This window comes from Ursus maritimus, unplaced genomic scaffold (assembly GCF_017311325.1).
Source record: "Ursus maritimus isolate PB19 unplaced genomic scaffold, ASM1731132v1 scaffold_25, whole genome shotgun sequence".
Classification (NCBI taxonomy): domain Eukaryota; kingdom Metazoa; phylum Chordata; class Mammalia; order Carnivora; family Ursidae; genus Ursus; species Ursus maritimus.
The window spans coordinates 25,959,032-26,028,240 of NW_024425008.1; the positions used below are offsets into that span (position 1 = coordinate 25,959,032).

At 49.4% G+C, this 69,209-nt stretch overlaps 2 protein-coding genes across 7 annotated transcripts; one reads left to right on the forward strand and one right to left on the reverse strand.

Annotated features, from left to right (window-relative positions):
* Positions 1–8,480: 8,480 nt before the first annotated feature.
* On the reverse strand, positions 8,481–10,607 carry VRTN (vertebrae development associated). Its single transcript, XM_040641274.1, has one exon. It carries the CDS (start codon positions 10,605–10,607, stop codon positions 8,481–8,483), a length of 2,127 nt encoding a protein of 708 aa, XP_040497208.1.
* Positions 10,608–43,153: 32,546 nt separating this feature from the next.
* Positions 43,154–57,643, forward strand: ABCD4 (ATP binding cassette subfamily D member 4). 6 transcript variants are annotated; one of them, XR_005837667.1, is made up of 19 exons: positions 43,154–43,316; positions 45,245–45,363; positions 45,517–45,644; positions 46,809–46,948; positions 48,119–48,235; positions 48,802–48,927; positions 49,526–49,576; positions 51,007–51,101; positions 51,362–51,483; positions 51,582–51,673; positions 51,843–51,932; positions 53,629–53,837; positions 53,997–54,088; positions 54,588–54,624; positions 55,021–55,070; positions 55,503–55,555; positions 55,861–55,917; positions 56,575–56,690; positions 56,868–56,894. XR_005837667.1 is itself a non-coding variant. In XM_040641656.1 (19 exons), exons 1-19 carry the CDS (start codon positions 43,279–43,281, stop codon positions 56,934–56,936), a joined length of 1,821 nt encoding a protein of 606 aa, XP_040497590.1. In that variant the 5' UTR covers positions 43,158–43,278; the 3' UTR covers positions 56,937–57,643. The 6 variants fall into 6 exon arrangements, 5 of the variants coding, with proteins under 5 accessions (XP_040497590.1, XP_040497594.1, XP_040497592.1 ...); XM_040641656.1 differs by having other exon boundaries at positions 43,158–43,316; positions 55,841–55,917; positions 56,868–57,643; XM_040641658.1 differs by lacking the exon at positions 43,154–43,316 and having other exon boundaries at positions 45,245–45,367; positions 55,841–55,917; positions 56,868–57,643.
* The last annotated feature ends 11,566 nt before the right edge of the window (positions 57,644–69,209 follow it).

Sequence of the window (69,209 nt, forward strand, 5' to 3'; positions counted from 1 at the left end):
GGAGTGAATTTCCTGGGTCATACGGTGCTATGAATGGTGTCCCTCAAAAGTCATATGTTGAAACCCTCACCCCCATTGTGATGACGTGTGGACATGGGACATTTGGGAAACATAGGTCATGGGAGTGGAGCCCTCATGATGGGATTAAGGCTCCTGTAAGAACACAAGACAGCTCTCCCCTCTCTCTGCCACATGAGCAAACCACACGAAAGCCGCCGTCTACAAGCCAGGAAAAGGGCTCTCGCCAGCCCCCGACCATGTTGGCACCCTGATCTCAGACTTCCCAGCCTGCAGAAGTGTGAGAAGTGTCTATTGTTGAAGTCACCCCGGCTATAGGAAATTGTTACAGCAGCCTGAACTAAGACGTGCCAATTCTATTCTAACCTTTGCAGGAAGCACCCAACAGTTTTCCACAGTGGCTGCTCCGCTTCACGTTCCCCCCAGCAAAGTACGAGTGTTCCGATTTCTTCACACCCTCAGAAACACATGTTATTTTCTGTTCGTTTCCTTTTTATTATAAGCATCCTAGTGAATGTGAAGTGATAGCTCATTGTGACTCTGACCTACATTTCCTTAATGGCCAATGAGGGTGAAGATGTCTTCCTGTGCTTATTGGCCATTTTTCTCTCTTCTTTGGAGAAATGTCTATTCAAATGCTCACTTTTAAAAATTATGTTGTCTTACAGCACCTGAGTTGCACTGTTGGTGGAGTGTCTGACTCTTGGTTTCCACTCAGGTGGTGATCGCGGGGTCGCGAGGCCAAGCCCCACGTGGGGCTCCAACCTCGGTGTGGAGCCTGCTTGAGATTCTCTCTCCCTCTCCCTCGGCCCCTCCCCCCCCACCCTGCACTCACACGCACATGCATGCACACACACTCTCTCTCTCTGGAATAATAAATCTTTTTAAAAAAGAAAAAGAAAAATTAGGTTGTCTCTTTGTTTTTGAGTTGTAAGAGTTTTTTAATATATTCAGGATATTAAACTCTTTTTTAAGATTTATTTATTTATTGACAGAGTGTGTGTGGGATGGGAGAGGGGCAAAGGGAGAGGAAAGAGAGAGAATCTCAAGCAGATTCCCCACTGAGCAGGGAGCCCGATGTGGGGCTTGATCTCATGACCCCAAGATCATGACCTGAGCCAAAATCAAGAGTCAGACACTTAACCTCCTGAGCCACCCAGGCGCCCCGGATATTAAACTCTTACCAGATACTAAACTCTTACCAGAAACTCTTGAAAATAGAGTCTCCCATTCTGTAGGTTGTCTTTTATTTTTTTATTTTTATTTTTTAAGGATTTTATTTATTTAAGAGACACCATGAGCAGAGGGGAGGGCCAGAGGGAGAGGCAGTAGACTCCCTGCTGAGCTGGGAGCCCAACTTGGGACCCGATTCCAGGACCCTGAGATCATGACCTGAGCTGAAGGTAGAGGCTTAACCAACCGAGCCACCCAGGTGCCCCCGTAGGTTGTCTTTTTACTATCTTGGTAATGTCCTTTGATGCACAAAAGTATTTAATTTTTACAAAACCCAATGTTTCTTTTGTTGCTTGTGCTTTTGATGTTACATTTAAGAACCCACTGCCAAATCCGAAGTCATGAAGATTTGCCTGTGGATTTTCTTCTAATAGTTTTATGGTTTTAGCTCTTATGTTTAGGTTGCTGATCCACTTTAAGTTAACTTTTCCGATGGAATAAGGACACCATTTGTTGAAGAGACCATTCTTTCCCCGTCAAATGGTCTTGGCACCCCTGTTGAAAGTCAACTGGCTATGGATATTTTGGCTTTATTTCTGGGATCTCAGTTCTGTTCCATTGTTCTGTATATCTGTCCTTATCCCGGTATAATACTGTTTTAATTACTGTAGCTCTGTGGTAAGTTTTGAAATCCAAAAACGTGATTCTTCCAACTTTTTCTTTCTCAACGAGCGTTTTGGCTGTTCAGGGTCCCTTGAAATTCCATATGAGTGTAAGAATCAGCTTTTACATTTCCAGGGGGCGGTGTAGGGAGGGAAGGCCATTGGGGTTTTGATAGGGACTGCACTGAATTCGTAGATCGCTTTGGGGAATATTGCCACCTCAACAATACTAAGTTTTTCAACCCATGAATGCAGGATATCTTTCCATTTATTTAGGTGTTTTTTAATTTCTTTCAGCAATATTTTACAGTTTCCAGTGTGCTAGTCTTTCACTCCTTGGTTAAATTCACTCCACGGTCTCTTATTCTTTTAGATGCTATTGTAGATGGAGTTGTTTTCTTAATCTCCTTTTCAGATCGGTCATTGCTGGTGTACAGGGACATGACCGGTTTCTGTGCCCTGCAAGGTTGCTGCATTTGTCACGAGCCCTAGTCGGTTTTCTTGCGGATTCTTTAGCATTTTCTATATATAAAATGTCATCTGCAAATATAGTTTTACTTCTTCCTTTCTAATCTGGGTGTCTTATTTCACCCAACTTCCCCTAAGATTAACAACTCACGTGAGTATGTACAATTATCATAACCAGGAAAATAACGTGGGTGCAATTCCACTTACTACAGTGTTTATTCAAATGTCACCCATTTCCCCCTCACATCCTTCTTTTTCTTTTTTTTTTTTGAAATACATTCTTTTTTTCTTTTTTTTAAAGATTTTATTTATTTGACAGAGAGAGAGACAGCCAGCGAGAGAGGGAACACAAGCAGGGGGAGTGGGAGAGGAAGAAGCAGGCTCATAGCGGAGGAGCCTGATGTGGGGCTCGATCCCACAACGCCGGGATCACGCCCTGAGCCGAAGGCAGACGCCCAACCGCTGTGCCACCCAGGCGCCCCCCCTCATATCCTTTTTCTGTTCCAGAATGCAATCTAGGTCCACACAGCGTTTGTCTGCTGTGTCCTCTTAGTCTCCTCCAACCTGTAACAGTTCTTCAGTCTTATTCTTCATGACCTTCAGACTTTCGGGGAGTACTGCTCATTTATTACATAGAACGTACATAGAACGTCTCTCGATTTTAGCTTGTCAGATGTCTTCTCGGGGTTGGATTGAGGTTATACATGTCTGGCAAGAATCCCACAGAAGTTAGGTGCCTTGTTACCGGTATTGTTAAGCTCCATCTCTCAATTTCATTGGTGTCTGTCAGGTTTCTCCACTGTAAAAAGTTACTATTCTGATCCTTTTCCTAAGAAGAAAAGGGATGGCACTGAAGGATTTTAAGCAAGTGACTCATTTAGATGGGCATTTCGACAATGCCCCCCCCCACCCTGGGTGCGGCATGAACGTGGGGAAGATCAGTTCAGTGTATACTGCCATCCAATCGGTGATGATGGAAGTGAGAAGTGGATAGATTTTAGAGATATTTAGAAGGTGAAATCCTAGGGCAGGTTAATGAGATCATGCAGGATTTCTCATTTCATTGGTCTGCAACTGAGCTTGGACCAACCTAGGTTTAAAAGCACCCAGCTGGGGCACCTGGCCGGCTCGGATGGTAGAGCCTGAGACTCTTGATCTCTGGGTTGTAGGTTTCACGTTGGGGGTAGAGGTTACTTTAAAAAAAAAAAAAAAAGCACCCAGGTGATTGCCATGTTCAGCCACATTGAGGTGTGAACAGATAACTCTACCCAAAAACCAGGGGGCCTAGAAGCTGAGCTTGGCTGGCAACATGCACAAGCCACAGCACTGCACTGGAACCCCTTCGGAGCAGGGCTGGGTTGGGGCAAGGAGGGAAGTCAAAGCCCCTCAGGTGCTCTCGGAATCCCTCCCAACAGCCTGTGCTCCCTCCTTCCGGACTCTCGCCTCCCACCGGCCGGCACTGTGGGGGCTGCAGTGTGGAATAAGTAGGTATGGGGAGGATCCCCCAGCAGCCCTCCTCCTTCCACCATCCCCTGGTGTCCTCGGGCAGGTGGCACGTGAGCAGCTCCTCCTGGCTGCCCTCCTATCTAGGTCCCGCGCACCTCCCGCCAGCTCTCTCTGCCTGGCAGGGAGGAGCCGCTCGAGTTAAGCGGATTTCATGCTATTTTCAAATTCATCTTTCATGGAAATTTTCTTCTACCATTAAACCTACTTTCTGCTGCTCTTTTCATCTGCCTGAAAGCTTCCTCCTCCTCTTCCATGAGATAAACCAGTAGCGGGAACATTTAGGAACCTGCTAGTGACATTCTACAGGTGTCCTGGGGTGTCACCTGCCAAGACTGGGGAGGAGGAATCACACTAAAGCCTCCCTGTTAGAAGTCAGGCCGGCAAGGGGGCAGACAGCACCAAAGGCCGGAGCAGGCCCCCTGCCACTCGCACGCACTCCTGAGCTCTGCCTCTCAGCCCTCCAGCCCCATCCTGGTAACGGCCTTGTCGGGGTACCTGTCCCTCATCCTCCCATGACAGCCACCACACTGCGACTAGTGGTTCAGAACCAGCGACTAAGGTCATCTGAGGAGCAATTGAGGCATTTCCCGGAGACCCCCACGGAGCCAACATTTGAGCAAAGCTGCTGACCCTGGGAGCTCTGAGTTGGAGGGGTCAGGATGAGCTAGGAAATACCAAAGCCAGAATACGCCTCCCTGTGAACCCACTGCACTTTGTTGTGCATCCCGTATAGAAGTTTCTATCATATCTCTGCCGGTGAGCAGAGGCCTTTGTGAGGACAAGTATTGGGGCCAAATGACTCTGTACCGTCAGCTCCCAGCACAAGACTCGGCCTGTCATGGGCTGTCTATCACATCTGCCAGACCCTGTGTGAGCAGGAAAGATCTAGCACCTGGACCAGACTTGGGCGGTGAGTGGCCTCAGAGGTGACCTGGAAGGAGAGCTGTGCTCAGAGGAGAGCATGAGGATGGCCTGGACCAGTCCAATTCCCTTCCCTGTGATCGTCTTGCAGTGTGGAACCACATGAAGCCTGCAGTGCTCCGAGGGTCCTGCCAAGATGGAGATGTGGGAGAGAAAATTCTAGGATGATGCCCCGCTTTCTGGCCAGTTCAGCTGCTAAGCTGATGCTGGCAGCAACCAGGCTAAAAAATACTCCGAGAAGACCGGGTTGGTGGGGGATGAGCCCAGACTGGCAGTGAGACTGAGGTGCTGCCCAGGCGGGGCAGGTCAGGTGTGAGCTGGTTGCTGGGGGCCCAAGAGCCACCAAGGGCCTGAGTGCTGGCCTCCAGAGAAATAGCTGAGGAGCAACTTCATGCATCAAGGTAGACAAGATAATCTCCACCAAAATACAGGACCCCTACCCCCAGGGGATAAAGAGATTAAAATTTTTTTAATTATTCACATTTCACCTGATTGCTTTTTGCATGAAGTTTTCATATACAAAATTTGTAGGCCCAGTTATTACTCTACAATGGCACAGAATGTTGGAAGATGCAGAGCCAAACTCAGTGTTTTCTTCTTCATTCCGTTGTTCATTTCACGAGAATGTCTTTCTACATCTGCATGTGAGAAAGTGATGTAAAACAAATAATTTCAACAAATGTCAACTTCGAAATCAGCATGAAGTATTCTTAGCCAGACAGTCCTGCTTAGGTATAATCTGCCTTTCTAAGCGATTATAAAGGAAATGGTTTTTCTACACAAGAGTAATTTAACCATACTAATATTTTCCAAATCAATAAATATTGGCTATCTTTTTTATCTTTTTTTTTTTCCAGCAGAAGCTAAAGAACCTCCCTGTGATTTGGGGACTTAGAGCTGGCCTTGGACAAAAGGACCTTTCAGTCTTGGGACAGGAGTATCTTTACCTTACAGGGCAATCTTGAGCAAGAATCTCCCTGGGCATTAGCTTCCTCCTAGAAAACAGGAATTAGATTCCCAGGGGCTCTCAAACTGGGCATGATTGTTACCAATAGCAAATGCTCATCCAGGACTTACTATGTAATCCCCATTCTACAGATGGAAAAAGTGAAGTACGGCGATGTTTAGCTCACCCATGTGCATTCACTGCCTCTCCAATGTCTGAGACTATCAACAGGTCTGGGTGGGGCCCTGGAATCCATGCTCCTAACCAGCTCCCCCAAGGACTGAGATCCAGGTGTTTAGACCCCGTTGAGGTACCGCTCAGGCATGGTTCTGAGGTACCGCTCTGGTTCTGAAGGCGCATGGAGACAAACAGAATCTAGAGCCCCAACCAGGGCAGTTCTGAGGAGGGAGGTTGGTAAAACCCTCTGACGGCTAAGGCAGTAGGGCGGGTGGGCTGGGGGTTCCAAACAGCCAGAAGGGGCTGTGCCTACGGAAAACCCAAAGACTAGTCTCTTGCTGCACCAGATCGCCACCTGCTGGCTACAGATGGCCATCGCAGGCCAGATTTAGCAGGATCATTCTGGCATTTGTCAAGATGGAATTGGACAGTTTGAAAGCAGGGACTCAGTTTCAGAGCAGCCACTGACCTAAATTAGGGGGTTGCTGTGGGATGAAGAAAAATGGCCAATGAGAAATATTAGGAAGTAGGATTGATGAGATTTATTAACACCAATCCCAAAGGACAACAGCAGGGAAAGCATAGTGGCCCCATTTCATTCATTCCCTCTTTCAACAAGTTGTAGCACCTACTACGTGCCAGCAACTAATCTTCCTGCTGGGAATACGGGAGTATAAGCAAGTCAGGAAAAAGCCCTGCTTTCCATGGAGCTTATGCCCTACCAAGGTGGGGGTAGGAGGTCATCAAATAAGCAAATAAACAAGAAAATTATCAGATGGGAATAAACACCACATGGAGAATTTAAAAGGGCAGCGCAATAGGGACTCAGATCTGAATGGTAAGGAGCCTGCCCAGTAGTGGTGTTCCAAACCAACAAATGCGAAGGCCCTTACAGCAAATGTAGCATGTTCGAGACCCACGGCAGCCAGTGTGGCTGGAACGTGGTGGGTGAGGGCAAGAGTGGGACAGCATGGAAAGCCAGCCAGGGGCCAGATTACAGGCTTTTGTCAGGCGGTGCAAGGAATTCTAAGAGTGAAGGGAAGCCACGGACACGTTAGACAGGAAAGTGAAAGAATACGATTTCACTTAAAGCGCTCTGGCTGCTCTATGGAGCATGGATTGTACAGGGCAAGAGTAGAAGGAAGACAAGAGGTGGGGATGCGGGCCAGTGGGGAGGGTTCTGGGCGCACTTTGGAGTCAGTCAACAGGACTTGCTGACAAGACTGGATATGGGGGTGAAAAAAATAGCAGGACCAAGAATGACTCCCCAAGACCATAAGGATGACAGCCGGTGTAGGAAACCAACATTTCCCCCGATGATGCCACACTCCAACAAGCTGAGGTCTGGCCTTGACCTCAGCCCCCTGGAGGGGGTTTGCCAAGTCAGCCACTCCCAGGCTCCAGGTGTCCTTACCTGGGCCTAGCCTGCTTGGGTACATGAGGAGCATGAAAGACAATGCCTGACACGGACCTGACTTGACCCTTGTGCGGGCCCGGCCTGCAAGGACACTTCATAGGCAGCTTTCTCCCATAGGTGGGAGTATCTATCCAGGCGGCCGGGGTCCCGCCCCCAGCTGGAAGTGCACCCAGCGTCACCTGAGATCCGATGCTAAACAGAATTCCCAGTCATTCCCTCCATCCCCTAAGCCCTGGACCTGGGAGTGTCCCCTTAAACCAAAGGGACTGTGGGAATGAGCAGGCACATCCTGGCCAAACAAATACCAGAGACCAAGGGCTGTGGGTACCGCATCACTTTATTTTTTTGCTTTTCCAACTTGACTCTTAGACAATGCAAATTCACTCGCCTGCCTGGCCTCTGTACGGTCCCTCGCTGACGGGGCACAGGCTCCGAGGCTCAGCAGAAAGACGGAGGTCCCCCACGAGCCAACCAGGGTCCACAGCAGATGGGCCGAGCACCAGCAGAGACTCGAAGCCCTCTCCCCCAGGCCCTTACCACACTCCTTGCAAGGGACGGGCCAGCACCTCAGTGATCCAGCTCAGGGCCTTCCCTTAGAGGTTCTTCCTACGTACCCTTACTTGTCATGCCGAGCCTGGTGCCCTCTCCCTTGAGGGCACCGGACAGAAGCCAGTAACCGGCTCCACATTCGATTTCTAGTGTTCCTTTGGGAAACATCTTTGAGACAGGAGGGTGCCAACCCCCGAAAAGAAACTGCAGACATATATTCTGCCTAATGGGACAGATAGCCATGGTAGAGTACTTCTTTCGTCCCCAGGAAAAGTTGAAAGCAGCTTTAGCTAACAAACCCCCTCAGGACCCCTATACATACGGTTTCCAACACCAGCCAGGGGGCCCAGCCAACCCACTTAAATCAAAACAAAAAACTAAAACCAAGACAATAAAAAGCAAGAATGGCAAACAACCGAAGAGAACAATTCTGGTCCCGTAGCTCTCTGCAGGAGACCAGATGGCCCCTTTCTGGCTCCGTCTGCCTTAGAGCCAGGAAGCAGCGCAAAGCTGCCCTTGGATTCAAGGCAGACAATGTGGGAGCCAGAGCAAAGGGCATCCTGGCCAAGCCAGGGGTCACCTTAGGTCCCTGACCCTGTCCAAACGGGTCCCCTCTCCTCCCAGCCCCCTTCGCGCCTCCCCGTCAGCCATCCACGAGGGTGAGGCCGTCATAGAGCGCGCGCTTCCACATGTAGTAGGTAGAGCGGGCGGTGAGGGGGAAGAGGGCGCTGAACTCCTTGAAGGAGGGGAAGCTCTTCGACTGGAAGCGCTTCTGCAAGAACAGCTTGGCCTGGGCCTTGAACTTCGTGGTGGCGAGCATGTCCATCACCAGCACCTGGCCGTCCCTGCCACCCACGGATGCCTCCGCCACAGGGCGGCTGGACAGGGACCTGCTGTGGGGCCGGCCCTGGGCCGTGGCCCCCTCTCCAGAAGGCCCTCCCTGGGCCTTCCCTGGATCCTCTCCTGGAGAAGCCCCCATGTGCAGGGGGGTCCCAGCAGGAGGGGCCATCGCAGCTGTCACATCCCTGCCAGCTTCCTTCTCCTGCTTCTCTTCGGCTTCCCGTAGCCCCCCTTTGCCCAAGGCGGGGGCCTGCATCTGGAATTTCGACAGGCCTCTGGGCCAGCCCCGGGCAAGACTCTTCCAGACCCAGAAGGTGGAGGGTGACAGGCTGGGGTAGCGGAGGCGGAAGCGGCAGAAGGGGAGATGCCCGCTGAGCACCTGCTTGCGGGCAGCCCTGCGCAGGCGCCTCTGCCAACGGGACAGGGGCACCTTGGGGGGCAGGAACTGGTGGGGGGTGGGCGGTCCCCCTGCCGTCACTTTGCCTGCCCCCCCTCCCCCTTCGCCCTTCCAAGGGAGCAGCGCCTCTTCTGGAACAGACGCCGGCTGGGGAGCCCCGGGCGTGGAGAGGGCTGGTGCTGGCTTGAAGCCGGGGTTCCTCCGGAGGGCCTTCCGGCGCCAGTTGTAGTAGGTGGACCGGGAGATGCCGGGGAACCTGCGTTTGAAGCAACGATAGGGGACCAGCGTGTTCAGGGAGATGCAGTGCTCCAGGTATGACTTGGCCCGCTGCATCAAGACCATGCCGGGGCTCGCGGCGGCCAGCGAGGAGCACCCCAGCCCCTTGGCCACCTGCTCTTCTGGCAGCTGCTCCAGCTCCCCCAGCACCTGCACCTCCTTGGGGGCCAGGGCCTGGCAGGTGCCGGAGCCCAGGAGCTCTTGCTTCCAGGCGTAATAGGTGGAGCGGGAGATCTCGGGGAACCTCTGGAGGAACTGCTGCAGCGGCACGACGCCGCCCCGGTGGAAGCTGTCCTGCAGGAAGTGCTTGGCCGAGAAGCGGGCAGCCACCTTCTGCCGATGCTCCTGGGACTGCCGCCGCCAGCGGTAGAAGGTGCTCTTGGTGACACTGTAGCGCTCGCACAGGTGGGAGTAGCTGAGGCCCGGTTCCTGGTTGAGCAGCTCCAGGGTCTTGGCCGGTGGCGGCAGCGGGGCCAGGGCCGGAGGAGCGGGGGCCGGGCCGGGGGCGCCGTCCACCTCCACCTCCTCCAGCCCCACGATGGGGGCAAAGTACTGGTGGCGGAAGAGGTGGCTGCTGAGAGGCTGGCCGGCCCACATGATGTGCAGCGTGGCGGGCACGTGGTCGCAGCGGCGAGGCCGGATGACGCGGTTGAAGTAGGGCCGGATCTTGAGGTTGCGCATGGGGTAGATGGAGTAGATGTTGCGCTGGAGGACAGAGGCGAGCGCATACAAGTGCCACACGTTGGAGAAGCTGCTGGGGAAGCAAGTGGCCTTGACGTCTGCGTCGAAGATGGCTTCCAGCGTGGCGGACGGCAGGCTGGTCATCTCCGGGGACTCCTCAGAGCACAGTGAGTAGCGCACGGCCTGCAGCATCACCTTGGAGTCGATCATGCCCTGCAGGTAGTATTGCCGGTGCAGCAGCATCTCCACCACCGTGCGGGCCCGCAGCTCCAGGCTGAAGCCCACGTCCCCCCACAGCAGCACGCTGGCCGCCTCGAACAGCAGGCTGCCCTCGCCCCTGCACGCCAGCGGCAGCATGTTCCGGGGAGCGTCCTCTGGGTACAGGCTCAGGGCCACCGAGTCCACCTCCAGCACCTGGGGGCCGGCGCCCCCCTCCCGGCAGGTGGGGAGGGCAAAGGACGACAGGACCTGCTTGGCCTCCAGCGCGGCACCGACGAGACCCTCGAGGCCCTCGGACTCCACAGCCTCCTGCAGCTCCTGCAGCACCTGCTGTACCAGCTGCTCCCGAGAGGTCATCCTGCCAGGGCAGAGGGCAGAGTCAGGACAAGGTGCCCGGATGCCCAGCAATGGTGACTGGCACCGTCTCCCTGAAAATAACGCCCATCCACTCCCATTCCCCCAGAGGCTAGCCCGGCTAAGTGCCTCCCGGGGTTTAATCCCTCCGTGGTGCTGAGGAAGAGCCTGGGCTCAGGAACCAGACTTTGAAGTCCTGGTTTTGATACTGGCTTGAGCAAGTCCGTTCAGCTCTCCTTGCTTCTGGTTCCTTTTCTGTACAGTGGGATGATAAACGTATCCAGTTACAGTTATTGTGGGCATAAAGGAGACGATGAAAGCATGGAGACAGGTATGCACGCACACACGCATGCACACACACACACACGCTCATCTGCAGAACAGTGCCTGACACACAGAGAAGGAACGCAGAGGCACTAGTTAGCTGTGACACGCTACACCTTCTTCAGGACAGCCATAAAGGCTGAACCTCCGTATCTGTTAACAGACTTACAAGCTCCTAGAGCTAAAACTGGGCTGCCTTTCCTTAGAACGGTGATTCTCAAAGTACGGTCCATGGACCCTGGGGGTTCCCTGAGACTTTTTCAGGGGGTCTGCAAGTTAAATCGTTTTCATAATACTAAGATATACTAAGATAATTTAACACTAAGATATTATTTGCCTTTTACATTATATTAATATTTGAGTAGAAATGTGGTAACTTAGCAGGAATCAAACTATGCTAGTAAACATATTCTTTACCACCATGTACACAGTTAAGGCGGGAAAAAAAAATGCTGGTTTCACTCAAGAATGTCCTTGATGAAGCAGTAAATTTTTTTAATTTAATCACATCCCTTAAATACATGACTTTTCATTTTTGTGAGTGGCAAACTGGGGAGCGCTCATTTCTGCTGCATACTGAACGTCTCCCATGACAGTTGTTTGGTTTCTGTGATGAACCAGCTGCTTTTATCATGGAATATCACTTTTACTTGAAAGAAAAACTGAGACATTACTCATTTAGACTTGAGTATATTGGGAAGACATTTTCTCAAAATGAATAAGGTGAGCCTGTCACCTCAAAGAAAACTGTTGACTATTTGCTGCCAGTGAAATTTTGAGCTTTCATTGAAAAACTAGAATTTTGGAAAACCTGTTATCTACTACAGTGAGCTTGACAGTTTCCCAATACCTAAAGACTTTTCTGATGGGATCAGCAGTGACACTAACAAATGTAACTTTTTATACTATGTAGTGAAATTGTCAACATCTGAACATCTACATCAATCAATGAACTATATTTCCCAAAAAACCCAATGGGTGATGTTACAAAGTCACACACAGGTAAAAGATCCACTCCAAACATAAAAGAAAGCAATGGATTTTACTATAATGGGGTACAAAAAAATCAGATATTGTTTCTACATTATAACTAAGCTTTAAGAAACTACTACTTGTCAAGTGTTGGTGTACTGATCAAAGAATATTCACTGAACAAGCAAGCTATCGAAATACTCATCCTTTTTCCGCCTACCAATCTGGACAAAGTTGGCTTTTCTTCATAGACTTCTATCAAAACAATGTATCACAACAGACTGAACGTAGACACAGGAGAATACCTTTTAAACCACGTATTAGAGACGTGAACCCATGTATAAGAATACACTCTTCTCACTATGTCTTTCTTGTTCGGGAAAAGTTATTTTTCACAAAAACAATTGTTATTTTTTATTGCGTAACGGGCTTGTTTTTTAATAAATATTTTCTAAATTTATCCATTTTAATTTTGAATATAATACACATCGATAGACGTAACCTATGTAAATAAAAGCTCTTCAGGGTCTTCAGTTTTAAAGAGCATACATGGGTCCTGAGACCAAAACGTTTGAGAACCACTGCCCTAGAACAAAGAGTCTTTTCAAAAGGGTGGCAGCAGCCTAGTCACTGGGCTAACACAGATCTAGCAACTAGGACGTACTGAGCATTCAGTATTTGCCAGACACTGTCCTAAGCCTGACAGCCATACTTTAAATTAGGCACTACCCTTATCTCCAGTTTAGAGGTGAGAAAACTGAGAAAATGCAATTTAGGCTAATTTGCCCTAGATCACACACGTGGTGGGGCCAGTACCAACGCTTAGACCCAGTCGCTCTAGTTTAAAGCTCCAGTTTAAACTGCCAGCCACCTTTTCAACACAAACAAATGATCCTAATTATTGGTACATTTTCAGTGTTGCATTGCAAAGCAAAGTATATTCCTTTTCAGACACTGCCTTTTTTTTTTTTTTTTTAAGATTTTACTTATTTGAGAGAGAGAGAGAGAGAGAGCGCGCGCACAAGCATGGGGAGCCAAGCATGGGGAGCAGCAGGCAGAGGGAGAGGCAGACTCTCCACTGAGCAGGGAGCCTGATTCGGGGCTTGATCCCAGGACCCCGGGATCATGACCTGAGCCAAAGGCAGGAGCTTAACCAACTGAGCCATCCAGGCACCCCTCGGACACTTCTTTTAATTTAAAAAGAAGGTCACTGTCTTCTCTCAGATCTTTACTCTCAGAATTCAATAAATTGCTTTAGATTAGCCTGAGATTTAAAAACTGTGTTTGGGTGTTTGTCAGCTCATCAACCTAACTGCCTACTTAAAGGGGATGTGCCTGAGTGTAAATTATGGTTCAGTAAAGTTTTTTTTAAAAGTTTGTAGGGGCACCTGGGTGGCTCAGTCGGTTGAATGTCTGCCTTTAGCTCAGGTCATGGTCCTGGGCTTATGGGATCAAGCCCCGGGTGGGGCTCCCTGCTCAGGTGGGAGCCTGCTTCTCCATCTCTCTCTCTCTCTCTCAAATAAATAAAATCTTTAAAAAAAAAAAAAAAGTTTGTAAAGCACCAAGAGAGTACCACCACAATCTTACCTGATAATCGTAAAAAAGAAGGCTCAACATTAGTAATCAGGGGCACCTGGCTGGCTTGGTCAGTAGAGCACGAGACTCTTGATCCTGGGGTCATGAGTTTGAGCCCCGTGTTGGTCAGAGAGATTACTTTAAAAAAATAATTTTTTAAAAATTAAAAATTAGGATCACCTTTGGGTAAAACTTCTTGGCTGCGGATTTTTTTTTAACGTGTATGCTGTGACAAATCTGGTCTAACCACGCACTGATTTTCCGTTTTGACCGTATCGTTTGACCCTGGAGTTAGGCTTTTAATCTGTTCATCTTGAATGTACTTTGTTTACTTTTTAAAAAACGATTCCTTCTCACTGGACTCAGGAGATAAACAATGTCATAGCCGTCCTCGGTAAAGAGAGCACATGTCCATATGCGATTTAAAAGTTGAGCCCTGAAAAACACACTGTAAGCCCAGAACAGCCTTTTCATTCTGGCAGCCAACAAAGATGCTGGTTTTACTTCCATGTCACTGGAAGAATGCCCCTATACAGCGGCACAGACATGAGCACTCTGCTAGATACTCGGCAAACCAAATTATGAAAATAGCCACCACTTACTTACGGATTACTATGTGCATTTAATTAGGTAATTCAACCAAAATCTCAGAAAAAAATGAGGGGACAATGAATTTAAACTGTTGGGTGATTCCTCCTGCCCTTCCACTCTTNNNCAAGAGCAAAGCACCATGTTCCCTCAGATGACGGCAAGCTCCTGTGGGCTTCACAAGGAGTGAGCGTTTGGATTTCAGGCTTTTTAGAGGTAATTTTGTTTATATGTGGTTCTCCCCTCCCCTCCACGTGAACAACAACTCCATCACACCTGCACCATTGTTAGGATGGCTATTCTGAGTTCACACCTGGAGAAATGGAGGCTTGGGGGTTAAATTAAATCACTTTCCCAAGACCATGTGGCTATTAAAGCTATAATATTAAGCAATGTGACTCCAGAGCGCCCCTCTAAACACTGTAATTCCACTACCCAGGGGAATACATCACCCAAAATGCTTATCAGCTGAAAGATCCAGAAACACATGGATTCTTGGAGCTTCGACACAAACCTGGCCATTTCACAGATAAGGAAAATGGAGGTCCAGAAAGGTACAGACGACTTGCCTGACTTCAAGCAGCAGTATCCGGGTATCTTCCAACAAAATGTCCAGATATACCGCACTTCCTTCTGCACAAACCCCACCCCGCCCTACCCTACCCTGTCCCGCCCTGCCTACTCTTCCCGGTCCGGTCCGGTCCCAGTCCCACCCAGCTCCGCTCCACCCTGTATCTCATTCCTTCCTCTTCCCCAAAGAGGTTAAGAGGTGGTGTGAGTAGGTAATACCCCACTTCTGTTTTCATCAAAAGCTTACTGGGAAAAAGCAGCTCCCTGGAGCTCTGCACCCCACATCCATCCACGGAGGGCTGGACTACCGGAGAACGGACAGTGGGGCAAAGGCCGGAGGCTGTGCGGGGAAGCCAATCATCCTTAAGTAGACAACTGGTTGATGGGGTTCAGGTGCAGCAGTCTTTTCAACAATGGCTCCCTGGAAGTGCAAGGCAGAGCTGGCAAGTGCCAGGTGCATTCATGGAAGGAGATGCAAAAAGCGAGAGCTCATCTACGGCTTTGTTCAACTGCGCTCCCAGGCCCCCACAGCCCTTGGAAGGGGCTGGAAAAGGCATGAAACCAAGGAGGCAAGTCCCCCCTCAGATTACACAGGCTCTCCCGGCTTGGGGTTGGAAGGAGGTAAAACGGGGCATCCAAAAAGCAGCCAGCCAGCACCTTAGCGCTTAAGAAGGGCTCTGGAGTCAAGGAGTAAATGAAGGGACACTAGCAACTCTGCAGGAAACTCAAACCAAAGACAGGTTTCCTCCTCCCTCCACCTCCTTATTTCAGGCAGATGGGGTCTCAGAGCCCACGTCTAGACCCTGTCCCTTCCATTTTAGAAGGGGTCAGCCAGGGTTCGAGGAAGGGCAAGGGAAGCAAACGCCAAGGAATCTAACACAACGCTGCCTGAAGTCTCCTCCGGCCTCTGGGACAAACTCACTCTCTACCAGCCTCATCCTGGGCTGTGTTTGCTCACCAACGACCCCATGTTCTCCCCCTCCCTCAAAGTAGGCTCTGCGTCTCCACAGTCAACTAGGCCCAACAAGTAGGAGGCAGTGCCACACAGGCCTCAACCCTCAGCAAGACCGGGTAAGACCACGGGAAACCGGCGGGCATCTCACCTGGCCTGGCTCGGCACCTCTCTGGTCTGCCCTCCCAACTGCCCAGGCTGGGTCCCTGGCTCGGGGGAGCGCCAGCCATCTTGGCTCCCTCCCTGGGTTCCAGGAGGCCCAGCAGGGCAGGGGCGGCCACAGGGGCTGGCTGGTGGCAGGCAAGTCCATCAGCGGTGAATTCCCCAGGAAGGGTAACGGGAGTGCCTGGGGGATCCAGGGTGGGCCTGAGGCCACCAAGTCAACCACGCCTGGGGAGTTCGGGAGTTGCTCTCGTGGACCACGTGTCTGGAGGGGTAGGAGAAGAGAGAGTGTGGCCCACGAGGGGAAGCAGCGGAGGCCACAGTCGCCCCTCAGGATGCCAGGAAGGCAGCGGGTGGCTGGGGGCTTCCGAGTCAAGGGACCCAACCCAAGGAGCCAGGAGAGTCTGGGGAGGGGCCGAGAACGGACAATTGTGTAGGGTGGGGAGGGGAGATAGGCAGCCGGGTGGGGGTGGGGCTGGGGCTGGAGGTGGGGGTGGGGAGAAAGAACTTGAAACAATGCCTCACTTCCCCCTTCCACACACACACCCACCCACCCACACACTTATGCACGCAACCACACAGGCTTGAAGCATCTTCGCGGAGTCAGTCCTTGACCCTTGGGCCCTTTACTGTCCCAAGGCCAGTCCTCACTCCCCTGGGGCCTCCAAGCCAAACGGGGCACCCACCGTTCCTAATTTTGAGCAAACTTTCTAGTTTACTGACCTCGAGGATGGCCCAGAGCCCTGGGGGCGTCCACTTCTTTCTCCAGCTTCCAGCTTGGGACATTTAAGTCACCCTGCGGCAGCGTCCCCAGCCGAGCGCCACTCTCACTCCAGAACTGGCTTCATATCTGTAGTGGACCATTGAGCATGGACCGTCTACAGCCAACTGGCCGGTGGAGAAGCAGCTTAAGCCACTCCCCCCAGGAAATCGCCCACCCTCAAGTGCTCTGGTCCCAAGATGAAAGAAGTGCAAATTCGGGGGTCACTTCCAATGGTAAAGTGATAGCGGCTATTGTCTGGTCCACTCTACCCAGCTGGGGGCGGTAAAGCGCCCAGACCGAGCTCTGCAACAGACCCCAAACTGCCCTGGGAACACTTGAAAGAAAGTTGAAAGACTTCCAAAGAGTTTGGGGGGAGGGGTTGGGGAGGTTCAGATAGAAAGACGTAGGGNTCAATGGCCAGCCTTGAGGGTAGGGGTGGGGGAGCGTAGCTGGAGCCCCAGAAACTGGCCTTGGACGACTGGGTAGACTTCGGGGCTTTCTGAACCTCCAAGACGCATCTCTTCCTGAGGCAGCTCCCCATCCCTGGTGGTGCTGGACGGGGGAGGTTGGAGAGCTCACTGCCCCCACCTCGGTGCAGGCCCCTTTTCCTTCCAGAAAGTCCCCACTTTCTCCAAGAGCTCCATTCCCACCTTTCTCTGAGCATCCCCCAGGCGTGGGGCTCAACACCTCTCCCAAAGCCTGCCTGGGCCAAAACTGCGTCTGTCGGGGGCCAGGGTGCCTATCCCAGGACACCTAGTTCTCTGAGCCCCACGGGAAGGCGGGGGCGTGCGGTACCTGGGCTTCCGTCCCTCCTGCAGCTCATCTCAGCCCAGGGGCCTCAGATAATCCCAGAAGAACCAGTCCTATCCGCCCGTCTAGTCCCCGCTGGTGGGGGAGGAGAAGGCCGCCGGATTTCAGCCTTTGGTGGTAGCTCCCCCCCAGGGGCTTTCCTGCCCGGCTTTAACCCTTTGGAGTGCTGGGGCTAGCTGCTGCCCTCCCGGGCTTCATTCCACCCACCTCCCCTCTATGGCCTGACCCCTGGCTACCCCTGTAAAATGCCACCCCCGGCTCACAATTACCATTTCTCCTCTGCCAATCATGAGCCCTACACTTACCACCTAGATCAAAAATCCTTTATTGAACGCTCGTTCCCAGGAGCACAGGAGGAGGGGGGGGGCCACCAGATGTGAGCTCAAGTCTGGTCCCTGGATCAAAATCACACCAGCCCCACCCACCATGATGGCAGGCGCCCGAGGCAGCGGCTTAGACTTGTCCTGGACTTGGATTTGAATGCCAACCCTGCCCCTTACTAGAGTATGGCCTTAGGCGAATTGTTTCAGCCCTTGGAGCCCTGATTGAAAGGTTACTGGGGCACAACTTTTCCCGCAGAGTTGCGGCATAGATTCAACGAGATGATCAACTTAAAGCATCAGGACCGTGCTTGGCACGGAGCAAGTCTGTTGCCGTCCTCAGCCTCTCCAGCTAATTTGAAATTCTTTTAAGTTCTTAAGATATATGTAGCATTTTAAAAGTTTCAGAGAATAGTGGTTATCTTGTAGAAGGAGTTGGATACTTTTCCAAATTATCTTTCTGTGTTGACATTTTATAAGGAGTCTACCTTACTTGCTATCATTTTAAAAAGCAATGAAGATAATTTTAAATTCTTTAAAAGGCTAATGGAATCTTTAAAGGTATTTTTTTAAAAGAAACTAAAGGTTTGTTGGTGCTTCCATCACCAAGGTATGAGTCTTTTTTATAGACTAATTGGGAAAATTTAGAATAATTGGGAAACTTTTTAAAGTAGAAAGAAGAAAAAGTTACCTATAATCTCATTATCTAAAGACAGATATTGTGAACATCTTGGTATATTTCTTTCTAATCTAGTTTTTTTTTCTTCTTAGACTTACACAAATTAAATATTCTCTTTCCAAAAGATCCAAATGGTACAGAGTAAAAAATAGAGTAAATTGAGCAAGTCTTCCCTTTCAATCCCTAACACATTCTCTTCACTATGCTTAACTGCCAGTTCTTTTTCTGTGCATTTACAAAGCGTATAAATTTCTGATCTTTCTATGCATATTTTTGTTCTATGCTAAACATTTTTAAATTACTTTTGACTAATATATATTCTATTTTATATACATAAAAAATAACATATTATTCAAAGCACATGTAAATTTTGCTTCAGTAATTTACAAAAGGATTCAGGATTCAAATTTCAGCCTTGTCTACAGTTTCCCTCTCCAGAAGCAGCCAATGTTGTTTCTAGGGTACCATTCCAGAAATACGCATAAACAAGCAAATCTCTGAGAGAGTGCTTTTCCCTTTCTTTGCAGCACAAATGGTCGTACGCTAAACCCTCTTATGCACCTTGCTTTTCTCACTTTATTTTTTTATCCAGAGTCGCCATTGTCCAACAAAACGTAATGAGAGCCACACATAATACCTTTAAATTTTCTAGTAGCCACATTAAGGAGAGTTAGAAGACTTGAATTGAATGGACAGAGGGATCATTGAATTGGACAGGTGAAATTAATTTAACAATATATTTTATTCAAACCAATATATCTGAAATATTATCATCTTGAGAGGAAATCAACATAAAAATCAGTTTTTAATTCAAAAATTATTAATGAGATGTTTCACATTCTTTTTTTTGCACCAAGTTTTCAAAGTTCAATGTCTTTTCCACTTGAAGCAAATCTCATGTAGAACTAGCTACATTTCAAATGTTCTATAGCTGGTAGCAAATGCACTAGGACGTATCTAGATGGAGCACGAACTGCATTTTATGAATTAACATAATGTCCTATCCAGTCCTCCACTGGTGGACATTAAGGTCATTTCCATCTTTTGCTCTTCAACCAAGCTACAATGGGTCATCTTGCACATACACAGGTATAGCCAAACTTCCAAAGTGCACTCTAGTAATCTGTATAGATTTTGCCAAATTTCCCTCCCTAGAAGTTGCACCAATTTATTTCCCCCAAAACACAGTATGAGAGTGCAGTCTCTCTACCCCTTGGCCAGGACAATGCGTTAACACTTCTTTATCTTTGCCAGTTTAATAGGTGAAAAATTAGTCCCTCCGCATGGCTTTAATTTACATTTTTTCATTATGAGTAAGAGAGAACATTTTTAATATATTTTTGATCATGTTTTGTTCCCTGTGATATCCTTTGCCCATTTTGCTATTGATCATAAACCTTTTTCTTACTGTTTTCTTTTTTTAAGATTTTTTATTTATTTATGTGACAGAGAGACAGCCAGGGAGAGAGGGGAACACAGCAGGGGAGTGGGGGAGGAAGAAGCAGGCTCCCAGCGGAGGAGCCCTATGTGGGACTCGATCCCTGAACGCCGGGATCACGCCCTGAGCCAAAGGCAGACGCTTAACGACTGCGTTACCCAGGTAAAGCACTAGCCTCTTGATCTCAGGGTTGTGAGTTCAAGCCCCAAGTTGAATGTGGGATTACTTAAAAATAAAATCTTAAAAAAAAAAATTCTTTTTAATAGATTAAAAAAATAGGGGTGCCTGAGTGGCTCAGTCCGTTAAGCATTTGCCTTCAGCACAGGTACTGATCCCCAGGTCCTGGGGTGGAGCCCCGCATCAGGCTCCCTGCTCAGCAGGGAGTCTGCTTCTCCCTCTCCCTCTGCCTGCCACTCCCCCTGCTTGCCACTCCCCCGGCTTGTGCTCTCTTTCTGTCAAATAAATAACTAAAATCTTTAAAATAAATAATAAATAAATAAATACAATCTTTTAAAAAAATAAAGTAAAATAGGGGCGCCTGGGTGGCACAGCGGTTAGGCGTCTGCCTTCGGCTCAGGGCGTGATCCCAGCGTTGTGGGATCAAGCCCCATATCAGGCTCCTCCGCTATGAGCCTGCTTCTTCCTCTCCCACTCCCCCTGCTTGTGTTCCCTCTCTCGCTGGCTGTCTCTATCTCTGTCAAATAAATAAATAAAATCTTAAAAAAAAATAAAGTAAAATAAAAATAGATGTTTTTTTCCAATTTTGTGGTTTATAATTAGACTTTGCTTATGGTAGTTTTTATCCTGAAGAAAACTTTTTATGTTTGCATATATTGACCATACCTGCTTTTCTTTCATGGATTCTAGTTTTGGTAAATTTTAATTTACCTTTCTTTAAACTGTTAAAATTAGGTATTACAAAATTAAGGTCTTACTCATCAGGTGTCCAAACACCAAAAATCCTAGATTCCCAGCAATAATTAAACCAAATCCTACAAGTAGACATCTTTAGTTAATATGTACCTTGCTTTGAACAAAATTCAGATTTAGGAAGCAGATGAGTGTGGGGGGGTAATCTTCACTTATAAAGAGACATACAATAGAAAAGCTTCCTTTAAATAATGAGCTGAGATAAGTAATTAACTGGGTTTAAATGTATAGCTGTCCAGGGCTTGTATAAGTGGTGTGGGGGGGTCACCTGTATTTGCATCACTACAAAAAATAAGTTCTGAATTGAGCATCGATTGGGCACTGGCGGGGCACAGCACGAGCTGTGGGGTGGGACCGCAAGGTTGAAATTCCAGTCCTGCCCTTGTGTGCAACTGAACACGTTTTCTCGTGTCTCCAGACCTAATTCCTTGCTTAAAAAATGATGAGAATAATACTGGAGAGGTTTGCTATGAGGATTAAATGAAAAACGGCTTATGAAATTCTTAGCACGGGTCCAATGATAAAGGCTCAGCAAACGACACTGCTATTCCATTGAGCTGTACTACTCATTCCCCACGGAGATTTAAAGAATTCATCCCTCTCCATTCAATTCATTTATCCACTGGTGCCTAAGTAACATATATTAGTCCATCATTCATTCAATCATTTCTTTATTCCGTTGTTCACTTACTCCTGTGTTTGCTCACGCGCTGGCAGATATCTGAGCTCCGACTACACACCAGGTCCTGGGCTAGCCCTGAGGGGGACACAGTGATGTCTGTGAGACCTGACTCTAGAGTCCGAGGGCTGAGGCTCAAAACTCTTGTCAGACATTCCACATGCAAAACCACACTTATTACTGTGTTAACTGAACACGAAGGCCCTACATTCGATGGCTGACAGTTACTCCATGATGTCATAATCTCCTGGTTTCCTTTCTTTTTCCTTTGTTCCTTTTCTTCTCCCTCTTCCTCCCTGCCACTTCCCCTCTACACGCTCTCTGCCTCTGCCCAGAGTCCCTTGGCAATTACCGAAAGACAGGTAACAACTCAGACTCCGGAGTCTGGCCAACCTGAGGTAACTCTCAGCTCCTGTACTGCTTCCTGGTTAAGGGAACTTAAACAAATCTGACCCCTAGTTTCCTCATCTGTGAAATGGGGATGATATCCACTTTATTCCAATGTTGGAATTAAACAGTCATGTCACTCCTTGTCTGTGAAGAAACATTTAATACCAGGGAGACATGATCATCAATTCAAATCACAATGGGTTGAACATCCACTCTCTGTAGACATTACGCTCGGTGCTGGGGAAGCCACCTAAAGAGCTCGAGTCGTCTCTTCCAGTCAGAAGCCACAGCCCAGATGGGGACGCAGTGAGTACTCCAGAAGAGCTACCATTACTTGCTCTTACCACGGAAAGGAACAAGGCCTTTGTGAGTCCGTCACTCCTGGACGCGGGACTGGCTCAGAGCCCTGTGCTAAGCAGGCTGTCAGGCTGTTGCTGGCTTCTCTGGTTTCATTTGCAGCTCCAATCTGGAATTATCTGTGGCTTTAGAGTCATTTACTGGGGCGCCTGGGTGGCTCAGTCGGTTAAGCGTCTGCCTGCGGCTCAAGTCCTGGGATTGAGTCCCACATCGGGCTCCCCCTGCTTCCCCCTCTCCCTCAGCCTGCTGCTCCCCCTGCCTCTCTCATTCTCTCTCTTTCTGTCAAAAAAATAAAACCTTTAAAAAAAAAAAAAAAGTAAAGTCATGGGATGCCTGGGACGCTGCTGCTTCGGTGGTTCAGTTGACTAAACGCCTGCCTTTGGCTCTCGGTATGATCCCAGATCAAGTCCCATATCCGGCTCCTTACTCAGCTGGGAGCCTGCTTCTCCCTCTGCCCGCTGCTCCCTCTGCTTGTGCGCTCTGTCTCTCTCTCTCTAGCAAACAAATAAATAAAATCTTAAAAACAAACAAATAAATAAAGTCATTTACTTTGGTGGTAAATTTGAATATAGACTGTGTCTTAGCATATACTAAGGAAGTAATGTTAATGTGTACAAAGTGGTAATAGTAAAATATGTCCTAAATTTTCCGATAGACATGTAAGAGGCATGAAATGATAGGACCTCAGGTGTTTGCTTCTTAAAAACCACAGGAAAAGAAGAGAAAAGGGTAAGCTACATATGTCAAAGTACTGATAATTATTATTGAATCAGGGGTTCCTTTTCCCATTCATTCAGGGTGATTCATTATGCGGTTCTCTCAATTTTGGTGTATTTCGTAAGTTTTATAATAGAAGAGTGAAATATGTAGGGTTGAGGCGTGGGAGTATCACTTTCCGGGAAGGAAACTTACCTGCAAGCAGCATTCCCATTTAGGTGCAGGGCAGACAGGACAGTGTTGGAAACGTGCCTGGTGGACAGTCTGGCCCCAGGGATCGACACTTACTTTGTCTGCAGGGCCTTTGCTAGGGGCCCTTGAAGTGAGGGGCTTCACACAGCAGCCGTTCTTGGGGAATTTACCTGGAGAGCGAAGAGGGCTGGTGGATAATAGCTCCTCCCCTGACCCCAAGGGAACAAGCCCAGGTACCCAACTAGAAAAGCCCAGCCTCAAACAAGGATTCAGGGGCTCCTCGTCCTCTCCCCACTAGTTCATTGCATTTCTTCTATCACCTCTGCTTCATCTGAAAAGAGGATGAACCCAAGGTCCCCCAATCATTCTGTTCTTAGTCTCAGACCCGGTGCCCCTGATTTTGGTTAGCTTATTCCCAATTCCCTCCACTCCCACCACTCCACTCAGTTAAGCACTTTTATTCATTTCCTTCCAGAGTTTCTTTTTATAAGTACAAGCAAATACAAATATACATCCTCCAAGTACGTTTTGAATAGGCTTAAAACTAACAACAAAGCAAATTGAAAATACAGAAAATTGCCAAGTGTTCCAGGTAAAGAGTGAAATCTGGGAGTTGTTGGCGTGTAGATAAGATCCAAGGCCAAGGGAAGCGATAACAGATAATGGAGGAAGATAGGAGGAACAGGAGGAAGGAAAGAAAGTTACCACCCCCATAGAGTGGGCTGGAGAAGAAAAACAAAGGAGAGAAGGAAAAATCAAGAGAGAGGATTTTTTTTTTTTTTAAGATTTTATTTATTTGCCAGAGAGAGAGAACACAAGCAGGGGGAGGGGCAGGCAGAGGAAGAAGCAGGCTCCCCACTGAGCAAGGAGCCCAACTCGATCCCCCAATCCCGCAGGACCCCAGGATCATGACCTGAGCTGAAGGCAGCCACTTAACCGACTGAGCCACCCAGGGATCCCAAGAACACATTCTTTTTGTAAATAAAAAAGATTTGGAAAAGAGGAGAAACTACTGGTTAGAGCCATCTATATTCAGAATTTTTCTTTCTTTCTTTCTTTTTCTTTTTTTTTTTTTTTTAACATTTTATTTAAGTAAACTCCATGCCCACTGTGGGGCTCAAACTCATGACCTGAGATCAAGCGTCTCACGCTCTCCCAGCTCAGCCAGGTGCCGCTGTATTCAGAATTTCTGAGGCTGAGAGATTAAGATTAAAAGCACTGGCTATAGGAGCACCTGGGTGGCTCCGTTGGTGGAGTCTCGGACTCTTGATTTCGGCTCAAGTCATGATCTCAGCTCCCTGAGATCCAGCCTCCAGCTGCGGGCCAGCTCCCTGCTCAGTGGAGAGTCTGCTTCTCCCTCTCCCTCCGCCCCTCCCGCTTGTGCGCGCTCACACACTTTCTCTCTCTCTCTCTCTCTCTCTCTCTCAAATAAATAGATGAATCCAAAAAAAAAAAAAAGGCAAAAAAAAAGCACTGGCTTCAGAACCTAATAAGCCTGAGTTTAAACCCAGCTCTACCCCAGGAACAAATTAACTCTCTAAAGTTCAGTTTCCTCACCTGTAAAATGGTGATTATGATGATAATTACTTCATGGATTGTGATAAGGATTAAATGAAGAAATGCAAATAAAGCATTTAGTACAGCGACTGTCACACAGAAAAAGCTCAGTTAATACTAGTTGGCTTTTAAAATAGTTATTACTAGGGGCGCCTGGCTGGCTCAGTCGGTAGAGCATGGGACTCTTGATCTCAGGGTTGTGAGTTCGAGCCCCACAGGTTGGGTACAGAGATTGGTTAAAAATGAAATCTTAAATATCTGGTTGTTACTAGGTCAAAAAATAAAACAGTTATGACTTAGTCAGATGGGCCAATCACAGAGGTGCAAACTTGGACCACATTATTCTAGAACTGCTGTCACTGAAATGCTTTCTCTGTGTTGGGCTGTGGACCTTCACAGAGGGTCAGACTGGGAACTCAAGAGGGACCCTGTGTCCACTGGAGGGAAGAGGCAAGATGATCCTCAGAATTTCTTTGTGTATCTATATTTTTCTCTCATTCTTTTCAATTTTTATTTTTGTATTTTATAATGCGTGTACTATTGCATACGTTCATCCGTGCATATGCAGTTTATAAGCAAATACACCCAAGGCAGGGTTCAAACCCACGATCCTGAGGCCAAGACCTGAGCTGAGATCAAGAGTTGAACACTCAACCAACCCAGTCACCCAGGTGCCCCATAAAGCAATTATTATTTTTTTTAATTTTATTTTTAAGTAATCTCTGCAGCCAACGTGGGGCTCAAACTCACAACCCCAAGATCAAGCGTCATAGGCTCCAGGAGCTGAGCCAGCCAAGTGCCCCAGCAGCTAAAGCAATTAGAACAGGCGTGCCTGGTGCTTGGCTGGCTCAGTCGGTAGCGCATACCACTCTTAATCTCGGGGGTCATGAGTTCAAGTTTACTTAAAAAAACTTTCTTAAGTATAAAAAAAAATAATAAAGCAATTAGAACAGTACTCAGCATATACTAAGCACTCAAATATTATTTATATTATTATTTTTTAAAGATTTATTTTAAAATAAATCTTATAAATAAATAAAATTTATTTTCTTTATTTTAAAAAGAGAGCGCATGAGTATGGGGGGAGGGGCAAAGGGGGAGGGGAGAGAGAGAGACGCAGACTTCCTGCAGAGTGCAGAGCCCACTACCCTGAGATTAGGACCTGAGCCAAAATCAACAGACACTCAGCCAACCGAGCCACCCAGGCGCCCCGGTATTGTCATTATTTTTATGATTATTACTGGCTCTCATTCTAGGATTTCCTTACCCTCCCATTCCTTCAGCCCCATTTCTGCAACTCTGTAGGTATCTTACGAAGAGACTTCAAATTTTTTTTTTGGAAAGAGCATAAGCAAGCAACTACATAAATATATTTTTAATATGCCAGTCACTGTGTTCAGTGCTTGAAGAATACACAGATCAACAAAAGATTGTTTCTGTCTTCAAGGAAATGCTCAGTCTGCTGGGGGAGACACACATACCCACAGCTATAACCCAAGGATGGAATATACCGTAAGCCATGCAGTAACGGTATCCAAGCGCCATGAGGACACAGAGCAGCTGAGACACGTGGGGGTTCCTGGAGAAGGTGGCATAGGAACATGCTGGCCAGGAGACACGGATGACAGAGCAGGGATTCCAAGTGGAGGGAGCCATGGATGACCCAAGACAGACCCTCCAGGACTGATGCGCTACCCATGCTGCTGGGTCTCACGGGCGGACGTGTTCAGCAAGGCCCTGTTTGTGTATTTGATTCAAGTGGTGGGGGCACCTGGGTGGCGCAGTCGTTAAGCGTCTGCCTTTGGCTCAGGGCGTGATCCCGGCGTTCTGGGATCGAGCCCCACATCAGGATTCTCTGCTAGGAGCCTGCTTCTTCCTCTCCCACTCCCCCTGCTTGTGTTCCCTCTCTCTCTGTCAAATAAATAAATAAAACCTTAAAAAAAAAGAAAGAAAGAAAGAAAAAAGAAAATTAAAAAAAATGTGGTGTGAAAAGGAGTAGGAAGAGACAACAGACAATGCCCAGGGGCACCTGCCTTTTTCAAGAGAACTGAAAAAGAGTAAAAGCAGAGCGAAGTCCTCTGGGGTAGGAAGATCCACTTGCCTGCCAGGCCAGGAAACAGGTATGAACTCCAGGTGAAGCTGCAGCTGTTTTGAGGGAGGAGGGAATGGAAGGTTTGGGGCTGGAAAATGGGAGGCCTCCTCTGCCCAGATCCGTCTGCCGTGCAGAACAAATGCCCAAAGCCTCTGACACTTCCCCTTGGGCTCAGAGATAGAAGTCTCCTTGTCCTTCATGGTGCGGGTTCCCACAGGTCTTAACTGTTCTATCATCTCCAAGCAGAGTGACCCCAGATGACTTTGGCCACACCCTCCCTTTCTCTGGTGGTATATGGAGAGTGCATCTGAAAATGAGAGGGGCTAATCACAGTTATTTTCCAGCCCCAAATGTCCCTAAGAAGTGACAGGGTGGGGGCACCCGGATGGCTCAGTAGGTAGAGCATATGACTCTTGATCTCAGGGTCTTGAGTTCGAGCCCCACGTTGGGCGGAGAGATTACTTTTAAAAAGAGAGAGAGAGAGAGAGAGAGATGTCAACGTTTGCCTCCCAAACAACGGGGCTTGTGTGGGAGGATTGTGTGATAGAATGCCCAAGTGCCTGGTACTCAGCTCATCTCTGAGCTCCCTCCATTCCCGAAAACGAAGAAGCTACCACTTTTTGAGAGCCTCTGCTGTGTCAGGCCCTGTGCGTTATCTGTGCTCCCAGTTTACTAATGAGGCGTCGTCGGCTCATGTCCTTTGGAATGCGGCAGCAACATGGACCCTTTCCTTCATTTCTGCCCTTGGAGACTTGATCTCCTGAAGTCAAGTGATCAACTTCTAGAATACCTCAGGTGTCATCAGAAAAGTTTGGTATCGCTGAGTTCTATGCTGATAGAAGCCTAGGGATAATTCCAGGTGACCCCAGGCCCGTTCTTTTCCCAGAAAAAAGGAAGGTAATGTCTGTTTAAATTTCATGTGAAGCATTTACAATCTCATTTTCCTTTCTCAACCTTTCCTTCCTTCTGTTTCTTTAAGGTGGCATTTCCCAAGTTGGCCGCTCGTAGGGGTCACCTGAAGAGGTTAAAAAAGAGGTGCCTCCCTCTCACCCCAAGAAATTATGATATAATTTGGAGTGCAACCTGGGCTTCTGGATTTTTTTTTAATACCCAGGTATTCTAAAGACTTTTTTAAAGACTTTATTTATTTAAGTAATCTCTACACACAATGTGGGGCTCGAACTCACTACCCTGAGATCAAGATCTACATGCTCCATTGACTGAGCCAGCCAGGCACCCTGATTACCTCACACTTTCAACAGCTGCAGAATACAAATGTATGTTTTAAATTTTATTTGAGAGAGAGAGTGTGTGCACAAGCAGGAGCGTGAGCAGGGAAGGGGCCGAAGGGGAAGAAGAGGAAGAGGGAAAGAATCCCAAGCCCACTCTGTGCTGAGCCAGAGCCCTGCCTCCAGGGCTCAATCCCAGGACCCTGAGATCCTGACCTGAGCCCAAACCAAGAGTCAGACACTTAACCAACTGAGCCAGCCAGGCATCCCCCAGCTATAGAATATTTTATTGTAGGGATTATAATAATGTATTTAATCCCTTGCAATTGGACATTTAGGTTGTTTCCAGTTGTTCTGTATTATAAAAACAATGTGCAGGAGACATATTTGCACATATTGCGCAAACATTTCTACAAGATTCATGAGGTGGAATTGCTTAGCCAAAGAACATAATATGTAGGTAAGTATTTATATACTTCTGTATTTATTTCTGTGTTTCAGTAAGTGAACAAAGGAAGCACCTCGTGTTGTCTTTTGCTCAGTATGTACATGGAATTATTGTGACTGAAGTGGCTTCTGAAGGTGGGGTCCTTGGCCCTTTGAGGTTGAGGCTGGCAGGGCTACTGCCCTTGACCACATCCATGGCTAGACTTCAGCTCTTCAGTCGGAGGCAGGAGGTGGCGAGGGAGCAGAGTTTTCCTTCCTCTCCCCATAGGGTGCCTTTTGATGTGTTGGCCCGTGACCTAGGAAGCCAGGCACTCCGAGAACTATCAGAAGAGGTGGAACATGCCAGTGAGAATCAACCAGCACTCATTTTGACTGAAGCTAGGCCCTGTCCACAGAGGCAGGGCCTGACAGAAATGAAGGAGGGTCAGGGAGCCGCAAATCCGAGCCATACTTGAATCTTGACAGGGCTCTTCACAGAGGTGAGGAATAACTGTCCCTTTCCCTGGCCTGCCCTGCTGAGCTAGTATTTGAAACAAAAAGTGGGCTCCTCAGGAGGCCATCTTAGGAGGGCAAGGGGTGCTCAGGTGGGGCCAGTCCTGAGGCCCCAGGAAGGGTCAGGATGATGGCCTGATTTTGGAGCCAGGGAGTAAACATGTAAACAACAGAGACCGAGGAATTGTGCAAGAGAATGTGAGGTAGGGGTTACCCAAGGGTCCTCAGACTTATCCTCAAGGTAGAGGATAGAGGGAGACCTGGGCCCACATCTTGGACTGCTGCTGATAGCTGACTGCCAGCTGACTGTGTGGAGGCTTGGGGCAAGCCTGTCCTCTCTGAGCCTCTTGTCTCACCTGGAAAATGTGGCCCATACTCATTCCACCTGGGGTGGTTTTAAGATTTACAGGAGGGGACAGATACAAAGGCATTCAGCACTGTTCCCAAGACAGGGGAGGTGCTTAATAAATAGTAGCTGCATTTATTAGTGGATTAGGAAGCCATGCAAAGAGATAGGGACCAACATCCTCTAGGGCAGCCCCCACGTGGGGCCTGGAACCCCGTCCCCAAGAACAGGGAGGCAACTGACACGTGCTGCTGCTGGGTGGGACGTCCTGTCCTGGACAAAGGGCCGCTCCTTCCGCCCAGCATTCCAGCTAGCATGGGCCCTGAGCATGGTGTCCCTGTCGGTATTCCTGCTGCCCTGGCTGTTTCCCCGGCAAGTACCCTCCACCTCCAGGGAGCTGTGGACCGGCGGTCCTGGCCGTGGCCAAGAGAGAAAGAGGGGAGTGGTGGTGGCAGTGGAGAAGCTGTAAAAAATGTAAATGGTGCGGCGTGGAGCATGGCTCCAGCTGTCTGGCACTCCCCGGAGCTGGCAAGAGCCCGAGGAGGGAGCCCCAGACCCCGGGCGCCTTTTGTCCCTGGTCTTGGCTATGTAAAAGGTGGGGGAAGGGGCAAGAATCCGTGGAACTTGTCCATTCATCGGAGCCCCCCTGCTGCCAGCAGGTGCGAGAATGGGGGAGGGAGACGCGGACTCTGGCCTGGAAGGTTTAGAAATAAGAATTGCAGCTCAGCATGCAGTGGACTGACAAACAGATTCCTCGGGTTCCAGCCTCTAAGGCTGTGAACCTTCAGGCCAGCCAGACTCCATCCTGCTTTGAATGCGGCCGTGAACTGGTTCCCCACCCCCCAGTTGGCCTCCCGAACGCCCCTCTCGCCAGTTCCCAAATCCCAGCTTCACACGCTCTGCCAAAGAACGCTGCTTCGCCAGGCCTACTCCCAAGCCCATTTGATTTTCTGAGGTTTTCGTTTGTTTTTCTTTGTCTGCTCCTCTCTGGCTTCCAGGGCCTTCTCCAAAGCACCACATTCGAGCATTAGTTGTTGCTTGGACTGAAGTCTTAGAAAAAGCAGCGTGGGGAGAGGAAGGACTTGGAACCACACAAACCTGAGTCCGAACCCTGCTCTGCCCTTCCCAGCTGAGTGCGTTCAAGGCAAGTTACTAACCTTTCTAAGCCCACGTGTTCTGCAGGTAAAATGGGAAGTCCCTTTGTTCCTGTTTCTCAAGGTTTTTGTACAAATTAAATGCTGAGTTAATGTTTAGAAAGCTCTTATAGCACAATACTTGGTACAGAATAGGTGCTCAATGAATATTAAGTGATTCCCCTTAATAGTCATAGGAAAATAAGGCAGAGCCTCCCTACAGTCTTGCTACAATTTGTATTTCCCTGTTGCTAGAGAGATTCACCTTGTTTTTCATATGTATATTGACTATTTGTATTTCCTGTGTGAATTGTCTGTTCATATCTGCCATCCATTTTTCTTTCTTTTTTTTTAAATTGTATTTATTTATTTGTGGGCGGGGGAGTGCACAAGCAGGGGGAGCGGCAGGCAGAGAGAGAAGCAGGCTTCCCACTGAGCAAGGAGCCTGATGCCTGACTCCATCCCAGGACCCTGGGATCATGACCTGAGCCGAAGGCAGATGCTTAACCGACTGAGCCACCCAGGCATCCCTGGCATCCAGTTTTCTTTTCTTTTCTTTTTTCTTTTCTTTTCTTTTCTTTCTTTCTTTTTTTTTTTAAGATTTTATTTGTTTGTTTATTTATTTATTTATTTGACAGAGAGAGAGAGCCAGCAAGAGAGGGAACACAGGCAGGGGGAGTGGGAGAGGAAGAAGCAGGCTCCCAGCGGAGGAGCCTCATGTGGGGCTGGATCCCAGCACACCGGGATCACGCCCTGGGCTGAAGGCAGACGCTTAACGACTGAGCCACCCAGGCGCCCCTCCTTTCTTTCTTTCTTTCTTTCTTTCTTTCTTTCTTTCTTTCTTTCTTTTTTGTCTTTGGTTTAATGATTGGTGGGACATCTTTATACATTCTGAAATTCCTTGTTAATACAATTTGCAGATTTTTTTCTTTTGGTCTGTCACTTGCTTTGGCTTTTTTTTTTTTTAAGATTTTATTTTTAAGTCATCTCCACACCCATCGTATGGCTTGAACTCACAACCCCGAGACCAAGAGTCGAGTGCTCTACCCGCTGAGCCAGCCAGGTGCCCCGCTTTTGTTTTTTTGGGGTCTTTCAACATACAAAGTCTGTTTTCTTTCTACACGGTGTACACCCAAATCTGCCCATCAGGGCTGGTCCCCTACAGGCTTAGTTGGCAGTTTGGGGGCCCCCTGACCAGCGCTCCGCCCAGAGCTTTCTCAGACCCTCCATTGTTCTCTCAAAGACTGTGAAACCCTGCGGCGGTGCTGTTTGACTGCTCCTGCCGAATCCCACTTCAGTCCTCAAATGCACACACTCCCACCTACTGGTTTCTGGAAGGATCACATCTTTCTGTTACCAGTTGGTCGATTTGGGAAAACTCCAAGATCTGACTGAGAAATTAGCAGCTGAATGAGACTTTGGATGTCCTCCAGGAACCCTCTGTTTGGGGCCCAGGACTGACTGGATCTCTCCATACTTCACCATTCCAGCCAGACTCACGTGAACTTTCCATTTACCCGATGCATTTCTGAGAAGCTGTGTGTAAATCTAATTTGATGGATTTTACTTTAATGCTCTGGGAGAGAAGGAAATTAAATGTTATAAATTCTCCTAGCTCATTTATAGGGCACTTATCATGTGCCATCCGCTGATGAAGCACTTTACAAAAGACCTTATACAATCCTCATGACAATGAGGAAAGATCAAATTTCTCCATTTTATAGATAAGGAGCCTGAAGATCAAAGGGGGTATTATGTAGCTTGGCCAAGGTCCACCCAGCTGGGATGTTGCCAGATTAGGCAAATAAACATGCAGGGGCCCAGTTAAATTTGAATTTCATATAAATGAGTAATTTTTTAGTATAGCATACCTCAATATTGCAAGCAGTGTTTTAGCTGGCAACCCTATCCACATGGTAAGTGGGGAATGTGAACTGGAATCCAAGTCTCCTGATTCCCGGCAAATTCCAGCGGTACGACCCTGGAGTACTTGCGTGGGATTCTTTGAAAACGGAAGAACTGTCTTGTACTAAGTTTTGGCCTCCACCTCAGACATGCTGAGTAAAATGTCTGGGGGCAGAATATCCTGGAGAAGCACCCTCAACCACCAACCCCTACTCCTCAGGGTATCCTTTGCTCTCGGAATTTTGAGAGCACTTTAGTATGTATCCAGCTTGCAAACTTATTTATTTATTTTTAAAGATTTTCTTTATTTATTGACAGCAGGAGAGCACAGGCAGGGGGAGCAGCAGAGGGGAGGGAGAAGCAGACTCCCCACTGAGCAGGGAGCCCTGGGATCATGACCTGAGCCAAAGGCAGCCCCTTACCTACTGAGCCACCCAGGTACTCCATCCAGCTTGCAAATTTAGATGGCGTGTATTCAGCTGACTTGTGGTTGCCAACATTCCTAGTAACTCTTTACATTCCTTCAGTCATCCATCTATTCAACTCCTTCTAAATCCATTCTTTTTTTTTTTTTAAGAGTTTATTTATTTATCAGGCAGAGGGAGAAGCAGGCTCCCTACTGAGCAAGGAGCCCGATGTGGGACTCGATCCCAGGACCCTGGGATCATGACCTGAGCCAAAGGCAGACACTTAACAGACTGAGCCACCCAGGCATCCCTCAACTCCTTAACAAATATTTGCTGCTGGAGGGCCTGTCCTGCCAGCCAGAGATAGGAAGATGAATTAGATGGAGCTCGTGCCCTTGAAGAGGTCCTGCTCCACTGCAGGGACTGATAAGTAAACAGACACATTGTGGTGGGTGCTGGGTGCTGGGTTGGGCAACAGCATAGTAGAGACCATGATAGAAGTTTGGCCCAAAGCACAGGGGGTGGGGGTGGGAGAAGTCAGATACAAATACCAGGAGATTCGCTTCAATCAAGTCTTGAAGGGTCCATAGTTTTGTTTCTTTCTGTGGGGATATAACACAGGATAATGGATATAAATTTTAGCCAGTGGTTGTGTTTTGCAGTAAGAGAGAAAACCAGATGAAGAAGAAAGTGGGCACAAGGGCCCCACAGTCGGATCTCTTGGTTACATACAAGTTACACCACTTACTGGTCATGAGACGATGGCCATGTAAGTAACCCGTCCTCTCCATGCCCCAACTTGTCTTCTGTGAAATGGGGAGGACAACATCATCTACCTCATTGGCTTGGTGCACAATTAAGCAATCCGTATGAAATGCCTGACACAGCTCCTGGAAGGTGGTAAGTATGCAATGGAGGTTCACATTAACAATTTCCCCTCGTCTACTAGATCTTTCCTTCAGCCTACAAACGTATCACAATACCTTTCCATCCTTGACCTCATATCCTCCTCTGACCATTGGTATATTTCTGTTCCTTTTTTAGGTACAACTCGGAAAAGAATCGCCTCTTTCTGATTGCCTATTTCCACTTCCTCACCTCCTCTCTCCTGAACCCGCTCCATGGAACCTGCCCTTGGCAAGGTTGCTGACAAGCTTCACGATGCAATTCCAGTGGACAATTTGTTCCTGTCTCTGTAACCCCATGGCAGTATTTAGCCCGGCTGATCTGGCCATGTCTCATGAAGCGTTTGCTTCCCTTGGCTCCCAGGACACCACGCTCACCTGGTTCTCTCCTCCTCCTTCCCTGCTGCTGCTGCTTCATCCTCTTTGCTGGCTCTTCCTCTTCCTGTCCTGGTCCTACTGCTGGATGTGAAAGTCCTGCAGGGCTCAGTCCTCTGACCTCTCTCTCTGTCTATATTCGCTCCTTAGATGATCTCTCATAATCTACTGATTTCAAAGCCCACCTTTCTTCTGATGATTCCCATATTGATAGCACCAGCTCATCTCTGTCCTGAATTCAAGACTAAACGGCCAGTCACCTATGTAACGTCACCCCTGGGCATCCAGTAGGCATCGTTGATTCAACCTGTCCTTAAGCAGACCCATGACTTACCGCCTGTCCCTACCCAGAATCTGTTCTTCCTTCAGAGTCTCCCATCTCAGTGAACAGTACCATCATCCACTGCTATTCAGGCCAAAAGCCTTAGAATCACTCTTGATTCCTCTTTCTCTCATTCCCCACACCCAAATTCAAATTCTGTCCATTCTAGTTTCAATATACATCCCAAATCTGATACTTCTCACTTCCTCTGAAGCAAGGTCTCTCAGCTTCGCTACTTTGGACATTCTGAACTAGGGAGCTCTCTGTTCGGAGGGCTGTCCGATGCATTATTGTTGGGTGCTTAACAGCATCCCTGGTCTCTCCCCGATAGGTGCTAGTAGCATCTGGAGACCAAAAATGTCTCCTGATGTTGCCAAATGTCCCTGGCCTGGGCAGTAGGGGATGGACAGGGTGGGGCAAAATCCCCTTAGTCGAGAACCACATCTCCACAGCTACCATTCCCTAGTCTCAACCATTATTCTCTCTTACCAAGCAGCCTCCTGACTGGTGTCCCTACCTCCATTCTAGCTCCTCTTTCTCCACGCAGCAGCAACCAGAGTCATATTTTTTTTTTAATTAATGTATTTAAAATAGGCTCCACACCCAATATGGAGCTTGAACTCATGACCCTGAGACCAAGAGTTGCATGCTTCACCGACTGAGCCAGCCAGGTGCCCCCAGAGTAGTCTTCTTAAATCAGGAAGCCATTCTTGTCCCTCTTCCGTTTTCAGCCCTCCGATGATTTCCTATACCATTAACCATAAAACCCAGCGTCCTTATGATGGTATGCAACGCCCTACATGGTTTGGCCCTTGCTCATTTCCCCCCAGTCTCCCCTTGCTCACTGCACTCCAGCCACACTGACTTTCTTGCTGCACCTTGAACATGTCAAGAATATTCTTCCCTCGGGGCGTTTGCATTTGCTGTCCCTTTATTTAGGATGCTTTCCCTCAGAATCCTCCCCTCCCATTACTTCATTCAGGGTTGCCATGGAAATGTCCTCAGAGAGGGCTTCCCTGACCACCCTGTCTCAAGGCCACGGGCACTGCCATCCCTCTCTCCCCACACTCTGTGTGATGGTTGTGGACGTGTGCAGCCTAGATCCCCTTCCTTGAGGAGGGACTCCTGCCCAGCGGCTGGGAACGCAGTCAGCAGACAGCTTTCAGCCCGCAGCCCCTTCAAGGATTGCCTCAGCCACAGAGAAGGTTGCCCAAGCTCACGACCTTCGCTGGGTAGCCCACATCCAAGCACTGACTGGGGCCAAGTAGAAGGGAGGCCACTCAGTTGGGTCCTTTTAGCTCTGGAGTTCCCTGTGGAGTTGGCTGAGGCTGTCATTAGCTCGCCTCTCAGCCTGATTTCCCCCTCTGCTCCATCTTGCTTCCTTGCCCTCCCTTGCACCGATGTGATAGGAGAGCATTCAGGGTGCTCACCATCCCAGGGGGTGTGGCCCAGAGGACTCCACCAGTGACATCCTCTGTAGTTTTCTTAGACTTATATTTAATATCATTTTATTTGTTTATCGTATTTGCTTAAGGTCTGTGAAGGCGGGGACTTTGCTCTGAAACCGTTGTAGCTCTGGCACCTAGAACAATGCCAGGCACACGCCGAGTGGGTGGTCCCAGTGAACACTTAACTGAATGTTTTTTTAAAGATTTTATTTATGTATTTGAGATAGAGCGAGAGTGAGCGAGGGAGAGAGAGAGCACGTGAGAGCACCAATGGGGGGAAGGGCAGAGGGAGAGGGAGAAGCAGACCCCCCCACCGAGCAGGGATTCCTGACCTCCATCCCAGGACCCCGGGATCATGACCCGAGCGGAGGCAGACGCTTCACCGACTGAGCCCCTCAGGCACCCCTGAATGAATGATTCTCATCCGCAATCTCAGCTCCGCACTGCTCTCAGATTTCTCTGTGGTCACGGAATCCTTGAGTGACTTCTAATATGAACTTTGTAACAGACATGCAAGTCAGGGGATGTAATCTTTCCAAAATGATTTACTTCTAGAGTGGGAACGGGCCCAGATGGTTTCAAATCTAGAAGACGTGACAGCAGGACTCTGCTCAGCTAACAACTTTATTCCTCCCGCTCTGTCGTCTTTCTGTCTGGAAACAAATTGAACATGCTGGTGTCATATGGGGAAGCTGCCTCGGGCCTTTGAACCAGCCACACTGGGGGTGTTTGACCTTGTCAGCCCATAGGATTCATTTCAGATTGATGATTCTTGAGTATTTTTATACACTGTTTCATCTTTTTCCTTTTTTTTTTTAAGAGTTTTATTCATTTGACAGAGAGAGAGAGAGAGAGCACGCACAAGCAGGGCGGCCAGGAGGCAGAGGGAGAGGGAGAAGCAGACTCCCTGTAGAGCAGGGAGACCCACGGACTCTGGGATCATGAACTGAGCCGAAGGCAGGTACTTAACTGACTGAGCCGCCCAGGGGCCTGTTTCATCTTTTTCAAGAACATTCACATTGCTCAGTAATTTCTTGTGATGGCTGTGAACTGCAGGTCTGCTTTCCCATCCTAGTTTTGTATCCAGGGAAACTGGGGGTTGGATGATTAACTTCATTCATTCTTTTTTTTTTTTTTAAATGATTTTTTATTATATTATGTTAGTCACCATACAGTACATCCCCGGTTTCCGATGTAAGGCTCGATGATTCATTAGTTGTGTATAACACCCAGTGCACCATGCAATACGTGCCCTCCTTACTACCCATCACCGGTCTATCCCATTCCCCCACCCCCCTCCCCTCTGAAGTCCTCAGTTTAACTTCATTCATTCTGAAAGTGTTTGCCAAACACCTTCTATGTCCCAGGCACCGGGCTGGGTGCTGCGGGATGTGCGGGTCCCTAGGCAGGCATGCAGGGGCGAGAGGCAGGAATTCTCTACGACTGAGGTGTGAACCCAGAGTTGAGAGAGCCAGAAGGTGATGCGATTGTTTCTGTATTGGGAGACAATCTGGGGGAAGGTTTTATTGTGTGGGTTACATTTTCATTTTCATTTTTTTAAACCCACTTTCAACATACAGGCTCTTTTGTTCAAACTGTCCTCTTCCTATTCCTTGCATTCCTAATTCCTACAGATTCCAATTATTTTCAGTGGATGCATACTTATGCACACACAAGCATGCACTGTAAAAACAAAATATGGACTACTCCTTCTTTTAAACTTAACCGTATTTTGGCTATATCCAAGGATATTCATTGCTGCATTCTATGTATTAGGAAGAGAATATCGCCCCCTAGAATGTCCATCAGTAGGGAACTGGATAAATAGTTCCTCTTTAGATGGTGTATGTTATAGAGGGAAAAAAATGAGATAGGCATGTTTGGTATGGAACAAGTTCCAAACTACACTATAAACCGTAAAAAGCTGGGTTCCTGGGTGGCTCAGTCACTTAAGCGTGGACCTCTTGATTTCAGCTTAGGTCATGATCTCAAGGTCGTGAGATTGAGCCCCGATGCTTGGGGGGAGGGGATTCTGTTTGAGATTCTCTCTCTCCCTCTCCCCATCCCCCTCCACCTACTCATGCACACGTGCTCTCTCTCTCTCAGTAAATAAATAAATAAAATATTTTTAAAAATAAAGTGTAAAAAGCAAACTGCAAGACAAAGTTTTTTTTATTTTTATATATTTTTAAAGATTTTTTATTTATTTATTAGAGAGAGTTAGAGAGAGAGAGAACACAAGTAGGGGGAGTGGGAGAGGGAGAAGCAGGCCTCCCGCCCAGCAGGGAGCCTGATGCAGGGCTCAATCCCACACTGGGATCATGACCTGAGCCAAAGGCAGACGCTTAACGACTGAGCCACCCAGGCGCCCCAAGACAAAGTGTTTAAAAGGAAAAGATGTGTGTGTGTGTGTGTGTGTGTGTGTGTGTGTGTGAGAGAGAGAGAGAGGGAGAATAATTATCATACATATAAGTTTGTATATACTTAGAACATTTCTGGAAAAATTCCTAAGAAACCGTGAATAGTAGTTGTCGCTGGGATGGGAGACAGACTTATTTTTCATTATATACCCTATCATCCTGTGTGAATTTTTTACCATGTGTTTAACATTTTTTTTTCTTTTCTTTTCTCTTAGTAATCTCTACACCTGATGTGGGGCTCGAACTCACAGCACCGAGATCAAGAGTTGCTTGCTCTTCTGACTGAGCCAGCCAGGTACCCCAATTAACTAGTGCCTGGCACATAGAAGGTGTTCAGTTTAAATTTTTCAATTAAAAAACTAGTTAATTGGGGGCTCCTTGGTGGCTCAGTCGTTAAGCATCTGCCTTCGGCTCAGGGCGTGATCCCAGAGTCCTGGCATCGAGCCCCACATCGGGCTCCCTGCTCCGCTGGGAGCCTGCTTCTTCCTCTCCCACTCTCTCTGCTTGTGTTCCCTCTCTCACTGGCTGTCTCTCTCTCTCTCTGTCAAATAAATAAATAAAATCTTAAAAAAAAAAAACAACCCTAGTTAATTGGGGCACCTGGCTGGCTATGCATTGGGTATAGAGATTACAGACAAAAATAAACTTTAAAAAAAACTAGTTAATTAAAAACAAACTAAACAATATGGTAGGGGCATTTTTTCCATGTTACTATACATTATATATAGGAAAACTCTCATTGCCACATACTGTTTAGATATTTCATTTGTATTAACTTACTATTTCCCACAACAACCCTCAGTCATTATTCCATTTCACAGGTAAGGAAGCTGAGACAATTTGTCCAATGTCACACAGATATTAGGCGGTGGAGCAGGAATTTGAACCCATGTGACCTGGCTCTGAAGTCCATGCTCTTAACCATCTTGGTGATGACACCATTCTCCCATTAAGGTAAGGGCTGCGAAGTGTATTCTACGAAGTGATGGTGTGGCACTTTATCTAACCTTTCCTCCTTTGATATGCATTCTGGTTGCTTCTGGGATTTGGCTCTTACCTACCAGGCTGCAGAAACACCCCTGTGATGAACCCTTTGTGCTCTTGGGTAAATATATTTATAAGAGAAGTCCGGGAAATGAAACCACTGCATCATCTAAAATTTGGTAGTTATTGCCCAATTACTTCCTATTGTTTTATTTCACCAATGTGTTCTCCCCTTGTCTATGTATGAGAATGAGGAAGTAGCCCAGAAGTCCAGTAGCTAGAAAAGGGGAAGCTCGGTCCTAGATGAAAACCGAATGGGCAGACACACTGACCTGTGTGTTTTGTGAGATTGTCTAGCTTGTCTTTGTTCAACAAATATTTATTGTGCCCTTCCTGAGTGCGTTTGGACAATGGAGACAGAGTCAAGGCGAACACAGTGGAGACAGAGTTAAGGTGAACAGAGTGGAGACAGAGTCAAGGTGAACACAACGGAGAAAGAGTCATTGCGAACACACAGACATGGCCCATACCTTCATGGGGCAGACAGTCTGTGGAGAGAGGCGTTAATGAAGTAAACACACAGCGTGAAAATATAACAACAATGTGCAATAAATGCTATCAGGTGAGAAAATGGAGTGTTGTGGGAAGGAATAATGGAGGCTTTCTTCAGAGGGGGTGGTCAGGAGAGGACCTTCTGGGGAAGAGACGTTACACGGGGGACAGAAGGAAGAAGGGAAATTAACAGCAGAGTTGAGGGGAGCAAGGCTATTTCCTGGCCCCTAAAGAAGGTGGAGTGGTAGGTAGGGTCAAAGCCCTAGTGCCTTTTTGGGGGCCCCTTGAGCCTTTTGAAGCACTGAAGGGTTTAGGTGAGGTGTTGATCTCGTATACATTTCTGCGATGTAGGAACTGGATTAGAGCAGGAACAAGAATTTGAGTTGGAAAACCAGTTAGGAGGCTGACCTGTGGTGACGCAGGAGGAAACTACAGATTAAGAGTCTCCAAAAATGCATCGATCGACGGCCATGCGTGGACCTCATTTGGATCCTGATTTTTTCTTAGGATTTTATTTATTTATCTGAGAGAGAAAGCGCACACGCTCTCTCGTGCAGAGTGGAGGGGCAGAGAGGGAGGGAGAGGCACAGGGTAAGAATCTCAAGCCGACTCCAAGCTGAGCACAGAGCCCCACACAGGACTCAGTTCCACCACCCTGAGATCATGACCTGAGCGGAAACCAAGAGTCGGAGGCTCAACCGACTACGTCACCCAGGTGCCCCTGGATCCTGATTTTTTTTAACTATAAAAAAAAAAAAATCACAGCTATGAGACGATTAGAAATTTGAACACAGTATATTTGATATTAAGGAACTATTTTTAAAATATTTAGGTATTCTGTCAGGTTTCCCACTATCCCCACCCCTGGATTAAAGAGTTGGAATTTAGAAATGTAAACTAATATATTAATGAAAGATATGATACGCATAGCATTTTGTTATATTTCATTATAGTTTTTCCTATGCAGATATTGACATACATATTTTCATAGTTGAGATCATCCTTAAATCCAGTTGGTATTAGAACAATACTTTTAAAAAGGTTAAAGTAATATATAGTGTTGAGCCGCCCTGGGACAGTAATGCCACCATATACCAAAGCAGGACACTTTTGAGAGTAAAAGGTGACAAGAACTGGAAACCTGAATTGCCCTAGACAGGTGAGGTCACTTGCCTTAATACTTTGGTTGTCTTATTAATTTTCCAGAGATTGCATCCTGACATGTTTATTTGTTGATTTTCAGAGTGACAAAGACATACTCGGGAAATCATACTTGGGAGTAGGTTAAGTTCTTGCCATCTCTGAGAGATGCTCCGTTATCTCCTCTACAAAGTTTGGACTCCCCTTCCCTCATCCTGAGTTGGATGGCACTCCCTGAGGCTCTGGGGCAGTGGTTCTCAAAATGCTGGGGGTGGGCAAGGCTGGGATTTTGTTCGTCCCCACACCCACCTACCAAGGGATATTTGGCAATGTCTGGAGACATTAGAGCTTGCACAACTGGATCGGGGAGAGTGCTGCTAGAAGCTAGTGGGTAGAAGCCAGGGATACCACTCAGTACCCTATAACACACAGGATGCACTCCCTACTCCCCCAACAAAGGATTACCAGGCCCCAAAAGTCAATACTGTCATGGATGTGAAAACTTGCTGTAGGTAACTTCATCACAGCACTTCATGAAGACAACTGTAATTGTCAACAGGTTGGCCTTCCCAGCTAGACTGGCAGCTCCATGAAGACAGGTGATACATGTGCCTTGTTGGGTGTTTGGCATACAGTTGACACTTAATAAGGATTGAAGGAAGAGAGGCGCCTGGGTGGCTCTGTCAGTTAAGCCTCTGCCATCAACTCAGATCTTGAATCCCAGGTCCTGGGACTGAGCCCCACATCAGGCTCCCTGCTCAGTGGGGAGTCTGCTTCTCCTTCTCCCTGCCCCCTGCTTGTGTTCTCTCTATCTCTCTCTCTCTCAAATAAATAAAATCTTAAAAAAAAAAAAAAGGATTGAAGGAAGATGAGGAGGTACACCCAGATTCAAGTTTAGAGGCTTGTGAGATCATGCTGCTCGATTTCTTTTTTTTTTTCATTTCATTTATTTATTTGTTTGTTTATTTACAGTGCTACACTAGTTCCAGGTGTACAATATAGTGATTCAACAATTCCATACATCACCTACTGCTTATCAGGGCAAGTGCACTCCTTAGTTCCCATCACCTGTTTAATCCAAATCCCCCACCCACCTCCCGTCCGGTAAGCATCAGTTTGTTCTCCATCGTTAAGAGCCTGTTTCTTGGTTTGCCTCTCTTTTTTTTTTCCTTTGCTCTTTTGTTTTGTTTCTTAAATTACACATATGAGTGAAATCATATGGTATTTGTCTTTCTCACATGCTGCTTGTTTTCTGAATTATTTCCCACCCCCCTTGGGCACAGTAATCAGGTGATAAGCACTGTGTTCTCCAAAATTTAACAAATATTTACTAAGCACTTACTAAGTACTGGCAGTGTTCTAGGTACTGGGAATACAGCTATGAGCAACGCAGAGTCCCTGCTCAAATATAGTTTATTCTCAGAGGGGAAGACAAACAATAGGCAAGGAAACAAGATGGGTTCAGACAGTGGTAATTATCACCGAGAAAATAAAAGTGGGGCTCCTAGCTGGCTCAGTTGGTAGAGCATGCGACTCTTTTTTTTTTTTTTTTTAAGATTTTATTTATTTATTTGAGAGAGAGAGAGCGCACCCAGGTGCATGAGCAGTGGGGAGCCACAGAGGGAGAGGGAGAAGCTGACTCCCCGGTGAGCAGGGAGCCACATGCTGGACTCCATCCCAGGCAGACGCTTAACCGACTGAGCCACCCAAGGGCCCAAGCATGCAATTCTTGATCTTGGGGTCCTGAGTTTGAGCCGTGTAGAGATTACTTATAAATAAATAAATAAATAAATAAACAAACAAACAAATAAACAAATAAATAAATAAGATAGAGGAAGGAAGGAAGGAAGGAAGGAAGGAAGGAAGGAAGGAAGGAAGGAAGGAAGGGAGGAAGGGTAATACAATCAGGAATGATGCAGGTGCAGGCAGGATGGTATATTCTAGGTAAGGTGACCAGGTGACTGATTGTGAGAGCAAGCCATCCATGGAAAAGCTCCCGGCCAGGACAACTACACTTGCAAAGGCCCTGAGGTGGAAAACAGTGGCCACTCAATGAAAATTTAAGGGGAAGGCGCCATCACTTCCGCCATGGAAACGTGGATTTTATTCTAACTGCATTCCGGAAGCCTGATTGATGTTGGTAAAAGATCACCGTGGCTTCTGTGGGAGAATGTATGAAACATCTATACTCCGAGTCTAAAATACTTGTCATAAAATAGTCACATTTCTCGGCTCTTCTTGTCAAAAAGCAAACCTCCTAGATCCAGCAGCGGGCGCCGTACGCGCAGGGTCGACAGAATGCAACACTCCGCACTCTTTGGTTCTTTCCGAGGGGTGGGTCGCTTCCGGGAGCGGCCGCCTCCTTCGCCGGCTTCCTCTCTATCCCCTCGTCTCTGTGGTCACGATGGGCCCGCCTCTCTTCGGATGACCTAGTGCTCCTTGGACTCGTCCAGCAGCCGATTGCCGGGCAGCAGGGCTCCCGTGGAGGGTGGAATCCGGCTCATGGCGGTCCCGGGGCCCGCGGCCGGGGCTGGCGCCAGGTGAGCGGGGCGGTGGGGAGGAGAGCCGGGCCTCTGGGTCCCCTCCCCGGGGCTGTGTGGCTTGAAGAGCCCCGGCCCTGGCGAAAGAGGAGCTCCCGAAGGGGCGCCCACCCTCCCCCGATCCGAGGCAGCCTCCGGTGCTCTGGCTGTGGGATCCTCTCTCCCTCGAAACTGCCCCCCCCCCCCGCCCGCGCCAAGAACTTCCAAGTGTACAGAATTGAGTTAATCGTCCTCAGTTCTTGGCACGCTGTGGTCCAGTGCAAGTCCCTTCTTGTGTTTTACTTTATTATGTTCCTAATTCTCAATCCTGTTTCACCCTTCTCAGACACCCACTCAGGTGTATTAAAAGAGTGTACAGCCCAGTTTACATAAGTTCGCCTGTTAACTTGAAAAATAGTGGGTTTTGATTCCTATAAATGATAATATGCTGTGATTTTTTCGGAAAAAAAAAACTTTTTACTCAACGGTGTGTTTTTGAGATCATACATTCAGTAGTCTGATTTCTATTTCTGAGGGCTGCATGATACTAGCATATGTACTTTGGACTGCGTTTTACCTATATATTCCCCTAGTGGTGGACACTTAGATTGCGTCCAGTTTTTAACCACCACAAATATACTGGCACTTGTCTCCTTGTGGTTATGGGTAATACTTATCTGGATTATCCACCCCAGGGTAGAATGCTGGGTCATACCTAATTCTGCAGAATTGTTCTCTGGAATGGTCACGAGTTTATACTTCCCAATAGCATTGCATAAAGGTTCTGGCTTCCCCACATCCTGGGAATGTTTGGTACTGTTTGGTTTTCTGATGTTTATCTGATGGGTTGTAAGGTGGCATCCCATTGTGTTTTCATGTATTAAGCATTTGGTTTTTCTCTTTTCTAAATTGCCTGTTTGTACCCTTTTCCCACTTTCCGTGGATTTTGGATCTTCCTGACTTGCAGGAATTCCTTGTATGCTGTAGATTTTAATTTCTTGTTGGTTTTACACTCTACACATACCTTCCCTAAGTCTTTTAATTTAATCTATGGCACTGTATTGAACAAAAATAAGTCCATTAGATTTCCCCTTTTATCAAAATTTGTGGATTTGGGGTCTTATCTGAGGAATATCTAAACTGACCGAGCCACCTGGGCTTCCCTAAAAATAAAATCTTAAAAAAAATGTGGGACACCTGGGTGGCTCAGTCAGTGAAGCCTCTGACTCTTGATCTCAACTCAGGTCCCGATCTCAGGGTCGTGAGCTCAAGGATCTCAGGGTCGTGAGCTCAAGCCCCTCACTGGGCTCCACGCTGGGCGTGGGGGCCTACTTAAAAAAAAAATGTCTTATACGTTCTTTTTTAAAAGTTAATTCCTGGATATTTTACGGTTGTTTTAATGCTTTTCTTTTGTAAGTGATGTCTTACTTTATATTTTCCAGTTGGCTATTGTTGGTACAGAACACTATTGATATTTGTATGTTAACCCTGTATCTAGCTGAACTCCAGCATTTGTCCATTGATTTGCTGTTTGCTATGTAAATGATCACATTATCTGCAAATAAAGACAATTTAATCTCTCCCCTTTTAATTCTTTTACATCATTTATTTTTCTTGCTTTATTGATTTAGCTAAGACCTTAAAATCCTTGATGGGCTTTATTGTCGTGTTTGTGACCATAAAGAGGATGTGGCTAAAATTTCTTCATTAACTATGTTTTTTTTTTTGCTGTAAATTCTTGGTACATAACCTTTTATAGCATTTACCAGCTTAAAGAAATTCCTTTCTTTCCCTGGTCTATTCCCAGCCTACTGGCTTCAGCATAGGTAAGCCGTTCTTCCTGCACGGCCTGGACCCTTCCCCAGAACAATGTAGATCAATTTGGTAACTGCTCTTTAAGGCTTAACTGCCCTTTTAGGGTTCTCTCGACTTCTGCATCTCTTCTTCAGGCCCAGGTTAGATCTGCAGTTTCTTCAGCGGTTCCTGCAGATACAGAAGGTTTTGTTTCCCTCCTGGTCATCACAGAATGCCTTGATGTTCCTGACCCTGTTGTGTGTCGCCCTACTGAGTGAGTGAGTGAGCTCGGGCTACAGGGGGAGGGCAGCCCTGGTTTGGGGTCCCTTCTTTCTGGGGAGTTGATAAGGCAAGGACTCAAGGGGAAGACTCTCTCCTCATTTTCTGCCCCTCCATCACTGACTTCGGACCCCTCTCCTCACCCCAGAACAACTGGTGATCTACCAGGTTGGCTTGATCCCCAGTCAGTACTATGGGGTCCTGGGAAACAAAGACTTGGATGGGTTTAAGACCCTGACATTCCTGGCTGTGGTGCTCATCGTTCTCAACTCCATGGTAAGGTCTTCTCCCTGTGTGTGTCTTCCTCTCCAGCCTAGTGTGAGCAGAATGCCCACTGGGACTTAGCCACCAGGAAGCAGGAATCAAGCCGTGGGGGTGTGTTCCCTCCCTTTCTGGGAACTGGAGGTCAGAGCCCTGTGCAGGGCTTTGCTCTTGCCATTGGGCCCAATTCCTGGGATGTTTCAAGCTCCCAGGACTTGGCCATGAGGTTCTGGTTTAAGTCAGCATTTAGCAGAAATGATCTTGTCCCTTCCATTCCCACTACGCTTGCTTTAGGGAACTCCAAGCATTTGAAAACTGGGAACAGCAGCCAGGGCGCCATGGCTTCTCTGTGGGGCTGAGGCCATGGTTCAGCCTAGCACTATGTCACACCGCCCGGCCTTTGCACCTGCTGCTTTCCTGCAGAATGGCCTCCTTCCCCACCCTTGTTCACTTGGTTAATGCCTGCTCACTCTGCAAGGTTCTGCTGTTGTCACCTCCTTCAGGTCCTCCTTAACCTTCTCCTTCATGTTTCCTCCACCATACTCTGCCCTCTTCTCTGCTTAGCTAATACTGAGTTACCCTCTGCTGTAACACTCCTCACACCCTTGTAATTTTTTTCCTTGCTGGACTTGCTAGACTGAGCTCATTGTCATTGCCTTGAACTTAGCACGTAGGTGCTCCATCAGTGGTGAACAATGAGTCAGGCCTCTGCTAGGACTCACACCTAATGCTCTGCCTGCCTGTACAGCCTGTTTTCTTGGGGAAGCCCCTCTCATCACACTTGGGCACTTTGGATGGGTCTTCTGGCAGTAAACACCTATGTATACGGAACTCCGTTCCAAGTTTTGGGGAACAGGAAAATGAGAACATAGATGGTGTAGAAGACATCATGCCCGATCTCCAGAAGCTCACCTGCTCTCAGAATAAGACAGTACAATAGAAAGGGGCCAGAGGCCTGTGCTTGGTAAAGGAATGAGCATGGGAGGGAGTGAGGGAGGGAAGAATCCTCTGACTTGACACTTTAACTCAGCAAAAGTGCTGAGTGGACAGAGACTAATCGGAGTGGGTTGGGACCAGTCAGCAGAGGCTCTGTGCCGCCCCCCCCCCAGCTCCTCGCTGAGACTTGCAGAAGCCATCTCTCCCCCTCTCTCACTTCCTCTTGCTTCCCGCACTACACAGCTGAAGAGCTTTGACCAGTTCACCTGCAACCTGCTGTATGTGAGCTGGAGAAAGGACCTCACTGAGCACCTTCACCGCTGCTACTTCCGAGGCCGCGTGTACTACACCCTCAACGTGCTGCGGGACGATGTTGATAACCCGTAGGTGACCCCTCTCGGTCCTCCCCACCCTCTGCAGGGTTTTGTAGGTCCAAGATCATCCATAGCTACCTGCAGGTGTTGATAAGCGCCATAGGGGAAGAGGGTCCTGTGGAGGAGCCCCCGAGCAGCTGCGGGGCTGAGAATAGGGAACTAAAAGATAGGAGCGGATCCCTTTTGCCCATTTTATATCCTGTGCTTCCCAACTAGGCACCCTCTGAGAAAAAGTATCCTTGCTAGCAAACCAGCTCTTGGATTTTCAGCAGTAAAAAATTATTGCTGCCCAGGACTCGGTATAAGATTCAGATCTTCATTCTATCACCTTCCAGTTGATAGGCCTTTGTTCACTGAGCCTCAGGTTCCATTTCTGGAAAATGGGGATGATAGTTCCTATCTCAAGAATATCTCAAAGGATATTCGTGCAATGCACCTGTTTGGTGCCTGGCACTTAGCAAGTGTCCCCGTGCGAGTTAGTGCTGGTTATTTTACAGATGAGGAAACTGAGGCCCAGAGAATGCAAGTGACTTGTCCAAGGTCATGTCTCTTATTGGAAATGGGAGTCATTGTGGCCCCAGTGGAGCAATGGACATATGGGGTCTCTCCTCACACTCATTCCCTCTCCACTCACCACCCCCAGGCACTTTCTTGCCCGGGGTGACCTTTCGTCAGCTTAAGCTGGGCTTTGCAGCAAAGATTCTTGGGATTCCTGTTGCCTCTTATCTTCCTCTTCTAGGCTTCTCCATGACTCTACCCATATGAAGCTTCTGCAGCCAGATAGCTAAAATGGGGGCAGGCTCAGGCTTGCAGAAGACATTGGGAGGAGCCAGAGAGGGGGGATAGCTTTCCTGCTCACCCAGAAACTCAGCTCTTCTACCCTCAGGTCTTTCTCTGGGGCTACTCAGAACTGTCTCAGGATGCCTGGGTACTAGCCCTTCGTTTGCTACCTTTCATGAGAGGTAAACTGAGGCTTCCTCAACTCTTTAGAACCCTGTTTACAAGTCCTAAGGGTCTTAGTGCCTCTAGGAAAACGAGCACTTGTCTGGGTCCATCTTCCCCCCCTGGGATCGTGGCTAACAGTGTTGAAAGGCAAGGTCAGAGTAAGATGTAACCTCTCAGCTCTCTCCACCCTCCACCCCGCTCCCTGGTCCAGTTGCTCTGTGTTGTTGGCTCCAGGGACCAGCGCATCAGTCAGGACGTGGAACGGTTCTGCCGGCAGCTCAGCAGCATGGCCAGCAAGCTGATCATCTCCCCCTTCACCCTCATCTACTACACCTACCAGTGCTTCCAAAGGTGAAGGCTCCTCCCCGCCCAGGTGTTTCCCCCGAGGTCCCTCACACAAGCTCCCCCAGGTCAGGGTCCAGAAGAGGCTGGTCTGCCCTCCCTCCCACCTGCAGCCCAGGAAGGCTTCCTCTGTCCTGTGCTCGGGCCCCTGCCCTCCCTTTGGACATGGGGCGCTTCTGTGTCACGGGGGTTCTAGTATCTGACAACCTCGACCAGGTGCCAGCTGCCCCGCCCAGGAGCAGAGGCCCCACAGGACTGCTGGCTGAAATTGGACAAGGGCTGCTTGAAGGAGCAAGAATCAGGGCTGAGGGGCGCCTGGGTGGCTCAGTCGTTAAGCGTCTGCCTTCGGCTCAGGGCATGATCCCAGGGTCCTGGGATCGAGCGCCACATCAGGCTCCTCCACTGGGAGCCTGCTTCTTCCTCTCCCACTCCCCCTGCTTGTGTTCCCTCTCTCGCTGGCTGTCTCTCTCTCTCTGTCAAATAAATAAATAAAACCTTAAAAAAAAAAAAAAGAATCAGGGCTGAGGCCTGCGGGGATACGTGACACCCCCACCCTCCCTCTGTCTGCCTTCCAGTACGGGCTGGCTCGGGCCTGTGAGCATCTTCGGGTATTTCATCCTGGGGACCCTGGTGAACAAAATGTTGATGGGGCCCATCGTGGCAAAACTGGTGCAGCAGGAGAAGCTGGAGGGGGATTTCAGGTATGTCTCCCTTGCTTGAGGTTTCTGGGCTGAGCATAATGGTTAGGGAATGGGATCTGGAGTAAGCCTCATTCGAATCCCAGCCTGTGCTCGTTACTAACCATGTGCTCTCGGGTGAGGTCTTGAACCTCAAACTTCAGTTTTCCCATCTCTAAAATGGGGATGGTACTGTTGCCCACAGAGGAGATTGTGAGGAGCATTCCTAAGCTTCTAGGTGAGAAGCAGCGAGAACGGTGTCATCATCCCTTGGCCTTCTCATGTGCTTCTGTTCCAACCTCCCTGTTTTGGCTCAGCCAATAGATCCAGCCCCTGCGCTGTGCTTCTTGGCCTCCTCCTCCAGGCTGGGCCCTGGGAGGAGGTGGTGTGGGCAGGAATGCACCTGTCCTCTGGGGAGGTGCGGGGTTGCCCTGTCTGCAGGGCTCCTGCCACCCCACCCAGGCCCTGGGATTCCCACCCTGGGACAGCGCAGGGAAGGGCTGGGCCTTTTCAAGGTGGAGCTAGGTTCCTCTTCGCCTGGAGGTCTTCTTGGTCCAGGCCTCCAAAAGGAGAGGGGCCAGTACTGCCCTTGTCAGCACACGTTTCCCTTTGTTCTGCCCAGGTTCAAGCACATGCAGATCCGGGTGAATGCTGAGCCTGCTGCTTTTTTCAGGTGAGTCACGTGGGGATCGTTTCCTTCTGCCTCATCAGAGCTGATAGCGGAGATGGCAGAAAAGGAAAGACGCACAGTATGGCCCTCCCACCATCACCGAGCCCTGGGGCTGAGCATCCTCACACTTGGCTATGACCCTTGCCCCCTGTCTCTCACTGTCTTTGTCTGCCTCATCCTTAGGTCCAGGGATTTGCTTCTGAAGCTGGTAGTTCCTTCTAGTGGCCCAGCAGGGGGCCTAAATTTGTTCCAAGAATGAAACGAGTGAATGCTTCTCATCTTGGCGATGAGTATCAGGCATTGCCTCTGCCTCTGTTTTTCCATCTATAAAATGGCTTTCTGCCAGTGCCTAAGGGCTGATCAGAGTCTCAAAGACTGATCCTTTGTCTCTGTAGGATGGGAGGGAAAGGAGGCCTCCAGAAATCAGGAGACCTGCTCCCCACAAACACTGTCCAAGTAGAACAAAGTGTCTGATCTCCTGATAGCAGCACTGTGAATGAGATCTCATTCCCTCCCTCAGGGTCAGGGCAGGTCCCTGGGCCCTGCCTTCTCTGAGACCTCTAGAATCATCGTTTGGCCCCAAAGAGATAGCTGAGCCCCCAGAGGTGCGTGTTTAAGGAGTAGAACCTGCTCTCGGATCACCTGGATCTAATGGCCCTGAGACCTTTGCACTTGTCTCTCTTTGCTGCATTTTGCAGCCGCCACCACTTGGGGGCGCCAAGAATGCTAGGACTCTGTGAGGTGGGGTTTGGTTGTGTGACAGGGCTGGGCCTGGGCTGAGTGGCTTTTGGATTCTGCAGCCTCTCACGAAGTTCTGGGCTCTGGGGAAAGCAGGTTGGTTCTTGGAGCTCTGGATGGGTTCTTCCGTGGCTTCTCTATCCCTCCAACACTTTCCATGTGCCAGGTGAAGAATGCAGCGCGTCTGCCTGCCTCCCCTAAATTGGGAGACGGGGACTGTTTTACCCGCTTGTTTATCCCCCTGGCTGACTAGCACAGAGCCTGCCGCCAATCACCTGCTCTGTGCAGAGTTGCTTAAGAATAACAGCTGTTATGTATTAAGGGCCCCTCTTCTGTCTGGCGCTTTCTATTTAGAAATTTTCACTCTAACTTCTTTTATAGGTATGATTAGCCCTATTTTACAGAAGACACTGAGACGCCGAGGCTCAAGTAACTTACCAGTGTCACCCAGCTAGTAATTACCCAGAGCCAGGGTTTGAGCCAGGTCTGCCCAATCTAGAGTTCATGTTCTTTCCCCAGATAATACCGTGTTGAGTAAATGAAGCAGTGAATGGATGTTAGTGGCAGAAAGGGTCTGAGATGAAGACCATTTGGATGGGTTTGGTCCCCAAAGGAAAGAGTGATGAGGGCTGGAGGGTCCCCCTGCCTGGCTGAGGCTTTTCAGGCCCCCTAGACATCCCAGCCTTTCTCATCAGAGCTGGGCATGTGGAGCACATGAGGACAGACCGCAGGCTGCAGAGACTCCTTCAGACCCAGAGGGAGCTGATGTCCAAGGAGCTCTGGCTGTACAGTAGGTGGAGGGAGCCCCGGGAGGCAGGAACCACGGGAGCGGGGTCGTCTCCTTCCCTTCCCGCACCTCCCCGCTCGCTGTCTGCACTCATCAGTTGGCCGCGATGAAGGAATAACCATGGGGAGCCACTGCCTTCGCCAGGAGGGTCCTCGGGAGAACGAGGCTCCAGGGAAAAGCTTGGTCCTGTTCGGCTTCCTCTTCCCTCAGAGCACATCCGTGGTTCCCGGGTCTCTTACCCTCGGTGTTTCTGTCTCCTGCAGTCGGTGTCAACACGTTTGACTATCTGGGCAGCATCCTGAGTTACGTCGTGATCGCCATCCCTATTTTCAGTGATGTCTATGGAGACCTGAGCCCCGCAGAGCTCAGCACTCTGGTCAGCAAGGTAGGATCCCTCCTGCTGAGCCCTCGCGCCGTCCGCTCTGCCCTCGGCCCAGGGCCTCGGAGTGCAGGCCCGCGCTCACTGCTCCGTGTCCTGTGCAGAACGCCTTCGTGTGCATTTACCTCATCAGCTGCTTCACCGGGCTCATCGACCTCTCCAGCACGCTCTCAGATGTGGCTGGTTACACACACAGGTGAGGCCGCGTCTGGCCCTCGCCACGTGCTGAGCACAGCAGGTGCCCCTGGGAGAAGTGGCTGAATGAAAACAGGAACAGGAAAACCATATGGCAGTGGGTGTGAGAGGAGGAGGGACCGGTTCACCTGGGTCCCCAGACCTACCTCAGGTTTGCACTTCTTGCCCAGGATCGGGGAACTTCAGGAGACCCTGCTGGACATGACCCTGAAGTCATGGGGTGGCGAGATCCCGGATGAGAGCGAGTGGGACATGGACAGGTGGGTGCCGGGCTGGCAGGGCAGTGCCATGGGGGGTGCGCCCAGCTCGGGTTCACCCCGGAGTCCCGCCCTTTCCCAGTCGGGCGGCAGAGCTGTGCGGAGCAGATGCCCCGGCTGTCTGCCTAGCGCCAGGCGCATGACAGCCGTTCACAGGCAGGGTGCTGTTCCCGCATCTGTCGTGGTCCTTTCCACTTTCCCCTGGCTGTGGGAAGCGCAGTGCACACACCTGCCCGGGCCCGAGATGACAAGACAGATCTGGGTGGTCTCCCCACCGCTGAGCCCTGCCATCTGCCCCTTTCCTCGGGGCCTGCCTGTTCTGTTCCCCAGGACTCGCTCACACCCACACGGGTCTTTACTCATGTCTCCTTTTTTTTTTTTTTTTTTGAGATTTTATTTATTTGAGTGAGAGAGAACACGAGTGGAGGGGAGTGGCAGAGGCAGAGGGAGAAGCAGGCTCCCCCCTTAGCAGGGAGCCTGACACGGGGCTCCATCCCAGGACCCTGAGACCATGACCTGAGCTGAAGGCAGACACTCAACCGACTGAGCCACCCGAGCACCACTTAACTCACATCTCCTTGTACGCGCTGTCGTGTTTCTGACCTTTCTGTGCACTGAGGATTTGTTTCATGTCCTCACTTTCTTGGCTAATTACTCAGCTGTTCTGTGTCTCAGTTTCTTCATCTCTGTGAGGGGAACAGTAATGGAACCTTCCTCTCAGGGTGGTTGTGAGGATTAGCTGTCACGGTGCATGGAAAGCGCTCGGACAGTGGCCACAGAGTAAGCTTTCAAAAATGGAAACAGCCTGAGTTCCAGGGCCTACACACAACTCCCTCCTTAGGGACTAAAGCCTTAACTATTGTCCCCATTCAGAATTCAGCCTTTGTGCAGCTGTGGGCCTGGGGCTGGGGAGACCAGAGGTGCTATTCTCCAGGAGGGGCATCTGTGCAGAGCCAAAACTCCAGGTCCCTTATGACCACCATGCCCATCTTGTCATAGCCCCTGTCACCTGCGCTGTGCAAACCCACCAGTGTTAAGATTAGACAGCTTCAGCTCCGTGACCCTGAGTGAGTTACTTAGCCGCCTGACTTGGTTTCCTCCTCTGTCAAGTGGGGATAATATTTGTGATCTGTGGGTGTTAAAGCTGATGAAGATCAGTCATGGCGGGGCTTTGCACAGCCCAGCGCAAAGCAGGTGCCCCCAGCCCTAGCTCTGTGCTCGTGTGCCCGGGCTGCCAGAACAAAATACCACAGACCAGGTGGCTTATACAAGACATTTATTCTCTCACAGTCCTGGAGGCTGGAAGTCCAAGATCAAGGTGTTGGCCGGGTTGGTGTCTCCTGAGGCCTCTCTCCTTGGCTTGCAGATGGCCGTCTTCTTGCTATGTCCTTTCCTGGCCTTTTCTCTGCACGAGCATCCCTGGGGTCTCTCCCTCTTCTTAAAAGACCGTCAGCATATTGGATTAGGGCGCTGCCCCGAGGGCCTCATGTTAACGTGATCATTTCTTTAAATACCTTCTCTTCAAATGCAGTTACATTCTGAGGTACTAGGGGTTGAGACTTCAGCCTGTTAATCTGAGGACACAGTTTAGCCCATAACAACCCCCCGGGTCCAGAGGTGAGGCCCCCGAGGAGAAGACCCTGCCCCCCCACCGCCGCAGTCCTGACACTGCTTCTCTCCCCTCATCTTCTGACCGCAGGGCCGCAGAGTGGCCGGTCGCAGAGCCAACAGACACAGCTTTTCTCCTCAAGCGGGTCTCCATCTGTGCCCCCTCCTCTCACAAACCCTTAATCAAGGATCTGAGCCTGAAGATCTCTGAGGGGCAGAGCCTGCTCATCACGGGCAACACGGGCACGGGCAAGACCTCCTTGCTCCGGGTTCTCGGCGGCCTCTGGGCAAGCACACAGGGTGAGAGCCAGCCCTGGCCCGGTGGGATGCGTGCCTGCGTGCGCGCGCGCGTGTGTGCCTGCGTGCGTAAACATCCAGGCCTTTTGTTGGGGAGAGGAAATGAGAGGCAGTTCCCTTCTCTGGGCGATCTCGAAATGGAGGTTTCTGTGGGCTCTGCAGGCTCAGTGCAGATGCTGACGGACTTTGGACCCCACGGGGTGCTCTTCCTGCCACAAAAGCCATTCTTCACTGATGGGACCCTTCGGGAGCAGGTCAGCCTGGGGCCCACTCCTACCTCTACCCTAAAGAGATCTCTGGCAGAATGTAGGTATCAGCTCTAGAAAGTTATGGGGCAGAAGGTGGGGTAGTAAATAGCTCCTGCCCGGGAACTCTCTGATTCTAAGAACATTTTATTCACCTCCGTGGATTGGGCCATGTAGTTAGAGCAGCTCGGGGCAGGTTAACCTGTGGGGGCCGAAACCAAATATCACATACATTTGTTGGCCACCAAGGTTGGATTCTGGAGGCCGTGTCCTTAGGAGGCTCACAGACTCTTTCCCCTCAGACACATGTCTGAAGGTTGCAGTGACCCTGTCCCACTGTCTGTTGGCCCAGCCTCTCCCACTGGACCCGGGTGTTCCTTACTCTCCTCAGGTGGAGAGGAGCCCGGGCTCCGGCAATTCTGGGGCTGTTTCTGAGGGAGGATAGGCTGTGTATGGCATCACCTCTCGTTGGCCCTCATCTCACGCCTGTGTGGTTTTGTTTTATCAGGTCATATATCCCCTAAAGGAAATCTACCCGGACTCAGGTGAGCTGGGCCTCCTTGGGGCACGTCCTCCCACCTAAATTGTCCCTGCTCTGCCTGACTGGGCCTCGCCGGTGCCTTTTGGCAGAGGCTTTGGCAAGGCTGCTGGTTTCACGTGGGTTTTCTTCTCCTTCAAGTGTTTACTATTTGGGGGTCTGTACCCTGACCTCATCTTCTTCTGTCTTCCCCTCCTTGAGGAGAGACACCCATCAGCGGAAGGGAAGGGATTACTTCTTCACCTGGCCCTTCCCTTGTCTATTAAGCGCTTGGACCCTGTCACTGCAGAGCCTTAGCCCAGATTCTGGCTCCCCCACCCCTGCCCCCTTCCGTGATGTACCCCATCCCTTCTGGCTACCCGGAAGGAGCTGACTTCTTAAAGAAGCCTTCTCTGTTTTGCAGGTTCTACTGATGATGAGAGGATCGTGAGGTTCTTGGAGTTGGCAGGCCTGGTGAGTGCGGGCAGGGGCCCTGAGGTCCAGGCCCACCTGGTAGCACTGACCACAAGGGCTGGTCCAGCAGAGCCGGCATAGTGCCCGGGCCCAGGACTGGAAGTGTGAGCCTGGACCGCGGGAGTGGGAGTAGAGAGTGGTGATGGGAGCAGTTGGCCGGGTACAGACAACAAGGGGGTGCATTCTCTGTATCGAGTTTTAAAATGATAGTAAAAGTAAGTCAGTGTGCTTTTTCTTGTCATCCTGCCACAGCAACTGTAAACAGTGTAGTTGTTGGGGCAGTCCTCTCTGCGGGGGGCGGGTTGCTCCCACAGCCCCTGCCACGGCGCGTGCGCTGCAGGGCTGTAGGTGTCTCAGAGGGGCGTGCGGTGGGATGACAGGAAGCAGGGAAGGGCCCTCTCACAGACAGCATTCCCTCTGGGTGTGTTACAGTCCAGCTTGGTGACGAGGACAGAGGGTCTGGACAAGCAGGTCGATTGGAACTGGTAAGAAGGGAGTTGGGGTGCTCCAGAGCCAGCCCCCCCCAAAGACAGTGGGTTCCAGGTATTTGCTGGCCCATCAGGGGCACGTTCATGCCCTCGGGAGCAGCGTTTTGGCCTCATCTCACGTGGGCAGGAGGGCTGGACTGTGGTTAAAAGGGAAGGGTGATGCCCGTCTGTCCCAGGGCCAGCCTCTCTGCCACGAGAACCTCTTCTTGCTTCGACCCATTCTATGCAAAAGCCAAGTCATAGCCTCTTTCCTCTAGCAGTCCCCTCCTTCCCATTCCTCAGGTACGATGTTCTGTCCCCAGGAGAGATGCAGAGGCTGTCCTTTGCCCGGCTCTTCTACCTACAGCCCAAGTATGCAGGTGAGGTCTGCCCCGGAAGTGCGCGCGCCGGTACGGTGTGCTCACGGGTGTGCGCGCGCGCATGCGTGTGCACATGTGTAACCGCAGAGGTGTTCAGACGGGTAGGAGAGCACCCCTGTGCATGGCCGGGCATCTCTGTCCCTGCAGGGAGGCCGGCAGGGCTCTGCCCATGCGGCAGCAAGGTTGGCATCCTCAGAGCAGCTCTGGATGTGTTACGTTACCAGTTCGAGAGCATTCTGCCGTGGCAGCAGCTGGAGCGAGCCTTGAAAGTTGTGATTTTATGCTCCTCAGCCTCTGCCGTGAATAAGTGGGCACACCCCAGCTCTGCCTGGCAGGGGGATGGCAGGTGTGAACTTCTTCAGGGACTGGTGTCCTTGGGGGAACTGAGAGGCGCTGGTTTGAGCGGTTCTAGCTGGTGCTGGCGCTTTCTCTAGGAAGCTGGGATCTTGTCCTGCTGCTGGTAGAAGGCTTCCCCCGTGGAGCCTTGCCCTCTGCTCTTTTGGCCCCCGCTCTTCCTGTGGCAGGGCTCCTGGAAGCCCGAGCAGCTTTCGGCCAGCCTCGCCCTGGGTCCCAGCCAGAGGTGAGCGTGGTTTGGAGGAGAAGCAGAGCTGGGCCAGGGGCAGGAGCCGATCTCTTCCCGCCGGATTCTGCCCTCAGTGCTTGATGAAGCCACCAGTGCCCTGACCGAGGAGGTGGAGAACGAGCTCTACCGCATTGGCCAGCAGCTGGGCATGACGTTCATCAGTGTGGGACATCGACAAAGCCTCGAGAAGGTACCCAAGCTCATAGAGATGGCCTGAGGAGGAGGAAGAGCCCAAAGGCTGGGCCTGGCCAGGGCCAGGGGCCCTTCAAAATGGGGAGTGGGGGCAGTGGAGAGGGCAGGGGAGCGTTGGTCTCCTGCTGTTGTGGCCAGGGGAGCCTGACCTCGGCATCGTGCTGGTCTCTTGCAGTTTCACTCTTTGGTTCTGAAACTCTGTGGGGACGGAAGATGGGAACTGACCAGAATCAAAGTGGAGTGAAGCCAAGGGTGTGGTTGGCCACTGGAAGAAGTGCCCAGCTCGGGGCAGATCGGCATTCTCCCAGAGAGACCGGGGCGTGTGGGGGGGAGCTGCAGGAGACCCCTGGCTCACCTCCCAGCCCCTGTGCGGGGAGCGCTGGCAGCAGGGGGCCCAGCCAGGGTGTGGCACTCTGGGGGGCACCCAGTCCTTCCAGGGCGCCTCCTGCTGCCTCAGCCAGAGCTCCCTGCGCGCTAAGTGCCACTTGCTTGCGAACAACCTCAGATTGTGTTTTCTAAAGAAAAACCTGAAAGTGTGGGATCTGTGAGAAATGTAGAGTCAATGTGGAGAGAATATGGGGCTTAAAGTCAAGAGATCCAGAAATTTTTTAAATCTGTTAAATTTTGTAGCAATAGATTTTTTTAACTTTAATCAACTATTTAAATTTTATAACTTTTTTTTAAAGAAAAGGTAAACATTTCTTACAAATTGCGGCTTTCTCCCTTTCTCTTTCTTTTCTATTGTAAGGTGACCTTTCAAACTGAATCCGCAGATTTGTATTTGGGAGATGGGGGGAAGGGAGATGCACTCTCCATTGTACTGGAACCTTCGCCTGGGTTTTTACTCCACAGCTGCACTTTCCCTCTGCCGGTTGTACCTGAGTCACTAACCTCTAGGGCCTTCTGGTTTTCTTATCCTAACCCAGGTAAAAATAAATCTCTTTCCCCTCAGTCAGCTAAAATAAGGTTAGAGATTTTTCCAAAATAATCTTTGTGAGGAAACAGCACCAACCAGGGGGAACAGACAAAACCCAGAAATCACAAAAACTTGAGATGGAAAACGATTGAGCCCGAAGTCCTTATTCTAGAACAGTGTTCCCCAAAGTTGAGTTGTCAGGGCAGCACGTTCATGATTTTTGCCCAATCTCTGTACTTCTTATACTGTGAATTACTTAATTTTTTTTTTAAAGATTTTATTTGACAGAGCGAGAAAGCAGAAGGAGGGGGAGCAGCAGGGAGAGGGAGAAGCAGTCTCCCCGCTGAGCAGGGAGCCCGACGTGGGGCTCAATCCCAGGACCCTGGGGATCATGACCTGAGCTGAAGGCAGACGCCCAACTGACTGAGCCACCCAGGCGCCCCTACTTAATATTTTTTAAATTCACTCTTGAAACCTAATTGATATTTTTAAAAAATGTTTATACTTGATATAAGTAGACTGTAACTGTAAAATGAACGTAAGGCATGTTATGAAACTGCAGTTTGATACTATGCCTGCAGAGACTCAGAGCCTGAGGTCTGCTCTCTCTGTATAAAGGGAGGTTAAGGGATGTCGTGGGGGAGTTAGACTTACTGGCACCCCAGTGAGAATGTTCTCCTTAATAAAGTTAGAAACCTAGAATGGGAACTGCTAGGGAAATAACTTGAGGTTACTCACTGCCTTGCTGGTGCTGCTGAAAATGATGCCGGTTGTGGGGTGGGAAATGTAGGACTGGAAACTGAGGCAGTGCTGTCTGCATCGCTCACGCCTCCCCCGCCGGCTTGGCTGGCCCGCGGCCCTGGGGACTGTTCTTAGCTCCGCCGTGTCCGGGCGCTAGCACAGTGCGTCCAGGTGCCTGGCTGCGAGAGCTCGGGTGGCCACCGGACCAGGTCTGACGGCAGGTTGGGTCCCCGGCGGAGCCTCCTGAGGGGCCTACAGGATACCAGGTCTCCGAAGGCCCGTGGCAGCCTGGCAGCCCTGCAGCCAGCGTCCAACCCTCTCACAGGGCTGGAAGGGACCATCAAGGTTGGCTTCTGCTCCGGGAGCCTTCCCATCCTTGAATCACCCAACTGCATCCTGCCAAATGGTTTCCTGGCCTCTGGTCAAACACCTAGCCCTGGGGACCACCCATCCTCAGGCCCCTCTAACTAAAGAAAGCTCTTGCTTAGTTTAGGGGGAAACCTGTCTCCCTGAGGATTAAGGATTCCCCTGACTCCTGCCCCTTGAGTGTGTGTCTGTTAAATTGACGCCCTCAACAGTCTTAATTGCTGTCCTTTTTTCAGTGTAGCTGAAGCTCCCCCCGGCCTTTTTGGTGACAGCGTCACCTTTACTGACCTGCTTCCTCCTTGAGCTCCCAAGCCTTCCTGCGGGTGCTGCTGCTGGCAGATGACTTGAGAGACCGAGTGGGTGCCTAACTCAGGGTCTTGGTATTTGCCTTTCTTCCGCCCCAGACATGTTTCGGGTGCTGTTTCTGTTTCGAATGCTCAGTGTTCTCCCTTGCAGAAGCTCTGCCAGGAGAAAGCTGTTCTTAGTGGCAGACCCCACCTTTACCCATCATTCATCTCCATTCAGAGATGGAGGCTACTGAGGGTTTTGGATGAATCCATACACACCTGCAGAGGAGTCCGGTTGTGTGGGGCGCCTGGGTGGCTCAGTCGTTAAGCGTCTGCCTTCGGCTCAGGGCGTGATCCTGGAGTCCCTGGGATTGAGCCCCGCATCAGGCTCCTCCGCTGGGAGCCTGCTTCTTCCTCTCCTACTCCCCCTGCCTGTGTTCCCTCTTTCGCTGGCTGTCTCTCTCTCTGTCAAATAAATAAAATCTTAAAAAAAAAAAAAAAAAAGTCCGGTTGTGTGTCCTCAGTGTAGAACAAGGATAAAATGTTTATTTTAAATGTTTTCAAATCAAGCAGGTAAATAATTTCCCAAACTTAAATCTCATTCCCATTCAGGGAACTACACAGACCCAGCGGATGGGATGTAGAAACATTATTCTATCCCTTTGTCACTCTCCTGAGGAGTCCTAGGGCTGTGGGATGTGGCAGAAAAGCAATCTTGTCATCCCCATCACATGTCTGCTTACCAGAGCAATACTTCCTAATGTGACCTACAGCTTAAATGCAATCCCTATCAAAATCCCAATGGCCTGTTTTTGCAGAAATAGAAAAGTTGATCCTAAAATTTACATGGAATTGCAAGTGATCTCAAATAGCTAAACACTCTTAAAAAAGAACAAAGTTGGAGGACTCACACTTCGAGATTTCAAAAATTACTTCGAAGCTATGGTAATCAAAACATGGCAGTATTCACATAAAGAGAGACATGCCATTCAATGGAATAGAATTAAGAGTCCAGAAATAAACCCATATCATCTACGGTCAAATGATTTTTGTCTGGAGTGCCAAGACCATTCAATGGGGAAAACCAGTCTCTGGTAAATGGGGCCTGAAAACAATGTCCACATGCAAACAAAGGAAAGTGAACCCTTACCTTATACCAGGTGCAAAAGTTAACTCGAATGAAAATTAAGAGCTAAGACTAAACATCTCTTAAGACTCATGACCTTGGATCTGGAAATGGTTTCTTAAATACGATGCCCAAAGCACATGCAACAAAAGAAAAACATGCATTTGGGGCGCCTGGGTGGCACAGCGGTTAAGCGTCTGCCTTCGGCTCAGAGCGTGATCCTGGAGTCCTGGGATCCATCCCCGCATCAGGCTCCTCCGCTGGGAGCCTGCTTCTTCCTCTCCCACTCCCCCTGCTTGTGTTCCCTCTCTCGCTGGCTGTCTCTCTCTGTCGAATAAATAAATAAAATCTTTAAAAAAAAAAAAAACATGCATTGGACTTCATAAAAATTAAAGCTTTTGTGCATCAAAGGACACTGTCAAAAGATGGCAAAACACCCATCCCTCCAAAGAAACACTGAATGATAAGCAGAGACCATCAGTACCAACTTTGTCAGAACCGGAAAACAGTCCAAGATTTATAGCAACCAAGCAAACACCGACTCAAGAAAAGACAAAAGTGGTAGGAAAACTTTGTGTTGTTTTTCCTTGCCCTCATCTCCTCTCTCAGGTTTAGTGGCAGTTTTGAAGAGGGCAGCTGGTGTTCCCCATGTGGGACCCCAGTCCCTGGTTCCAGAGAAAGCAGAGCAGACCTTGTTCCCCAATGATTGTGTTCTAACCTGTGTAGTGCTGGGAAGACTGACCCAAGGAGCTCGTCTGTTTCACCTGACTCAACTCGCTGAGCAGAAAAGTAGTGGGCATTGCTCAAAAACTTCGTAAGGTGCACAAAACTTGTGGCCACATGAAGCAAAAGATTATGCTTGAGACATACAATAGACTACCTAAAGCCTGCGAAGAAATGCTGGGGAGAGAGCTGCTTTAGGACATTAGAGCGTTCAAAAGTGACATCGTGTACTAGGGAATTTTGAAAGCCACATGCATGGCCAGGACAGGATGCATGCTCGGAAAAGACCTGAGAAGACCCTGAGTGTTCCCCTCTGGCTGGTCTCTCTGCTCAGTCCAAGCAGGTAGTAAAGGCTAAGGTTAAAGGAATGTTTTAAACTAGCTCAGTGTTAAAGAGAACCCCAGCATAGAGCCAGCCTGGAAAGACAGGGAGAGATGTAGGTTTTGTTTGGGGTCCTGGTATTCATGGAAATCTCTGTCAAAATACTGGCTGAACAGAGACTTCTAGTGACCACACATGACAAGGATGACAGTCCTTGCACAACTAGTTTGAGAAAGTCACCAAAGAGATGTCTGCAGCTTTCCGTAGTCAAAAACAGCAAACTCTGGGAAAGGGAGGAACTGGTTCCCAGTTACCATATTATATGCAAATACCCAGTTTTCAACAAAAACAAATCCTACAAAGAAACAGGATTATGGTCCATTCAAAGGGGGGGGGATGACAGAAACCATTCGTGAGGAAGTCCAGATACTCTTACTAGACAAAGCTTTAAACCGATGGCATTAAGTTTGCTCAGATAGTCAAAGGAAACCTGAGAGCTCATTCTGGCTCCGGCTCCAGTCTGGAGCCGACAGCTAGCCCTGGACCTAGCGCTGACTCTCGTGCTGGCTCTGGCGCTGCAGCTGCTTCTAACTCTGGAGCCAGCCCTGGCTCCAGGTCTGTGACTGGCGCTGGAGCTGATGCTAGAGCTGGTCTGGAAACTGGCTCTAGCCCGACAGCTGGCTCTGTATCTGGCCCTGGCCCTGGCTCTGGCTCTAGCTGCGGCGGTAGAGCTGGGGCTGGAGTTGGGGCTGGCTCTGTCTAGTCAGTGGCTCTCTTACCGGCTCTGGCTCTGGAGCCTGCTCGAGTTCTAGAGCTGGCTCTGGTGCTGAAGCTTATTTTAGCTCTGAAGCTGACCTTATGTCTGTAGCCTGGGTGCAGTTTCTAGAGCTGGTGCTGGAGTAGCGCTGCTGCTAGGACTGATGCTGGTGATGGAGCTGGCGGGCTCTAGCTTTGGAGTGGACATTGGAGGCCACACTAACTTTGGAGATGGCACTGGATCTAGAGACAGCCAACTCGAGAGAGGGCACGGAAGTTGAATGTAGCTCTGGAGCTGGCACCAGAGCGGGTTCTAGCTCGAGCTGGTGGTAGAGCTCACACTGGGATCTGGGCTGGAGCTTGTTCTAGCTTGTTCTAGAGTCGGCTCTGACTGCAGGTCTACAGCTAGACATAGTGCCAAAGCCATCTCTAGCTCTGGATCTGGGGTTACGGCTGGCACTGGCGCTGGTTCTGGAAAAACTGGACACAACATTCCAGGTCCACGCCAGGCAGGTCGCGATGTACAAAGGCCACCCGCTACTTCTGTCAAGGAAAGTCTGGAGGCTGACAGGAATCCTCCAAGTACCAGTCCAGCAGCCAGGAGCGCAGGATGGAGGAGACGGCACTGAGGGTAGGTCCAAACCCTGGCCTTTCCTTCCACACTGCCTCCTGTGGCACCTCTGCAGTGGGCTGGGCACCTCTACCTGGCCTTGTGCATCCAGAGACCAGCCCCATCCCATCCCCACTCTGGCTGTCCTGGAAGAAGCAGGCCTGGTCATCATAAGGTGCTCTCGATATATGTCTGCCCAACCACCCCCCTTCTTCAGGGAAGCCTGTAATATTCCTCTGTCTGTCTCTTTCTCCCGCTATAAACCCCACGAGGGCAGGGAGGGGTTGTGCCTGCTCTGTTCGTTACACAGCACTGGCACACAGTAGGTGCTCCATAAATGTCTAACGGACAAGGGAACAAACGGAGTCTGTGCTGCCCAGCCTTCTCTGGGCCCTCGCGGCACCCCGACCCGTAGCTTGTGCGCGGAGCTGCTGCCTTACTCTGCTCACCGCCTGTGGTCTGCTCCTCCCGCTGACCCTGCAGCTCTGAAAGGCGGGGCTGCAGCCCGCCCTCGGCGCACGCGCAGACGGGAGCCAGGCGCGAGGCGGACTTGGAAGCAGGTTGCTCACAACGCCGCCTGTCCTGAACCCCGCGCCGAGTGGCGGGGGGGCGGGGGGGGGCGGGGGGGGCGGCAAGCAGAACTGGGAAGGGGCAGCGGTGAGTCTGTGTCTGATTTTTTTTTTCACGATTAGAGTCAGGTCTTACGACCTCATCGCGAGGAAATACAAGACACACTCAAATTGGGGATACACCGTAAAGAAACTGGCCTGAAATCTTCAAAACTGTCAAAGTCATGGAAAGCAAGGAAAGACAGACTGTTCCCGACTGAAGGGAACTACAGAGACCTGGCAGCTAAATGCAATGCCCGTTGGAAAATTCAGCATTCTGGGGATTGGATGAAGTATTGAATCAATGTCAATTTCTTTATTTTATTGGTTGTATAGTGGGTATGCGGGGGGTATCTTCATTTTAAGGAAATATATACACTGAAGTATTAAGGAGTAATGGGATATTACGTCCTCAACTTGCTCTCAAATGGTTTAGAAAAAAAATGCAAAAACATATATATAAAGAGAATAATAAGGCAATGTACTAAACTGTCCATTTTATTATTTTTTTGTTTTATTCATTTTAAGTAATCTCTACACCCAGCGTGGGGCTCAGACTCAACCCTGAGATCAAGCATCGCTCGCTCCTCTGACTGCGCCAGCCAGGTGCCCCGTAAACTGTCCATTTTAAAATTTAAAAATGACAATGAGCATTTTAAAACTCAGTTAAAAGCAAGTAACTACTAAAGGAGTAAGTCCTTCCCCACTGCTACCCAACTACCTGACTATAGTACCAGATATGCAGCCTGTGTGCCCCTGGAGAACATGCATGTTCCACTGTAACTGCAACCAGCCGAGCTAGACTGGAAGAAAATGCATTTCATATTTTCATGGTTTCTCTGCCTAACCAAACACATACCGTGTATCACTTACTCCTCCAAGGCTTACTTGGCATTTCTGAATAAAGAGGACAGAGCCCGAGGGAAAGGTGCCAGTGGTAGGAGGAAGTTGACAAGAACCGAGTGAAACAAGCCCAGCAGGTAGCTCGATGTTGGGATTGGGGGAGGTATCCCAACGGAGAACGGGTGGGACAGTGACCACTGGCAGTGGGGAAGGAGACTTACAAAAGCCATAAGCTTGAGAGGTAGTCCCATTATTCACATTGTACAACCCCTGACAGTTCACAAAGGAAAATGGTGGACTAGACTGGTGAGAAAAATCTGATCAAGAACACCTAGAGATGAATGAACAACAAAAACAAGTCTGGTGCAGGACTGAACTAGGAAGCCAGAAAGGGAAATGCCAGCTGTGAGAGCCAGAACCGTGATGGGGGTGTGGGGTCAGCAGGTGACAAAATGCCCGTGCGGGGACAGGAGACCAGACCCAAGGCGAGGACTGGAAAGAACAGTTGAACAATCCAAGTATTCTCACCAAAAAAAAAGAGAAAAGTTTGTCACATCTTACAAAACACACAAGCCATATACCATGGGCCAGCAAATGCAACAAACAGGTAGAACTACAAGGAGAAATTGGCAGAGTGGAATGTATTTATTTATTTATATTTACCCCTCCTGCCCCAAGTGGAAGGTTTTTAATGCATCTCTCTCCATAATCAAAACAGAAAAAAAAAAAAGCAACACATAATATTTGAACAACCCAACTAACAGTTATACAGAGCACTGCACTCCGAAATTGGAGAAAACATACTCTGTTTAATCACACATGGAATATTTACAAAAATTAGCCACATATTAATCTAAACGTAGTCTCAATATATACCAAAAGATCAAGAGGATGAAAACGATGATCTCTGATCACAATATAATAAAATTAGAAGTCAGTAACAGAGATAATCTCTTCCCCCCACAAAAATCCCATATGCTTGGAAAATTTTTAAACACTTAAAATAATCAGAAGTGGAAAAAAGAAAAAAGAACTGTGGTAAGTCTGTAAAACTGAAAGTAGTCAAAGCTCTACAGTCTTTGGGGATGCAACTACACTAAAACTTGCAAGTGCATGATTTTAAGTGTCTGTATCAGTAAAGAAGAAAGATTAAAAGAGAGTAAGAGTTCAAGAAGTTAGCCAAAATCTCCCAACCCCCCCCAAAAAAGGATAGAAAAACACTTTTTGTTTTATTTTTATTTTTTATAGATTTTATTTATTTATTTGACGGGGGGGGGTCACAGGTAGGCAGAGCAGCAGGCAGAGGGAGGGAGAGAAGCAGGCTTCCTGCTGAGCAGGGGGGGGGGATGTGGGACTCGATCCCAGGACCCTGGGATCATGACCTGAGCCGAAGGCAGACCCTTAACCAACTGAGCCACCCAGGCGCCCCCAGCGAAAACATTTTTAAATAAAAACAAAAACTTAATAAAAGAAGAAATAGAGTTTAATGCACACCATCTCGAAACCGGTAACTAAAGGGTTAATGGGACTATCCCGGGCGGCAATATTTTACCCAGACCTTTCTGCTTGCCTTTAAATTTCCCTGATCCTCCGGCTTCGGCTTCGGAGAAGGTGGCCGGCTGCCTCCTTGCTGGAGACTTGCTGTGGGCGATGGTCTCTGCGGCCGCTGGGGCGGAGGAACTCGGGTTGAGTTACAGTCTCATCGCCTCACTGGCTCTTCGCACCATCCCGGTGAGGTCCTGTTCGACTGCGCATTTGAGGATGAGTGTACCAGTGTCCCGGGAGTTAGGAGGACAGCAGAGGCTGCACTTCGACCCGCGTGTCCCGGATCCACCCGGCGTTCTTCCGTTTTCAGTGGCGCTCTGCCCCTGGGGCTGTCCCCCTGGGCGGTGGGCCTGGCAGACCGACAGGGGCGGTCCCCGCCTGGAGGAGCGCCGCGGGCTCTGCTCCTCCTGCATTGAAGACTCGGGTGGACGGCTCGCAGGACATCACGGAAGACAGCGGTGTGTGAGGAGGGGAAAGTGGTGCTCTTGTTGGAGGGCATGCTGGTTCTCCAACATTCTCCTGTATCCACCCCAGTTCAGCTCAGCGTTTGTCTTAATAGCTTCTTGTTCCTAAATGCGCCCATCAGTCACATTCCTGGGTCTTCAACTCCGCTGCAAAGGTCTGTTGGCTGAGCCCAGGTTTCGTTCTTAATCCTTTGTTTCGGGGCGCTTGGGTGGTTCAGTCAGTTAAGTGTCTGCCCTCCACTCAGGTCATGATCCCCGGGTCCTGGGATCAAGTCCTGTGTCGGGCTGCCTGCTCAGTGGGGGTCTGCTTCTCCCTCTCCCTCTCCCTCTGCTGCTCCCCCTGCTTGTGCTCACTCTCTCTCTTTCTCTCTGTCAAATAAATAAAAAAATCTTCAAAAAAAAATCCTTCGTTTCTACTCCTGGGCGGGTAAGAACTACTCTGGTCTACCCTCACGGGGGCTGCGTGGAAGAAATAGGACAACTTTTCCTCTTCTTCCCTCTCCCATCTGGGTTCACCATGGTCCCCCTGGTCGACCCACATTCGTTCTCTGGCCTCCCGAGCGCCAAGCGAGGCTGAGAGGAAATGCTGTAGGCACACCGGACAGCTTAGGCCACTGTGCAGCTCAACAGGAGGCCACCTTGTCATCACTCCCTGACTCCTTCCTGTGTCAGACTCCCTGAAGTCCAAACTGGGAGCAGAGCCTTGCAGGTAAAGCTGGCGTGGGCCCTGGCTCAGAGGCGAGGCGTTCAGGGGGAGGAGGCTGAGGCCCACTGAGAAGAGCTAGTGTTGGAATGGATTAATCTGAGTGAGAAGTTACTGGAGCTGATCGCTGCTGGGCCTACTCAGCTGTGACGGCCCAGAGACTTCGTTGCTGCCCGAGTTGAGGAAACAACAGGAGACAGCCAGTTGAGGCCGGTGGCTGTTAACCCAGTTTCAGCTCCCCAGAGGGTAGGTCTTGGGTTCCCGGGTGATCTTGGGGAGATCTGGGACGGGGACACTCAGTAAGCAGAGCCCTGAGGTAAAGACGGGGAAAGGGGCAGCCCTGGCACTTGTTCCAACCCAAAGAAGCCATCTGCTGGTTTCCCTCTAGAAAACAAACCAGTTTATCTTTTTATTTTAATAACCTTAAATTTTTTTGCAGTAATTTTAGATTTTTAGAGAAGTTGTGAAGCTAGCACAGATGGTTGCCATCAACCCCTCACCAGGTTTCCGTATGATTAACGTCTCCCACGAGTATGGTAGCTTTGCTACCATTGATGACCCAGGTGCCACAGCCCCAGGCCCCCAGGGGAGTCGGGGAGGAGAGGGGACTGCCGCTCTGCTGGGAGCGGCAGGAAGACTCCAAGGCCCTGATGGGCTGGGGGTGCAGGAGACAGAGGAGGCTGGATGGGCCCATCCCCAGAGGTCCCTCCCATCTGCTGCCCTCACTTGTCACCTTCCGCCACCAGCCAGACTCCTCATCTATCCCTGCCTGGCTGTGCTCAGCAGCTCCAAGCTGCCGGCAGCCCGCATACATCAGTCCCCTGCCCTTACCTCACTCTCTTGCCCTTCCTGGCACATGCAGCCCTCTCTGGGCAGCCTGTTGGGCTTGGGAAGCCTGGAAAAAAGTCTCCCTTCCAGGTGCTGGGTTGTGGGATCCTTGGGGAGAAGTCCCTCCAGGGGCGCAGACAGCACTGGAGCTGACTTCCCTTTGTTCAGTCCCTGGCTGTCCACGCCCTTCCTTTCCTGGCCCATGTGTTCCCTTTGCAGTGTCCCCACCTCTCCCTTCACTGATTACCTGTGGGCTTGTTTGCCTGTCCCCCTGCGGAAAGCAGTGTGCCTCTTCCCAAGGTCAGCCCCCGGGGTGGTTGTCGTCTCCCAAATCCGTCAGTGTCCCAGTCGGCCCCAGATGTAACTGAGGGGGGCAGCTGCCAAGGTTGGCCACTAGACTTGAGAAATATACATTGGTGTGGCCACCCGTCCCTCATGTGGCTCTTGGCCAATGTCCTTGCTGCTTCCTCACTGGAGGAATGACACTGGAGGGGCAGGCATTATCATTCTCAGGAGGCACAGAGGTCAACACCTTGACTCAAGTCCCACCGGCGTGCTTTCATGGCCCCTTATCTCATGCCTCCAAGGCCTTAGGACATGTGCAATTTTGTATTTTACTTGTGTGCTTACTTGAATTCTCTCTATCTTTCCCTCCAAGTAAGATGCTTTGTCCACCACTATAATCTCAGTGCCTTGCCTCACTGCCTGGTACACAGTAGATGCTCAATAAACGTTTTTAAATTATTGAATGGACAAGTTAGAGGAAGAACATTCATTCTTTCATTCAATAGTAGATTGTCAGGCCCTCTGATGGTTCCTGGGGATAAAAGATAGGTAAGATACAATCCTCACCCTGGAAGAAACCAGTAAATTAAACACGTACAGAACAATACACACAATGCCATAAGGCAGAGTGTCGCAAGTGCTGGAGAGAACAGAGGTTATAAACTCTCCCTGGAGGGTCAGGAAGGCTCCAGGGAGGGGACTTGAGGGATAAATGTCGCTGAGTCTCCTGGAGTGGTGCCTATGGGCAGGGTGGGGGACGGGCATTCCTAAGCCAACAGGCCACAGTGAGGCCTGCGGGGACCTGACATGCTCAGGGAAGGTCCAGGGGAGCATGTGCGGGCAGGACTTGAAGCCAGGCTCTTGGATCTGTCCCCTCACTGTATAGAAGTGGGAGATTTTGGGGGGCGCCTGGGTGGCACAGCGGTTAAGCGTCTGCCTTCGGCTCAGGGCATGATCCCGGCGATCTGGGATCGAGCCCCACATCAGGCTTTTCCGCTATGAGCCTGCTTCTTCCTCTCCCACTCCCCCTACTTGTGTTCCCTCTCTCGCTGGCTGTCTCTATCTCTGTCGAATAAATAAATAAAATCTTAAAAAAAAAAAAGAATTGGGAGATTCTGGGGCGCCTGGGTGGCACAGCGGTTAAGCGTCTGCCTTTGGCTCAGGGTGTGATCCCAGCGTTATGGGATCGAGCCCCACATCAGGCTCCTCCGCTATGAGCCTGCTTCTTCCTCTCCCACTCCCCCTGCTTGTGTTCCCTGTCTCTCTGGCTGTCTCTATCTCTGTAGAAGAAGAAAGAAAGAAAGAGGAAGGAAGGAAGGAAGGAAGGAAGGAAGGAAGGAAGGAAGGAAGAAAGAAAGAAAGAAAGAAAGAAAGAAAGAAAGAAAGAAAGAAAGA

Bases quoted from the DNA above. Each gene is read 5' to 3' on its own strand.
- VRTN (XM_040641274.1), bottom strand. From the start codon at position 10,607: ATGACCTCTCGGGAGCAGCTGGTACAGCAGGTGCTGCAGGAGCTGCAG.
- ABCD4 (XM_040641656.1), top strand. From the start codon at position 43,279: ATGGCGGTCCCGGGGCCCGCGGCCGGGGCTGGCGCCAG. The intron at 51,674-51,842 runs GTGAGGCCGCGT...CTTCTTGCCCAG, and splicing joins GTGGCTGGTTACACACACAG to GATCGGGGAACTTCAGGAGA. The intron at 53,838-53,996 runs GTGAGAGCCAGC...TGGGCTCTGCAG, and splicing joins CCTCTGGGCAAGCACACAGG to GCTCAGTGCAGATGCTGACG.